The sequence below is a fragment of the Mustela erminea genome, chromosome 3 (assembly GCF_009829155.1).
Source record: "Mustela erminea isolate mMusErm1 chromosome 3, mMusErm1.Pri, whole genome shotgun sequence".
Lineage (NCBI taxonomy): Eukaryota > Metazoa > Chordata > Mammalia > Carnivora > Mustelidae > Mustela > Mustela erminea.
This window is the reverse complement of record NC_045616.1, coordinates 90,576,342-90,648,124: the sequence shown is the minus strand read 5'-3', so window position 1 is coordinate 90,648,124 and position 71,783 is coordinate 90,576,342. Positions and strand designations below refer to the sequence as shown.

The following is a 71,783-nucleotide window of genomic DNA, read 5'->3' as shown; positions in this document are numbered from 1 at the left end:
ACATCAGATGAAATCGGTCTGGAAGGCTCTGTAAGATAAGACATGCTTGAATAGAAAAGCTCTACATCGAGCAGAGGAGTGGTCAGGCTGCCTCGTGAACTCAGGTTAGACTCAGAAAATAATAATTCCGGCATCATAAGATCAATGAGAGAATTAAAAATATACCTTGTATATAATACTAGATAGTGTTTGGAATGGCGGCCAGTATAAGGTAAGCACTGAATGCATGTCAATGGTCCCTTCCGGTGAGTCATTATTTTCAGGGCTGCCGTGTGTCGCAGTGACTGGTCCAAGCTTGTGGCCAGAAGTCCTGTTTGGGCTTGTACTTCACTTCTTTCTCCAGACACTTCTGGTCAAAGAGCCCAAATGCCCATTCTTCCCGCAGCAGTCCTGCATCAGACAAAGAGGAGCAGACTGAGTCGACAGAGCAATGGGAAATTTGAAAGAGAGAATAATTCACAACATAGATGAGATCTAACCAGTTGAAATGCCATCTCTTCCCAGAACCTGACAAGCACACTGCCCTGGGAGCTCCTTGCATGCCCGTCCACCTGCAGGGCCACGCAGGGATGAAATGGAATCTACAGTGAGCCTTGGACCATTTCTCTAGACAAGGATGGAGTCCACGGTGCAGCAAACGGGGAAACGGGATTGTGTGTGTCTATGGGTGGGAAGAGCTGCAGAACATCCTGGAAGAAAGAATGATGGGCTTCTTGGATGAGAATGAGGACATGGGCTTCTCCCTGGCTATCCGCCTCCATTCCACCTCTGGCTCTCAGACCTTCATGGAAGTTTCCTTGGACCGTCTTGTTACTCCTGTGCAATGTCGAGTGGGACTCATGGCTGGGGCTGACTAGAGCCGCCTGTACTACGCTGAACACAAATCCCATGGCCAGTGCTTGAATCCACATGACTGTGCCTTAGTACAGGCTTCGTTAGAGCCAAGGACGGCACAACCAGGTGACTCACACATTGCCAGTAGGAGTGAAAATTGGCACAACCTTTTCAGAGAGCAATTTGGCAGTATTTGTCAAAACTACCAAAACTACCCTTTCACCTAGCTTTTACTTCGAGAAATCTGTCCTATGGAAACATGCACAGACACGCACAGAGGCAGAGACACAAACCTGTTTCCTGCAGCATGCCAGTCATAGAAAGGATTGGCGTTAACCCGGGTGCCGGTCCAAATGCACAAAGATGCAAAGATGCTCACTGCACCAGGATCGTAATTCAAGGGGCGAAAAAAGAGAGATATGGTGGAAAATCCATTTATACGAGGTGTTTAAAATATTGAGGTGACTTAGTGCATAGACTATGGTGACACGGAAAGTTTCCAAATATTTAAATAAAGGTAGATTGCAAGATAGTAAATGTAGTGAAATCCTTTTTGTTAGCCTGTGTACAGAAACAAGATTCCAATGAAGAGACAGAACTGTTGATCTAACTGTTAACTTGATGGGGCTGGCAGGAGTGAGGAAAATATAGGAGACTTATACTTTCTTTCTTTCTTTTTTTTGTTTTTTTTTTTTTTGAGACTTATACTTTCTATATTATTTATTTGAATAGTGCCAGACTTCATGATGGAGGTGTATCAAGTTTGAATAAAAAAGAAAGAAAGAAAAAAAAAAGAACAGTAAAGGGACGCCTGAGTAGCTCAGTCAGATAAGCCTTTGCCTTGGGCTCAGGTCATGATCTCAGTGTCCTGGGATCGAGCCCCACATCGGGCTCCCTGCTCAGTGGGGAGTCTGCTTCTCCCTCTCCTACTCCTCCTGCTTGTGTTCCTTCTCTTGCTGTGTCTCTCTCTGTCAAATAAATTAAATCTTTAAAAAAATAAAAATATAAATTTTTTAAAAAGCAGCAAAGATGATGAGGAAAATGTACATAAACTTAAGGGTAAATAAGCCTAAGGGGCTGAGCGCCACACTTGGCCTTCAGGGCATTCGGCCAGGTTGGAGTGTGCTCTCTAAAGGATCCAGCAAGCTGGTTGGATTTGTGCTCCTTTGTGGGATCTTTGGTAGGTGGTAGTCAAGTGGGACGGGGAGCACAGGAGGCTCACGAAGATCTGGTCCCTACTGAGAACGGCAAATGCTGACCAGCTTCAGAGCCAAGGAGCCGTTGGTCTGGCTGCCTGAATGGTCCTGTGGAGCTGGGCCGCAGAGAGGCTGTGGTCAGAGCTGGCTCCTCCTTGGGAACAGGTCCAGGTCTGGGTCAAACGGGGAAGAAGGGTTTCCTTCAGGCCCCTGTCCGTCTCACGTGCTGGGAACTCCACATAGCAGGTCTTCATTTCTCCCCTTCTTCCCAGAGCCCTGGAAGAACTTTCATGCTTCCTCTTAGGACCCTGAAATTCTTAAAATTTTGGTTCTGAGTGAGCTGGACAAGAAAAATCTGACTACATACATGGCACTGTCTGTGCTGGGTGCCAGAAGGCTGGGCAGCCTCTCTCTGTGTAGCTTCTCGGGACCTGCTCAGCTAATCGCTGAGGGGCCCTTCTCCCCAGTGAGGCACCATTGACAACTTCCTGGGTTGGAGGAACGGAACTTGTGCCTCTACTGATTCAGTAAAACCAGCTAGATATATTGAAGAGCAGACATGGGATGGGACGTCTTTGGTCCCCTTAATTCTGCCTCATCTGAAAGCTTCCACCTTTTTAATGTTATTCCTGCAGAAAGGCCAGAACCTTCATTGGAGCTTTTCTTGACACTGAGAAAGTTTACAGGGGAGTCATGTGAGCTACCTTTGAATATTTACAAAGTCCCCTCCCCATTCCTAGAAAAAGACCTTTGACCCAATCTGTGGACTTCCAGAGAATTTATTTCCCTATTAATAACGGTTGAGAATTCCAGGGAAAGAGAAGTGGGGGAAGCCCACTATGGCCCGGTATGTTCTTCCAGGGGTGTGCTGGTGTACATCAATAGGCAAGTCTATCTTCACGGACATTACAGTCTGGTGAGGGAGGTGACCTTCAATCAAATAATGACCAGCCTGGCATGTAGTAGCAATGGGTCACAATACCATGAAAAATCAAACAAGTTTCCACAGAAACCTAGAATGAAGGAACCACTGTAGACTGGGGATTCAGGGAAGGCTGTTGTAAGGGAACGGTGATGAGATCTGAGAGGTGAGACATGGACAGGGGTGGAGGGGGTGGGGAGTGATCACCCTTTCGATAGACGCTCCACACACAGGATGGCTGTGACCTGGGGGTGGGGGGGCAGCAGGGGAGATGGAGAGAGTAGACAGGGTTGACAAGGGGGGCAGTGAAGAAGACAAAGGAAATGATGGTTTTTGTGGAGGTGGATATGATTGCAGCCACTTCTCCTTCTTCTAAACACACACACACACAGTGCCTCAGAATATCTTACTTGGAAACAGATGGGGGCTGAACTTGCCAAGACCAAAGGATTCCTCACGGTGCTGGCTCCCTGTGTCTACTAACCATTCATTCCTTCACTGAGACAGACATGAGGAAGGAAATTGACTCAAGTACCTCCTAATTAAGAAATGATGCCAATAGAGAGGATCTGGAATGAGCTTGATAAATGCACACATTTGACTGTCTAGTTTTAATCTTTTTTTTTTTTTTTTTACTGGACAGGAATCTAGAATGCCAGACCGTCTGGTTCAACACCACGCACTCCTCGTCCGGACTCCTGGGCCTTCTTCCTTCCTCAGGAAACCCAAGCCATTGCCCACAGGCGCCGACTCCCTGGCTGCTTCCCTCTCCAACCCAAAGAACTCCCAACCCAAAGCCTGGATACTTCTTTCCATGCCAGGGAAACCAGTTGTGCTCTCACCCTGTCAGAGCCAGCTCCTTTCCCTCGGGGGGGACTCTGACACACCCTTCTGACCTCCAGCCTCCTCTGTGCCACACACACTCTTCCTCACACTTGTCTCATGAATCTTCACCTCCTCTCCCCTCACCCTCCTTCCTGGCCTGACACTTCCCATCATTTCCTTTTCTCTGTCCCAGATCAAACTCCAAGCCCCCTCTGACCAGAATCCTGAGGCTGGAGGCTGGGAGTAACTGAAGTGGAAGGGAAGGGCTCTCTCAAGACCCCAGGCTCTCCCCGCCTTCCCCCCCACCCCCACCTTGGCCTCTTCCTCGGTAGCCTAGCTCCCATTGAAGCCGAGGTCTAAAGGGCCACCTTTGGCAAGCAACAGTGCTGTGAGGATCTGAAGATGAACTCTTGGGACTAGAATCTTGGCACTATGTAGCCTGAGGAGAAGCAGTAGAAGGCACCTCACAGCAAGTTCTACTTCAAAGGAGCAAACATCTCCCAGGGGGATCCAGCTTCCAGGCCCACAGGAAGTTTCCTACTCTGTCACCTACCTTCATGGATTCAGTGGGTCACTGCATGCCACCTGTCCTTGGAGGGGTTCTGAGATGATCAGACAGGAATGAGGCCATGGTCATCTGGGTTTCTGGGAGGTGAGATAAAATGTAAAACATCTTTATCTTTACAAAGATGAGAGGTTCTTAGCTTCTTAGAGATCACAAACCCTTAGAGCAGGTTAAAGAGTCTCTCACCAGAAAAATACTCATGTGCAAAAGTACAGAAAACTCTACAGACAGCACCAGGGCTCCAGACTACAGACAGCTGCAGGAGATCCTGGGCTCTCATCCAGTCAGCAGGCAGGGCACTCAAGTCCTCCTTCCCCACACCAGAGAGGATGAGGGAAACCAAACCTCACCCGGGGTCTGGTCCCTAGTCCTGGCGGCAGGAAAGAGCAAGTGAATGAGCACCTTTTTTTTTTTTTTTTTCTTTCTTTCTTTCTATCTCTCTTAGGGATAGTCCCCATGACATTGGGCCCCTCCTCTCTACTGTCATTTAAAGTAGGGCAAGAATTCTCCAGGTCCAGAAGTAAGCAAAATACTATTCCTAGTGCTTTCATAAGGGAAAAGTCTGTCAAATTCACCCCATGACCTTGACATAATCTGCTGACTCCTGGCTGGCCGGCCAGATGTAGGGCCTTCCTTCCTAGGTCACTGCAGAGGAGAAGACCCCTACACACACACACACACATACACACACTCTCTCTCTCACATACACATGTGCACGGAAAGCCTGGGAGACCTGTCTCTAGAGTGAAAACTTCTCTGGGCTCCAACCGTTGCTCAAACACTGACTTGGGCAAAAATAACTGAAGTCTCCCCAGTTAAACAAAGAGAACATCTTATGAGATAATGAGAGCAAAGTCTGCAGGAGCCCTGGTTTAGTCTAAGAATTCTTCACCCACCTAAAACATTTGCAATGAGCTCACCCAACTCAGAGGACAAGAAATGGGATTGTTTTCCCTATTCATTTGGGGTGCCCCCGGTTTTTCCCTCAAGGTAATAAGGGGAAAATAAAATTCCCTTTTGTATGTTTTGCACTGGAATTTCAGCACACAAACATTTACTGTGGATCTTCCATGGCCCACTGTGTACCAGGCACCACAGCAAAGAACTGGAGAGTTGTGTCCCTACCCTTTCCCTGCATCACAGAACTAAGTCCAGGTGTGATGAGTCTTCCTACAGGCGCTTCATCCAGGATGCTGTGTCATGCAGGAGTCGTGGAAACACACCTCTCGTCTCCCCCAGGAGGATGTATCTTTTCCCACCTCCTGGAAGGGTGAAAGTAGAATGTGGCTCAGTTTTCCATGGAGCCTGTTTGCCCCAGCCATGCCTTCCCAGCTCCTCCGAATTCCCAGCTCACTCCTGTCCTCCCTCCCCAGCCGCGGTTAGGCAGCTGGGTGACCTGGTCCCTGTCATCACAGGGCCACAGCACAGCAGGAAAGCAGTACCAAGCCTGGAGAGTGGGATATGTCTGGAGCGGTCAAGATGGTGGGCTGACCTTGGGTAGAAGTCACAGGTGAGACTGAACGTCACCCTCACTTAACACACAGCGTGGTCACATGATTACTACTTGTCTCTCGTACTAGGTTATATACTTTGGCCAAGGACTGGGTCTGGTTCTACAGTCCATTGCATCTGGCCTATGTCACAGAGCCTGAGCGGAGCAGGCCATCCAGAGGAAGGATGATAAATATTTGGATGGAGAAAACAAATCAGTGCGGGACTTGCATGGGGGAAGCCACCCGGCCTGAGCAGATGCCCCGACCTTGGCCTGTGTGCTGGGCTGACAGACAGAAAGCACAGTGTCTGCCGTGCCCACAGCAAGCTTGTCAGGAAAGCAACCTGAGCCACTTCATTCCTGGAGAAGTGGTTGTGACTTGCCCATGTGGTTTGAGTGGGAGCAGCCCTATAGCTCTGGCCACAGCTGCTGAGATGAGGGGAGTGGAGTCCTTGCCAGACTGCAGATGAGCTGCTGTCTGTGAGAAAAACCAGTTGTTCTTGAGGAGGCTCGGTAGGAATCGACCAATAGAATTCATTTTGGGTGGTGTCGAACTTGGAAGTGTCTCTTGAGAAATCTAGTGGCCGGGAATTCTGGAAAAGTAAAGGAAGAGGAGAAGGGTCACTCTAGGGCTGGTTGAATCCCTCACTGCACCCAGAGTGTGGTTCTAGAAGTCTGCCGGGCAAACTACTCTTTGTAGCTCTGGGACCCACATGACTTCCTTGCCAACAAAACCACGTTTTTGGCCACATACGCTCGTCTCCTCTACCATTAGGTGGGTCCTAATGGAAGGGATGACTCTTTATTCCAATATGAAGGAGTAAGAATAACCCAAGCATGAGAATGAGGAAAGGGTTTATTGCATGTGTTTGTTCTTATTTTTCAAAAAACAATTTTTTAAATTTTTTTTTAATTGACATTTTTGGTTCCTTCTTAAGGCCGCTAAGAGTCTCTAAAGGTAGCTGCTAGAAACCACTCAGCACAAAAATCTGGGTCTAATGTCTGTTTGGCCATATAGTGGTGGGGGGCCTTAGCCTACTGATGAAATTTTTCTGGCACCCTAGCAGCTCCAGAACTGTTGGGTCCTTAAGATGCATTCGGTGAAGACCTGGCCTGTCCATGAATCAGCATTAGTCCCTGGCAACCCAGCTCCTAACTCCCCTGAGAAGCAAAGCAGGTGTGGCTGCTTGGGTGTCCGAGGGCCCTTGGTGACTCCAGTTTTTTTCGGCTCTGTCCATGTTGCAAAAACGACAAAAGCAAGTGGGGAGTGAGTATATATATCTCTTTCTGTGATGTTGCTTATGGACCTCAAAATAAATTTCCTGCCATGTGCTAACGAGATGAGTAGAGGCAGGGAAAAAAGTCATGTAGCCTAAAAAGTTGAGCTCCCCCAACGCTGATCAAAAGAAGAAAGCGGGTGTTTGGGGAACATCGTAAACATGCAGATTCTAGATGGAGGATTCACGTCTGTCTTCCTGACTTGACTGTATTCCCTGTGAGCAGGGGTCCTGCCTGCTTTTGGATTTGCAGGCATTCCCCGCGTGGAGCTCAAGTCCTGATGCAGAGCAAGCACTCAATAAATTTTGGCTGAGTAAATAAATGATTCAGATTTCAGTCACAAAGCCAGAGATCGGAAGAGAGACCTGACTTCAGGAAGAGACCAGGAAAGAGGTTAAAGGAGAGAGGTGGGTGCTTTTGTCCATGGACATCTGTGTCTTTGAGTAAATAGCGAAAATAGAGGAATGCAAAATAAGAATGAATAAATAAAGTTTCCTTATCATTATGGTGCCTGGCTGATAGGAGAAACTCATCCAGCAATCCTAGGCAAGTAAAAGAATATGAGGTTCTTTCCTGTGGTCCTGAAAACCAGTAGCAGTCCCCAGAAGGTTTTTGCTAAGACCTCTGAGACATCACAGCCAGAACACTGGAGCTCAGACCTCATGTAAATTCTCATTTCTGGCAGCACGATCTGACAGGGGGCTCCTCCTTCCCCATCTGTGACAAGTTCAGGGCAGGCGACTCTGTGTTGACTTCTTACTTCGTTTTTGAGATGTTTGAATGCTAGGTTTTGAACGTTAGGCATTGTGTGAACGTGCTCTTGGAAAATCAGGTTTGCTCTCAGTGATGAGAGCAGCAGGCCAGATGGTCTCTGCAATGGGAATGTTACGACATGTGACTTGGGGAGCCCGTATTAACTTAGAGGAACTTAACGGATTTGATTCATCAGTTCAAATCACCTTTAATGTGGCGCATTAGTGATGCCATCGTATTGTAAATGATACAGCCACAGAGGCATTAGTCATTACACAAATAGAACCAATAGGTTTCACTACACTTCAAGATAAACATGTTGGAACAGTACCTCCATTCATCCCCGGCCTTTGGAGCTTGCTCAGGGTCCTTACCTGACTGTTAGAATAAATACCAAGTTTTACGGCGTGCTTGCTCTGGGTGACTTCACCATCACCGCCAACTGGTACACATTTGCTTTAGAAATGGCGTTTGTGTGCTTTAACAAGCCCTTTCCCTCATCCCTTCTCTTGGTCAGTAATCTATTGTTTTTCCAGCTCGTTCATGGAGCTGCGGTTCCTTGACTGTTAGCAGAGGATTCGTAAGAACCATTTGGTTGGGGCACAGGAGGTTAGACGACTCAATGAATGGTCTCGAGAGAGCAGGCAGTGTGCATAGTGGTTAGAGCAGGAGTTTGGGCATCAGATTCACTGGGTTTGAATTCTAGTTCCACACTGACTGTCTGTATATACTCTGGAAGTGATTTCACTTCTTTTGAGCCTCTCCTTCCTTATCTGCCAAATTCCCCGTGAGGCCCCTTATCCTTCACCACCTGTACATGGTGTATCTCTTTTCCTTCGTAGCCCCTCCCATGATGCCATGCTCCAGGAACGATCCTCCAGGTCCAGGCTGGCTGCAGGAAGGGACACTTGTACAGAGGTTCGTTGAAAGCACAGGTGTATTGATGGGAGTGTGGTGGCAGATTGGGAGGACGGGGGACAGCAAAGAAGCCAGTTCACTGACAGGGGAAAGGGGAAGAGGTGGTGGTGGGAGAAGATGGAGGAGACTGGGTTGTGGGAAGTAGAGAATGCGAGATTTCACAGAATACGTGAAATGAGGAATAAGCTTAGTGTACGCTATACATGTTCTGTGATATCCTTCCATGACCAGCAAAGCAGTGACAAACACCAGTTCTTTAAAAAAAAAAAAAAGTGTCCTCCAAGGCTAGAGACATTTCTGGGTGTCATAAGCCCAAGGAGGCTGTAGAAAGGACGTGTTTCCACCTTTAGTTTCTTCATTTACAAAAAAAAAGCATCATCCAGTTAGCAATAGGAACTCCATTGTATAGTTTGTGTGGCATTTAATAAAATACGTAAAGCACATTGTACTTAGCACAAAGAATATCCTTAATCAATAATAGCTATTGTTATACACATGGAGAGATATCTGGTAAGATGTTAAAGGTGTGATTTCAAGTAATTTTTACTTTTTTTTTGTTTTGTTTTTTCTCTATAATTTGAATTTTGCCAATAAGCATGCATTATTTTTTAAAACTGTAAGCTATTTTTTTAAAAATCATACTTAGGAATGAAACATCTCAGGAAATACAGTTTAAAGGGATGTAGCTCTTCCTGTAATAAGCTTTCCAATGAGAGTACCAAATCGTTTAAACTTTAGTGCTAAGTACTCCTGTTCAGAACGTAATCTTTGTTTGACATTGGCATAATTGGCCTATTACATGTGGGAGATTTTTTATAAAATGAGGGGCTCTTCCAGGGTCAAAAGAGTGACCTTTCCTGAGAATACTTGGGCTTACACCTTTGAAATGACAGATTTTGATTTTCTAGTTCCTGACTCGTCTATCAAGTGTTCAAGGACCTTGGAGACAGAAAAGAAGCAAACATTCCGCAGAAGACTGTGAGCTTCAACAGGGCAGTCATCTCTGAAGCCCAGTAGCAGGCTACTGTCAGGCACATAGTAGGTACTACATAAATATTTAAGTTGAATGTATAAGCGAACGAACAATGTTAAATCTAAGGGCTAAGTTTCTGTTTGGGAGACAAGGGGAGTGACACCCTATTACACAATAATGTTTCATTAAAACCTTCAAAAAAATTAAGTGGAAACAATGTGCTTGTATTAGAAGCATGCATAAAACCAAAATGGAAGCAGAAAATTCAGTGACCCTCTGTTGAGGGTCTACAGCAGTCCAGGTACTGACGTAAGTGTTGAGGATTCTGTTGTGAAGGGCAGTGTTACTCCAGGGGGTAGATAGAATCAAATCATGAGAGCTGGATGCTGGGTGTATAATGGGGGAAACCAATCTAGATAGGGTAGTGGGGTTCAGTGGAGCAGAGGTGGCCAGGGAAGGCTTTTGTAAGAAATTGACCTTCAAGCTGAGACCCAAAGTTGATGAGAAGGAGTGAGACAGATGGGGAGCAGTAGGCAAACATTTCAGATTTCTTCAAGGTGAAGACTTAAAATAAACTGGACCTAATGTACAAAACCAGAAGCAGGACCTACATGTACAAAACCAGAAGTTAGGAAGAACTTGTGACATGTGAGGAACAGAAAGGAGGCCAGTGTATGCAAGGCACGTGTGAGAATGTTGGTGATGGCAGGGATTGTGTTGGTCAGGGCAGGGCCGTGATAGAGAGTTTGAATTTTATGCTAAATGCAATGGGTACACTTTGAAGACCTTGAAGAGCTTAAGTTCAAGAGTGACCAGAACCTGATTTGCAGTTTTACTGTGTAATACCTGTTGGGTGGTCAAGGAGCTGGAACAAGGCTGATGGAAGTTTGGGAGAGATGGTAGTGACTGGATCCGAGAGTCTGTAGATACTAGACATGGAGAGAATTGGGGAGTTTTTGGAGACAGTTTGAAGGTAGAAATGGTAAGACTTTAGACTGGATTGGAAGTGGAAGTGTAGCCCTATCTATTTAACCCTGAATATGCCATCAACACAGCAGTCATCACCCCTCCTCCTCCTGGTACCCTCTCTGTCCCCCATTTATGATTTTATTTTATTTTTTATTTGATTTTTTTATGATTGTATTATTTTTTATTTTTTATTTTTTATTTTATGATTTTATTTTATTTTTTACCAGTTATTACAAGGTGACATACCATATTTTACTTTTCCTATTAAAAAAAAATTCCTTCAATATTGTGTTAAAGCTGCGGGTTTTGCCTGTTTTTTTTTTTTTTTTTATGCCTTTTCCTAGTGCCAAAATATGCTTAATATGTAGTTGGTGCTTCATAAATATTTGTCACATTATTGAATGAGGCAGTGAATAAATGAATAAATAAATGAGGGTGAGAAGTAGGGGTAAGTGAAGAATGTTTCAGCTGGCTATTGCTGCATAACAAACAACACCAGGATCTCAGTGGTATAAAAGAGCAAACATTAATTTTTCACTCATGGGTCTGTGAATCTGCTTGGGTGGCTATGCATCAGGCTGCAGGCCTGCTGAGCTAGGCTCGAGGCTGTGGGTTGGGATCAGCTCTGCTCTGTCTGTATTTTCATCCCCCTTGGACCAACAGCCACCTGGGGTCTATTTTTTCAATGATAGATGGCAAAAGCACAGAACAGCAAGTCACTACCAAACACGTCCTAAGATGATGTCCATGTCATATCTACTGGCCAAAGCCAACATCAAAGGGACAAAGAAGTAAGTATATCCCACCTTCTCTAGAGAATGTTAGTGCAAAGTCATGTGGCAAAGTGTGCAGATGTATAATTCCAGAAAAGGGAAGGAAAAAAAAATTAGGGCAATAATCCAATCCACCACAGATGACTGCCTGGTATGGGCAACTATGTAGATGAAGCTGCCATGTATTAATGTGTGGGAGATTAGAAGGGGACCTGTCTGGGAAGGAAGAATGACAAGTATCAGGAGTTCACATTTGCACCTGATAAATCCAGCAAGACTACCAAGGGCAGAGGTTACAAGTAATGGAAGCATAACTAGCTTAAATAAGAGCAGAATGTATAGGCTCGTGTCATTGGGACTCTAAGGAAGATCTTTAGAGCCCTAGGCACAGCCTGATTGATGGATTTTTGTCATGGCTTCTCCTCTGTGTCTCAGCTCTGCTTCACTCTCTTGGCTTCATTGCCAAGCATATTCCCTCTACATGGTGGCTAGCATGTAGCTTAGCAGCAACAGTATGGTAAAGGATTTCCCTCTCAACATCCATACATCAGTCTAAGGGATAATACATGTTATTTCCTTGGATTATATGACTGTCTATGAACCAATCATGGTGGCCTGGGTAGGGGGGGAACTATGATAACCTTCCTGGGTCATGTGCCCATCTCTGGGGTCGGGTGTCTGGGACCACGCTTAATACCAAAGAGGAATGGTACCACAAAGGAAACAGGAGAAAGGGGTTTTGAGAGTATGGCAGGCAGCCAAAATCCACAACTAGTATAGTCCAGCAGAGACATTAGAGGAGAGTTCAAGGACCTAGGGTTCATTAGCCAAGTGCAAGACGGAAATGGAAATTTGGGAATTGTCTGCAATAGATAGTACCGTAGGCTGGTGGGGGAATGAAATCACCTATTCAAGTAAGAAGGGAAGAGGGTCTACTGTTGGATAAAATGCATGTGGATTTTATGCAACAAACGAGTTTGCTAAGAGTGTTGGAGAGGTTGCTGGTGTAGCGGTGAAAACACATGCCTTCTATTGTGCTTACTGTGTGCCAGGTTTGGTTCTAAGTGTCTATCAAGTTTCTATTCATTTAATCCTCCTAACAGTTCTGTTATTTGGATCCTATTCTTATCCCCATTTTGCAGATGAGGAAACTAAGGGACAGATTGGCTATGAAACTTGTGCAAGGTCACACAGGGAGTAAGGGAGACAGTCGGTACTACCAGGAAGTCTGGCTTCAGAGTTCAGGTGACCAAGATTTTAGGCACTTAAAAGGCATTCTAGAGAACATGAACTTCTGTCTCCTTCCCCTCTCCCCAATTCTATAGCATTCCCAGATTTTTACCTGCTGCTCTGGATTTGGGGCAGGGGGCACATGTGGTCTGGCTCATCTGAGACCACATCTCTGAGGATGAAAAGTGAGAATGTAGAACTGGGGAGCTCAGTTGAATTAACTCGGAGGGTGTTTGCTGTCAGGAGGAACAGATGCTGTTTAAGTCAGGAAGAAATGAGCGTTCACTCCAAGCCCTGCTTTAGAAAGCCTCTTTGTTTTATGACTCTGGGTGCAAGCGACCCTTTTAATTTTGTGTTTTGGATTCCAGCCATAGGAGGCCTTCTTTAATGTAGCAGATGGCTGCAGGCAGGCAAGCCAGGTTCCTGAATTCTGCATCCAGCAGCCCTCCCTTGAGAGGAATCTCCCAATTATGTTGCTCTGAAAGAAAGAAGAGAAGAGGACTTAAAATGGACACATTAAATTTACACCACACGGAAAGTTACCACTGCTTTAAGCATCTGCAAACATTTGGGGGGTCAGGCAAACCTTTGAGCAGCTGATGAAAGGTTTGGATTTTTTTTGTTGTTGTTGCAGAAAGTGTGTACATAGATATATACCCAAAAATGTGCATATTCATTCCAGGGGATGAGGGGGTCACAAGGTCTCTCATATCTTTCCCTTGAGCTTCAAGGGGTGCATGGCCTGGATAGTTCTGAGCCTCCAGGAGAGGCAGCTGTCATTCTTTTATCTTATGTTTCTTTCTTTCTTTCTTTTTGAATCGTTAAGATTCTCTACATCTGAGTTATGAAAATAAAGGGTCTGTGGACTATTAAGGGATAATTTTGTACCAGAACACTTGGATTTTACTGGGGGGGGGGCGGCAGACAACCTTTCAAATGTTGCATAAAATCAGTTTAGTGTACTCTCTGGTTTGCACAGAACCGCCAGGCTTGTTCTGTTAAATAGTAACGTGAATTTTCTTTGGAGAATTTTAACATAATGATTTTTTTTCTCTCAGATTTTTTTTTTAAAGATTTTATTTATTTGAGAGAGAGAAGGAGCATGAGCAGGGGAGGGGCAGGAGGAAAGGGATAAGGACACTCCACACTGGGTGAAGAGCCTGACGCAGGGCTCAATCCCACAACTCATGAACTGAGCTGAAATAAAAAATGGACGCTTAACAGACTGAGCCACCCAGGTGCCCCTTTCTTGGATTTTTTTGTATACCATTTCTTTGGAAGCTCACTCTTCTCACACTTTTCTGCATTTAGCTCTGCCTCCTGCACTGTTTCTAATATTAAGATTGGAGGCGGAGCTAGTCTGTCAAGTTTAAGAACAAATCAGAATGTTTAGAACTTGGGAAGAAATCTTTTTTGTTTCCAGGACACTGTCCAGAGGAGTCACTCCAAGTCAGACATTTCTTCTTCTCATGTCCAATTGTCCTGACTGTTTCAGGAAGTGGGAGTTTTTGAGGTGGCTACTAGGTAGGACCCTTTATAGATCTCTGTGGTCACCGATGCGTCTATACTGGGTGACTTCTCCAGACATCATTGCATTCTTCCAATTTTACTGGGTGTGCACTGGTTGTTAAGGGAGAATCTTCAGAGCTAGAGCAAAGGATGGAATTGTCATATTTATTAAGGATACTGACACCAAAATCAATTTGCCTCAATTACCCTAAATCTTAAATTCAAAGTTAAGAATATGGAAAGACTGAGTTAACTATTCCAATTCTTTGTGTTCCATAGATGGTTTCATCTTTCCTGAAAATTACCTTCTTTTTGGTTCTGGAAAATTCAAGGTGGGAGTAGGTCATGGGCTAAATATTAAGGCTGATTTGTTCCACCCAATGAACAGCTAAAACAATTATTTTTATTTAATTTTAGAAATAAAAAGAAAAGGCTCATTTTCCCCCTAAACATCAATTCAATTAAAGAAAACCTATTTGGGACTTCAAACAGGGTTTCTCATCCTCAGCACCATTGACATTTTAGGTAGATAACTCTTGGTAGAATGGGGCTGTCCTGTATATTGCGCAGGACTTAGCAGCTTTTTGGACCTCTACCTGGTAGAGGCTGTTAGCACCACTCTCCTAGATGCGACAGTCATGACTGTTTTCAAACATTGCCAGATATTCCCCTGGGGAGGAGGGCACAGTCACCCCTGGTTGAGAAGCACTGGCCTATATTATCCAGAAATGGATTTCTTTACAAATAAAGTAAGATTGAGGATTGAAGCTCCTTTTATCTGATCCTCGTGGGAGAATGCGAAACTAAAAAATCAGTTTATCTATTTTGATGTCCCACAGAGACTATATCTACTTGCTCAGATTAGCCCATTCTACATTTGTTTTTAGAAATCATTCGATTGTTAAAAACAGGAACTTCCTTACTCCATTCCTAGGGCTTCAGCATGCCATCTCATTGACTGTTTGATAATCTTTTTTGACTATCTAGACCTTTAGTGATCTGTCTGATTTTCTATATCCTATGAGTCTGGGTAATTTCTTCACTCTTGGGGAGGCATCTTTTGGGCTCTTAAAGTTTCTATTCCTCCTTCTATGTTATCTCTTCCAACTTCAGACCTAAGTTGAGCCCACATAGCCACTTGGAGAGGTTGGAGTCTCTTCTTGCTGTGATCAGTACGTGAACACATAGTGCAGGAAACAAAACTGTTGGCTTTGAGATTACTGATGTGAGCGTTCATAGGAATCCTGCAATCACAAATTGTTCCTTGCATAATATGCGGTGACTGTGAGATAGCAAATGGTTTTGGGGAGGATTTTATTGGCTGTTTGAAGTGTGGAATGGCTCTAGTGCACAAAATATTTAAACCAAATTGTTATGTCTTACAATGTTCAACAAAACACTCTGCAAACATTAGTTCTGGAAGAAAAAAAATAAAAGGCACCCTCCAAGGCAGGGTTATGGGCACTTCTGGGAGCTGTAAACTCATGCAGGCTCCAGAAATATGTGCCTTCCAAGGCCTGGAAACTTCTGAATTACCAACAAATAATCAGTGAGCCTGACAAAGAGTTAAAGTACACAGACTTTACTTACACCAAATTTATGATGTAGTAAAGAGGTTTAAGACGTAGACCTGAGACTGCACACCAATGGTCAGTAGGCTAAATCGGGACCATGGCTTTTTCTGGCTTGGCTTGTAGAGGATCAGCCTCCTGAATGTCTGAGAAAGGGAGAAAAAGTGAGAAAGAATGAAAGAAGTGGCTAAGCATATAAAAGTGAGATTTTTTTGCATTAACATCCAGATTTCCAGCTGTTTTTGAAAAATCAGAAGATCTGCCAACACGGGCCCTTATTCCATTTCCCCATGGTGGCAGTTGGCTGGACTGGAGCAGCAGCTGCCCCTTTAATCAGAATGTGCACTGTTGGGTCCCCCCACCCTGGCCCACTGCACTTCCTCACCAGGACCCTGTCCCATTCAAGATGGCCACTTCTCTTGCAGAGACTTTTGCAACATTTACTTAGTCTCTTCACCATGGGAACAAACTGCGGAAGCCCTGGTCAAAATAGCAGCTGCCCATTTGTGCAAGAGGGTGCTGGCTCAGTCCATGGAGTTGATAATACAAAGCAGTGAGAAATCAGATTTGGCATATATTTTGAAGGTAGAATTAATAAGATTTCATGATGGATAGAATTAGGCTATGAGGGAGAAGATTTGGAAATGACTCCAATTTTGATTTTCACTTAGATTAATTGCCTGAAAAAGGAAACCGACGGTGGAGTACTGGAAAACCCGGGTTGAACTTTTAAAATGAGAACAAAATTATTTAAAAGTTTTCCTTCACTAGTACTCTTCAAAATGGACACCCTAGGTGGTGCCACTATCATATTCTGGGAAAGGCTGACGCTTTGGCAGAATTTTGAGGAAAAGAGCAAAGAAAAGAGCCCAATTGCTAAGGGAGAGACTTAGGTTCTTGCCCCAGGAGGCGGAGTGGAGGGATGCCAGCCTACAGGTGATCTTTGGGCACCTCAGTGGCCTCACCTGTCCAGAAGAGTGTTTGTATCTTGAACTATTGGGGTTGATCTCCCAATACGTGGACAGTCCTAATTTAGGGAACTCCCAAGTTCAGTCCCTGCTAGAGGGGTTGGGGGACAGCAGAGGCTCCAGGATTTCTCTATGGGAGGGGTTCTAGGGCTGCTGCTCAGAAGTTTATTTTGAAGCTAGTTTTTATAGAAAGAGGATTCTCTTCACTTAGATTTATATATAGTTACTTAAAAAAAATCAATAAAAGTAGCAAACTTGTGTCTTAAGATTTTTCTACAGTTTTTATATGACTGAGAAAATCTGCAACTGTCCCTATCCAGGGCAATAGTTTTATTTTCTTACAGTGTGGGTTGCTTTGGTTAGTGGAGACTACTAGCGGCCATTGTGGCGGTGGGAACTCACCGACTCCCACGCCTGGGCCTGGCCATAGCCACAAGAGCCTCGGGCAGATCTGAAGCCAGGCTTGGCCGCACGGAGCCAAGAGCAGAGGCTTCCTTCTCTCCGGCCTCGCAGCGGTCACTCGGGCTCTCGCGCGCATGCGCGGACCCCAGCGGCGTCCTCCCCGGCTCCTTCCCTCCCTCATCCGGGTCCTGGGCGAGCGGGCGCCGTGCGCGTGTCCCGCGGCCGAGCTGCTAATAAAGTTGCACTGAGGGGAAGCGCGGCGACGGCGTCGGGGGAGTGCGTCCAGCCGGCGGGTGAGTGAGTGCGGGGCTCCGGGGCGGGCGGGCGAGCGGGGCCGGGGACTGCCGCTTCTTCCGGAACGCGGCTCGCCCTCAGGGCTGGAGTCAGGCGGAGGCGGGGGTGTTGGGCCGCGGGCGGAACGGAAGCCGCCCGGGCCTGCGGGGCGGGAGGTAGGCCGAGTCCCGGCCTGCAGAGGTTCGAGCGGCCGAGGATGGGGCGGCCCGTCCAGCTGCGGAGGCCTTCTTGCGGCCGGGGTGGGGGGTCCCTGGGCTGGTAGGCTGGCCTCGGTCCCCGCGTCGCCTTTGCCGCCGGGACTGTGGAGCGAGGCGCTCCGGACGCCCCCGGGGGGTATCCCAGGCCGCGCTTGGGTCCGGAGGAGCGGTTTGTTGTACCTCTTCTAAGCGCCACCCTCAGTCACACCCCTGGTAGGATCGCCGAGCTCGGTTGAGCCTTCTGATCTGCTACCCTGCAAAGCTGTCCAGTGGCTTGATGAATCTGTGCCGCCGTCGCTTTGTGTTTCAGAGATAAGGATCCACGCTTATCGGTGGGAATTACACTCTGGGCACTTGTGACCTGCTACTGCACTCAGCTGGTAGTTAGACCTGGTTTCTGCCACTCGCCGTGCCCGTTTTCAGCACTGCAAAGAGTTCTTGTCTTTTCTTGTAAACTTTCGCATTAGTGCAAGGAGACTGCCCAGCCGGGCTACCTGTTTGCCTTCATCATACTCGGTCTCTGCCGGGTCTCTCACTTTAGTTATCAGTAGTCAAATCCATACTCTGGCCTCTCCCCCTCCCCCTCCTTTTCCCCTCTCTTCCCCTTTCAGCTGCTGTTATTACGTGGAGTTTGGAGGCTAAGCTTTTGAAAACTCCCATGTGGCGCCCGTCTTAAGTTGGAGCATGCTCAGTAGCCTCAAACAGATTTTGGTTGCAAAAAGAACTGGGGCGAGGATAGCCCGGGTATTTGGACGTGTGCCCGATTTCTAACAAAATGTTCCAATTCTGGTTTTTTGATGGCATTGGAGAATGGAGCTGTAGGCCATCCTGGAGGTGAGGAATGCCTGAACACCCTGGGCCAGATCACTATCTTGATTGCAGAGACATTGTTTCCTGACCAGCTGGAGGTCTAGAAGGGGGGTTGGGGGAAACATTCCTGGCTGCTTGTGCGTTTCAGTGGGTGTGGTGCTAAGTATATCTTGTTTACCTTATCTTTCTGTGGAAAAAGTTTTGAAGTCTGGTTGGGTTTGTCACATCATGCGTGTTGCCTAGCACTCCCAAAAGTGTTCTTATCTAGCAACAAAGGCTGGATAGGTGGCGGTTGTGGCTTGGCTTCAGAGAAATTGAGAGGAAAGTGTTCTTGAGTTGCTGTTTAAAAAAAAAAAAAAATTAGATTTAAGTTATCAAAAACTAGAGTACTTGAATTTCCATAGAGTACCCAAATTGCCCAGAGTGAGTTTTCAGATTTAATTTGATATCTGAAAGGCTCAAAAACCCTAGTCCCAGTAGATTTAGTGACATTGCACGTAGGGTAAAATTTCTGCTAGATGTCAATGCTATAGTGGGTGTTGTAAGGAAAACAGTACTTAGACATAATGTGACAGTTTCACATGTATTGATCAGAATACTGTTAGGAAATTAGTGTGTTCCAAATTTAGTAAGTAATGGATTATTTACACATTTGTACAAATTCCTTTTTTTTTCCCCCCCTTTTACTCCTTTGGTGGCTATTTCTTTCCCTCTGCGGTGAACCCTGAGGTTACAAGAATACAGAACAACTCAGACAATTGAAAGAAAGTTACCTTCACAAAGGTGATACATAATATGTTACAGATTTTTAAATTTAATTTTTGTTTTGATTGTTTGCATGATTACATTCTCCTTTCTTTCCCTCTATATTGCAGATCCCTCAGTCAGTGTGCCTTTCTTTTTCACATAGCTGTTTTTATTGCATAAATGTTTCTGTGTCTCTTTGTTACAAAGATTTACTCATTTATCCTTCCATTTTTGAGATCTGAAAGAGCTCAAATAGGCAGGAAAAGTTAGGTGAACCTCCTCAGCTCACTTCCTCGTAGATTTTATATGCATCCATATGATACAGTCTGATAAGAAGGAGGAAAGACAGTGGTGAACTGCGGGAAAAGAGAAGAATAAAATATTTTTGTAGATTCTGTGCAGATTTGGTGGTATTATCTACTTCTCTGGTTCACATAGGTAGGCGCCACAGAAATGGGTAGATTGATATGTGTTGCATTTCTTTCCCCTCTGGCAAAGTCAGCTATTAATTTCAGTGGGAGACAGTGGCAGAATGTTGTTACTAATGAGGTTTGAATCAGATTGTTGTTTACTGTTGATTATGTAACATGTTGCTGGAAGTATTATTAAAAGTTTCCTTCTGTAGCAAGGTAGAGGCAAGTAAATTCTGCTTACTCTTCACTGGGTTTTAATTCTTGGCTGAACCTGAAGGCACATTACACTATAACCATAATTATACCTGGGCAGCCTGTCTGTTTCCTGTTTTCATCATGAACCCAAACATTATGATTTGCAGTGATGATCTTTTTTGTCCTTTGCATTAAACAGAGGCAGTATGTTTTCTCTGTTTACTGAAAACAGATTTGTAACTTGGTCAAATCAAAGATACTGGCTTCTTAGTGTTTTGAAGACTAGGCAGTAAAATATCAGTTTTTCATCTTAGTAATTTAAAGTGAAATACTAATACTATCTTTAAAAAATCAGTTTCACACATACTGTTTGATAGTATTTTATGTAAATTTTAATATTACCTGTAGCTTCTAGAGTTTTTGAATTAAGAAAGCCCTTTTTGTTTATGACTTATCAGTGTTTATTATTACCAGATGTATATGTTGGTTTAGGCACTGAGCCACGCACGCATTTGGGTGAATTTAACAGCCTCCTTGAGTATATTTTAAGATATAGCCACCTTTATTCCTTTGGTTTATCATTCTTCAGTGTTTTCTTCGGGACTGTCAGTGTTCCCGTCTTGTGTGTATGTGTGTGTGTTTCATACTAACCACAAAGAAGAAGCCAAAATAGTTTATTTGTTTAGATGTTACCACTGCCATCTATCCAGTAGGTTTGCCTGTCTACTCATAAGGTCAAAGATGTTGAAGAAATTTTCTTCTTATAAAGGACAGTCGCAGTCTGAGAGATGATTTTTGTCTCTACCAGTCTGAATATTCTGGACAAGAGCGTTATCTGGAAGAATAGGACCCAAGAAGGCTGCACAGAGATAGGGTGCTTTCCCACCAAAAAAGGTGATGCACAACCCCAGGAAGGCTGTCCATGTTTCTCACACCTTATTTGTGTACTTCCAAAGCTAACAGAATAATAGAACTGGAATTTTTAGTGCTATATTATCCAGTTTATTGCCTTTGTCTAGAACTGTGAATCTGAGAGGTTTGTTTACTAGTTGGAAGTTGAAGATATACAGTTCTTTAGGAAGAATTGTTAAAATTTACATTGTTGTTAGGACAACATCTCCTATTTTCATATGTCACTTTCATATTCTAAATTTTATTTTTTTAAAAGTTTGAAAAGATGGGATAATTACATAGTAGGTTTTTCAGAAATAGTCATCTAGTTCCTAGCTTTTTAGTTTTGATGGTTTTTTTTTTTTGTTTTTTTTTGCTTTTGTTTTGCTTTGGGCAGCTAAGTGGAGAAAATTTTGGCCCTGTCATAGTAGAGAGGTGGTTTCAGTGAGTTTTCTTTCTGCTTTTATTGTAGTATTCCCAAACTTGGTTGTGATAATATTTTAGAAGAAAGAATTCCTTATTAGACCATTCTGAATGGATAGTACCATAATTGTAATTGACTTTGGAAGCTGGTGTTAAAGTACATTTTGTAAACAGGTTTTGCTCTTGAGTTCTGTGGTGTACCAGTCTCTGTCTAAAAGGTATATACAATTTACAGACTAGTATACTCTGAAAATTTGGCAATGGTCTGATGTGTTGTGAGAGTCTAACTAGATTTTTCCTTTTGACTTCTGTGTATGTTTTGTTATTGCTGAAAATAACAGTGAGAGAGAAAGTGGTGTCACCATCCCTCCTTTCTCTGAGCATAGCACCTGGAGTTCTGAGAAGTGTCTTACACTTTTCAAATTTAACTGTGATCTCAATACAGCTGGTGCTTTCAAGGCAAGTTTTGTTTTGTTCAGTTCTGTTTTCATGATGTGTTAGGATCTGTCTTGCATCCTATCTGGTAGGCTGTATAACTTCAGATCTCGTTATTCTGGTTTGTATGTTCCTAGGAAAGGGGTACTGCAGAGATACTTCAAAGCTAGTCTTCTGTTTTTCTTTCCCTTTATTTACATCTCTGTGCCCACTTAAGTGAGTGCCTGCTTAACTCACTGACCATTTCCACTCTTTGGAGGTGGAAGTGTAAATTAAATGAATGATGACAGGAGCCGAAAAGGTACCCAGAGCCATATTTGCTCCCTTTTCTTCTATGTGACTTGAACTCTGGGGTGCACATGAGGTATCTGGAGAACATCTTCCTAAAGCATTGTGTACACAGGTTAGTGCTTTGTGCTCCTGAGACACATTTTAGAGTATAATGATTTGGTGTCTGCCTTTGACGATTTTATAATTTAAAGGAAAGCACTATAATGATTGACCAGCTCTGTGTCTATTCCTGTGTCTACAAGCCTGTACAAGTAGACTCCAACACATCTGGTAGTAATATAGGAAATCTTGCAGGCTCTGTGGGGCTGAGTATACATCTAGATCAGGCTCTGCTTAATTAGAGGACTTAGAGGAGCAGGTGAAGTTTAAAGAGTGATTAAAAACTGGGAGATAAAAAGAAATAGAGACTTGTGTGGGCACAAAGAGAGACTATGTAAGATTATTCTGTGAGAAGTGTCAGAGAACATGAGTTCAGCTCCTGAATGGCCTTGAAATCCACTATGAGAACTTTGATATCTTGGAAATTGAGAACCACGGTTGGGAAAAGTGGAGATCGAAGTGTTTCTCTGCCAAAAGTTATTTCAGTGCCCATGTGATTGTAGCCCCACTTTCTTAGAGATGTTCCCATAAAGAATGGGATTTCTGAATCTAGGAAAGCTTGTAGGCAAGCTTGCTCTTGGTTTCTCTGCCTGCTGCCATGGATGTGGCTTACATGTTTTAGTAATTGTGTGACTGGATCTGGGCTTGGTTTGATGCTAGTGGTGCTGATACTTGGTGACTGCTATTGGTATTAGAACCATAGGGAAGGATATTTTTTAAACTTTACCTCCACCAGCCACAAAAAAGTTACCTTTGGAACAAAGTGACTTTCTTCTGTCACAGATGATCCTGAGGGCCTTGGTTCTCAAACCTCCTGCAAATCTGGGACTCTTGTTAAAATAGTGGGAGGTAGGCCCCTAATCTCAGACCTCATGAATCTGAATTTTGTGGAATGGTTATGAGAAATTTCTTTCTTTAGAATCCCCATTTGTAATTCTTTTCTACAGGTTTGGCTGAGATTATGGCAGGTTGTGACCCATATGGGCATTTATTTGTGTGGGTTGATGTGCTCAGCAGGTTTCTGTTTTGGCTAACAGTGTTGGGTGAAATTTTTGGATTGGTTGCTTGCCTTTTATTTTGGATTGAAGCAGTTAGGTGTTGGAGCAGAAAGTGAGGGAGCTGTTTCTATGAATTGTTTTGTCAAGTCTGGGCATGAGCCCTGTGTGTGCATGTGTGTCTGGGGATGAGTGTGGAAGGTGGTTTGTATATATCTTTATGGGAGTTGGTTAAGAGGTCCCACTCAAGTAGCTTGAGGTAAGAACAGGATCTTTGGGTGTTTGATGTTAGTATGATTTCATTGGAAATGGAAGCCTGGTAAAGCTTAATAACATTTCATTCATACATTTAATGTATGTAAAATGTAACTCCTGATCTTCCTTTAGCTCTGCTATCAGCCTTCCCCCAGATCAGTTGATTGCAAATCCTGTTCTTCCAGTAGTCAGTACTGACACCTTGGAATCATTGTTGACTCTTCTGTTCTCACATTCCCAGTATCTCTTCCATCAGGAAACTTACTGTTCCCTAAAATGTATGTGAAGTTATCTACTTCTCACCACCCAACTGCCATCACTCCGATCTAAGCCATTATCATCTCTCACATAGCTGACTGCAACTCCGAGCTGGTCTCCAGCTTTTACCCCTGCTATTTATTCTCAACACATCAGCCAGAGTAACTCTTTAATAATGTCATGTCTCCATCAGAGTGCTCGCAAATGTGTTCGCATTTGACTTACAACCAGTGCCCTTAAATGCAAGTCTCTTACCTATTTAACCCCATTTCTTATTTCCCACTCCTTGTTCACTTTATTCTCAGGCTGCACTGGTCTTGCAGTTCCCCAAGCCTGCCAGACATGCTTCTGCCTTGGAACTTTTACATTGCCTGCTGCCTTTGCCTGAAGTGATTTTCCACAAATACTTGCCTGGCTTATTCCTATTTCCTTCAAGTTTTGACTCTGTTGGTGCCCACTACAGTGAGGCCCAGCTCAGCCATCCCATTTAAAATCACACCTCTCCCATACACCATTTCCCATTTACCTTCTTCTGCTTTATTTTTCTCCATGGCACTTTTCACCTAACAAACTGTAATAATCACTTGTTTATTGTCTTTTGTGTGTCTCCCTCCACTAGAGTGTAACACTACATGAGGACAGAGGTTTTGGTCCCCTTTATTCACATGTGTATTCCCAGCTCCTAGAATGCTACCTCAAAAGATACTTTATTTTTTTTTTTAAGATTTTATTTATTTATTTGACAGAGGGAGAGAGATCACAAATAGGCAGAGAGGCAGGCGGAGAGAGAGGAGGAAGCAGGCTCCCTGCCGAGCAGAAAGCCCACGTCGGGGCTCGATCCCAGGACCCTGAGACCATGACCTGAGCGGAAGGCAGAGGCTTTATCGCACTGAGCCACCCAGGCGCCCCAAGATATACTTTTGAATGAATTACTTGAATACATTTAGCAAGTTCTCTGAATATGCTTAGTATTGTTTCTTAAAGATTACATTCTAGTGGGAGAGGAAGAAAATCAGGTAAGTCAACAAATAATTACATATTGGTTTGTAGAGTGAAGGAAATGAACACAGTATTGGGATTGGGGGAAACTGACTTTATATAGGATTATGGGGTTGATGTCAGGGGAAGGTCTATGGGATGACAGCTGAAGCTGAAGCCTGAATGAAGAGAGAGCTTGGAAATTAGTGACTGAGGCTTGAGGAAAGCAGTTCAGGCAGAGAATGGCATTTGTAAAATCTCTGAGGTACAAAAGACATTCCGGTATAGGAAGATAAGTGCTTTTGAAAGATGAATTGGGAGCACAAGTTGTTTGCCCTAGTTTCTCATTGATTTTTCTTAAATTTCAGCCTCCAAATTTGTATAATTCTAGATACGGTGGAGAGAATTCTTTTGAAATACGAATGTCTCTTGAAATGTAAATGTAAATCCCTCTTTTTTTTTTAAGAGTTTATTTATTTATTTGACAGAGAGAGATCACAAGTAGGCAGAGAAGCAGGCAGAGAGAGGAGGAAGCAGGCTCCCTGCTGAGCAGAGAACCCCATGTGGGACTCCATCCTAGGACCCTGGGATCATGACCCGAGCTGAAGGCAGAGGCTTTAACCCACTGAGCCACTCAGGTGCCCTTGTAAATCCCCTCTTTAGTAAGAATTTAATATGGCTGAAGTACAGCTGGACTTTGGTTTGAAATTTGTTTTTTCCCCCTGACTGTACAAGAAGTACATTTACTTTAAGAAGTACGGAATTGGGGTGCCTGGGTGGCTCAGTGGGTTAAAGCCTCTGCCTTCAGCTCAGGTCATGATCGCAGGGTCCTGGGATCGAGCCTCGCATCAGGCTCTCTGCTTGGCAGGGAGCCTCCTTCCTCCCTCTCTCTCTGCCTGCCTCTTTGTCTACTTGTGATCTCTGTCTGTCAAATAAATAAAATCTTAAAAAAAGGAGTACAGAGTTGTATGAAGCAGAAAGTGAGAAATACCCCAACCCTTCAGCTAAGGTCTTTCCAGAAGCTTTTTAGCACCTTCTCTTTCATTCATTAAAATAAATATTTCTTGAGCATATATATCCCAGGACTTACGGTGGTAAGTGAAAATAGGTATGGTTCCTCTCATTTATAGTCTTGCAGAATTTGTACTCTTTCAGAATTGGACAGTTAGATGTAAAAATACAGGTGTGTTAAGTGCTACAAAACAGAGGTATGTGATGCATGTATTAAGAGTATATAATAGGGGGGATTTTATCTACACAGCAGCGTCTGGGAAAGCTTCCCTGAAGAAGGGACACTTGAGCTGAAATAGAATTAATATGTGTGTGTGTATTTTGTAATGCTTGATGTTTCTTAGTTTTACACTGTTTTAATACTGCTGCTTTTCTTTGTATTTATTAGGTACTCTGCATTATTGTCTAATTGATAGTTTGCAGTCTCTTTGAAGAATTTCAGGGAATTTAACACACAAGAATTTCTTGGTCTTATTGTTATCCTGGTTTTCTCTCTAGCTCTGAGGTCATCTCCCTAAGAAAAGACAAAGTACTTTAATTGAGAGGGTTATACAGTCATGTCTTCATAAACCAGAGGTAGACTATAAAAGGCCAAGGGGATAGCAGATAATAGGTTCGTAGCTATATTCTTAAGTACCTCCAGGTTCTGACATAAGAAGTAGCCCACATTTCTGCCTGCTCAATTACTGGCCTTCCGTGCTTGCTGTATATATATATTTTACTCTATTTAAATTAATTATTTTATTTTTTATTTTGAGAGAGAGCACGCATGAGCTAGTGAGGGGTGGGGCGCAAAGGGAGAGAGAATCTGAAGCAGGTTCCAGCATGGAGCCCAACAGGGGGTTCGATCTCATAACTCTGAGATCATGACCTGAGCCGAAATCAAGAGTTGGTCACTTAACCGACTGAGCCACCCAGGCACCCCTTTTTTCCCTCACTATTTTAATGCCCCTTCTTTGTTGGTTATCATATGGAAACAAATCTAAATTAAGTGGTATGCTAACTAGCATATGATGTTCTTTGTAGCTCCTTCTCTTTTCCCATTATTCTTTAAGATCTTTGAGATTACAGATGTGTTTTTTCAGCCCGAGTTCCTGGTCTGAAAAGACCCAGTAAATTGTGAATAAATGAAACATCTACTGTCAAGATTCACCTCACTTCTATTCATATGATCCTCCAAATCTACATGTTCTGTCTCTCTTGAGCTTTAATTTCACATCTCCTTGGCAGTGTGTCAGTGCTTTTACTCCCTTAAAGCCAGCCCTTCACTAGCCCTTTCTTGCCTTGTCTTGGCTATAACTAGAATTGCCCTTTTTAGGTAAGTGATGTCTTTACTTTTTAGCTTTTAAACTTTGACCTTTCTTGGTTGCCCTTGTTTCTCATGTAGGTGGTCACTAAGTCCTGTTGATTATTTGTAATGCCCGTAACAGCACTTCACTTTTTGTCTCTCCTGCCATCGCTGTCATGGTCTTCATACCCCTCAGCTGGTGTGTCTTCCCATCATAGTTGGATTTCTACTGTGTTTTCCCTCTACCTTCTCCACCCCCTGAGTTAAGTCTCTTCCACTTTTTGAAATTCCTCTTGGAACGTATCTTTCTGCTTAGAAGTCTGCACTGCACATAGCGTTTCTTCTAGCAGCCTGACTGTAGCCTCATGTTCATTCTTCCCTGTTCTGCATCCATTCTGTGGTGGCGCCTTTCCCTTTTGTTTTGCAAACTGGCTAAGTGTCTTCTTGCCTCATTTGGCTTAATGATCCTTGCTTTTCCTTATTCTTGCCCTATATTACAACTGTATTGCGAATTATAAATTGTCAAATTCCTATTTTGAGCTTGTGATAATTGTTCCCAAAGTTTGTGCTCATCCTTAAGGCTTTTCTTTACCTTAGTGCAGTGCCTGTGGTTGCAGGGGAGGAACTGTGAGCTAGGCCAAGCTCTGTTTTTTTGTACACTGGCTAAGCCTTCTACTTTGTCTGTCTCTAGCCTTTTACAGCCCAGTTATTTTTTTTCCTCAGCAGTCTTATTCACAAGAGTGTAATTTTTTCACCTTTCCCCTTTTACTCCCTATTTTCCAGTTGCTTTGGGATAATTCCTCTTCTTTTCTATTTATGATCCCCTAAATCTCAGTTTGAAAGTGTTTGATCACTAGATTTAATTATATTCACTCAGACTGTAATATTGATGAGAATTAACTGGTTCACCTTACACAGGATGTCTTGTATATTTCCTAATGGGATTTTAGATTTTGGGGGATTCTCTGGTTTTCAAGATAGAAATAGAAATTCCCTGGGTGTCTTCCTTGAGTGACAATCCTGGAGTAATATTGGAGCACTCTTCAGACCTACAGTCTTGAGGCCAGAAGGATGATAACGTGAAGAAAAATTTTAAGTGATAAGAAAGCACTATGTGATAGTATAATTTGCAGCTTGTTCTTCAAGGTTAATAGTATAGAATACCATTTAAATAGATGGCTTTGTGTATTTGTTGAAATAAAGTAGCTCAGCTATATTTTTAAAATCCTTGACCTAATAGCAAGATGTTCATGATTATTACAAAATAGTAACCACACCATGCCAGACACTAAGTTAAATGTTTATCTCATTTAATTTTCAGAACTGATATTTATTATATAAAATAGAAAAAAATAGAAGTTTAGGTGTAAATGTTAGATCCAAAATGTGATTAGACTTCAAATCTGGTGTTTTTATGTGTTACAATGCATATATTATTATCCCTGTATAGATTAGCCTTATTTATGTTTCTAGACAGTTCTTTAATTCTACTGCCTATGTTTTAGCAAACTGAATTTAGTATTTTCTCATTCTGTTGATTAAAAACTCAGATTTTGTGTCTTTATCCACCTTAGCTTTTATGCCTGTGATAAAGCTACTTCATCCATCTTGTCTTTCCCCCTCCTCCCTTCCCCAAAGAGCCATCCCCTGAATTTCTTTTAGCACATAGACACCCTTAAGGCCTCTGCCATTCTCCACTGTGTATTGCAAATGCGAATGGCATGTTTTAATTATCAATTTGTAATTCTTGTAAGTTTGAGTCTGGACCTGATTGACTTTTTTTTTTTCAACCTTTCAGCTTCTGGCTTAGTGGTTTACCCTTTTTTGGATGCACCCAATAAATGTGTGTTGTATGACTGTGAGTCCAAGATGAAGTTTAACACGGTATATGTGTGCCTCAGCAGACTCTGAAAGCATTGTAGAAAGGGAGCACAGAGGAGGTGGACCACATTTAACTGCCCAGCGATATGTAATCTCTAAAGACGGAAGTTACTAATATAGCTTTTTGGGACTTTTCTTTATTATTAGGATAAGTTCATAGATACTATGGAAAGAATCATATGAATGGTTATGTACACAGCTGACTGAACTGAGAATGGGTATTCATTTTATATAGCGAAAGGCAAAAGGGGCATGAAAAATTGAACCAACTTTTTTTTTTTTTAATAATTTTTTATTTTTTATAAACATATATTTTTATCCCCAGGGGTACAGGTCTGTGAATCATCAGGTTTACACACTTCACAGCACTCACCAAAGCACATACCCTCCCCAATGTCCATAATCCCACCCCCTTCTCCCAAACCCCCTCCCCCCAGCAACCCTCAGTTTGTTTTGTGAGATTAAGAGTCACTTATGGTTTGTCTCCCTCCCAATCCCATCTTGTTTCATTTATTCTTCTCCTACCCACTTAAGCCCCCATGTTGCATCACCACTTCCTCATATCAGGGAGATCATATGATAGTTGTCTTTCTCTGCTTGACTTATTTCGCTAAGCATGATACGCTCTAGTTCCATCCATGTTGTCGCAAATGGCAAGATTTCATTTCTTTTGATGGCTGCATAGCATTCCATTGTGTATATATACCACATCTTCTTGATCCATTCATCTGTTGATGGACATCTAGGTTCTCCATAGTTTGGCTATTGTGGACATTGCTGCTATAAACATTCGGGTGCACGTGCCCCTTTGGATCACTACGTTTGTATCTTTAGGGTAAATACCCAATAGTGCAGTTGCTGGGTCATAGGGTAGTTCTGTTTTCAACATTTTGAGGAACCTCCATGCTGTTTTACAGAGTGGCTGCACCAGCTTGCATTCCCACCAACAGTGTAGGAGGGTTCCCCTTTCTCCGCATCCTCGCCAGCATCTGTCATTTCCTGACTTGTTTATTTTAGCCATTCTGACTGGTGTGAGGTGATATCTCATTGTGGTTTTTTGATTTGTATTTCCCTGATGCCGAGTGATATGGAGCACTTTTTCATGTGTCTGTTGGCCATCTGGATGTCTTCTTTGCAGAAATGTCTTGAACCAACTTTTTGATAAGAGATTCAAAATGAAACCTTCAGTCACTAGAAAACCCGTTTTCAAAGGTATTGCATGTTTTCTCTGAATTCACAGAACATAACACTAATATATGTGAACGGGAAAAAGTATAATATCTTACTCTCTTTTTTTGTGTATGTGATGAGAAATTCTTCCATACAAGGACTAAAGTGAAGATAGTGAAATGAATCTATTGCTGTATCCCAAGCACTCTGATGCTTTCATTTCATTGTGGATCAAGGTGTGATTTTGAATCTGATACATTTTACAGCAAAGTTTACAGGAGAAAATTGATCTGTCTGTCATATGGGTATAATAAAACAGTTTTAATCCCAATATAACAATTTTATTTAGAAATCTAAATGTTAATTATTAAGGAAGTGGATGCATGAAATAGAGAGGCTGGTTAAAATCGTGTGTAATGGTGTATACATACATGTACACACACACACACACACACACACATACTGTGTTCTAGTGTTTAGTGTGGCAGAAATGTCCTAATGAAAATTTAAAAAGCTTTGAAGCTGAGTAAGGCTGCCATAATAAATGTAATTTTTTTTTTTTACAGTAGTAGTAAACCCTTAGTCTTTCATACCTATTGACTTGACTTAGCTCAATTGAGAGAAGAGCGGGTTAAAAATAGATGAAGTTAATAAGATATGTTAAGTGGCAGAAAAAATCAGTTTGAAAATGAGCATATTGAACAGGATTATCCCTGGTCTCTGAAGCTGTATGATCTTGTGATAATATAATGATTGGAATATTTTGGAGAAGTCAGAGATATGGAGAATAATGGAAGAGATCTTTAAGGGAAGAATATTCCTTGATGGGAGGCTTTCTTTTTGGGAGGAAGTATGTACAGTGTTTAGGAGTGTGGGTGGAGCTGGACTGCCAGGGTTCAGTTCCTGGCTCTGTTTCTTATCTATTGAAATAAGCAAGTCACATTTAATTTCCCTTTGCCTGTTCTCTCATCTGTAAAATAAGAATAATGTAATTTACCTGATGTGTCTGTCTTGAGATTTTAATCATTTTTGGTCTCTCAGTGTAAGGTCCTTAACTGTGCTTGATGTGGTGTTCAGTAAATGTTAGTAGTTTATTACTATTACCATCATTATCGTCATCATCATTGAAGGAACTGATTTTCTAGAAAGGAAGCTGTTGGATTCGTTGAAATAGCTACATTCTTTTAAGAAAGCTGGATGTCCAAAAGTCTGTCTTTGTAAGTAACTTTTCAAGATCATTGATGTGGTTTTGTCTGTTTAGTTGGTAACAATGCAGACCATGTTCCCTGTTCCAGCATACCACAGTGGAGGAGAGGTTCATAAGGGTAATTTAATTCATCAAGAGCAGCTCATGCCACATGTAGATTTTCCTGAATAATTGGTTCTTAAAAAGCCTTTTTAAAATGAAACCATTTATGGGGCACCTGGGTGGCTCAGTCAGTTAAGTGTCTGCCTTCGGCTCAGGTCATGATCCCAGGGTCCTGGGATTGAGCCGGATGTGGGGCTCGGTGGGGAGTCTGCTTCTCCTTCTCTCTCTGCCTCTCTCCCTGCTTGTGCTCTCTTTCTCTCGCATGCTCTCTCTCAAATAAATAAATAAAATCTTAAAAAAAAAAAAGAAAAAGAAACCATTTAGGGGCATCTGAGTGACTTGGGTAAGCAGATGCCTTTGGCTAAGGTCATGATCACAGGATTCTGGGATCAAGTCCCTTGTCGGGCTTTCTGTTCAGTGGAGCCTGCTTCTCCCTCTCCCCCTGCCTCTCCTCCTACTGGTTCTCTCTGTCTCTCTCTCATATGCTCACTCTCCTCTCTCTCTCAATAAATAAATAAAATCTTTAAAAAAAGGAAACCATTTAAAATTTGATCCGTATTTTAAACTAAATTATAAATTGCAGGTCTGATTGGGACTTTATCTTCTAAAATTAAAATTTTAGAAAAATATTAGGTTATAATTGTAAACATGTATTCTTAAAATGAACAAAGAATGAATCAAGTTTGATGGATAGGCTTATTTTTAAATTTTTTTTTAAGAGAGAGTGCATGAGCTGGAGGTGGAGGCAGTAGGGGGGCAGTGGACAGAGGGAGAGAGTCAGTCCTAAGCAGGCAGGCTTCACGCACTGTGCGGATGCTGACACGGAATTGATCTCAGGACCCTGAGATCATGACCTGAGCTGAACTCTCTGAACCACCCAGGCGCCCCTAATAGATATAATTTTTCTCACAATAATTTAATAGCATGATAGGGCATCCTTTGTGTTTGTCATTTGTGCTACTAACATAAAGAGCATTTTTATTTTTTTACAAATATATCCATAAAAAATAAACCTTGATTTTACTGAGGATCAAGGTTAATCCTTTGAGATTGAAGGTACTCTCTTTCCACAAAGAGAGGCCTGCTTAATGTAACTGTAAAAGGGTTGAATTCCCCAAGTTCATTGTTCCTCATCAGTGCAAAGTCACTGTAGGAGTACTGTCCATCTTGGCTGTATTTCATCACTCCCATGCCTGTGGGTCTCTTGGAGGCAAAGGGAACTGCAAATATGAGGCTTATGCTGCTTGCTGTGCCATGAGTGAGAAAGTCCTTTGTCTCTGGCTTAGGAGTCTTGTGGCCTTTGTCAGCATCCATGAAACAGTTAACAAATTAACTTACTTGCTTGGGGGGCTGGTAGGGCAAAATTAAATCCCAGATCCTACATTGTTGGGCACTATTTGAATAAACTTTGTGAAATCTTACTGTATTTTGCAAACTTTGCACTTTCACTGGTAGTTTTTAAGTCATTATGGTGAAGGAGATGGTAGTGAATGGGAACCAGTTTTTAAGTGATCAGTTCACTAACAAGTTTTTTGAAGACTTTTTTATAAATCTTAAGGTGTATAAAGCTCAGTGAACTTTTACTTAGGTGTACATCTGTGTCATCATCATCCAGATCAAGTTGTAGAATATTTCTTTCTCCCTATAAGGCTCTCTTGTCCCCACTTAGTAACCTTCTTGTCTTCGATGACATAGGTTAGTTTTGCCTGTTTTTGAGTAGAAATGACATACTGTGTAATCTTTTATATCTGATTTCTGTATAATTATATCTCTCTATAGCATGTCTGTGCAATTCATCCGTGTTTCTCCTATGTTAGTTTGTTCTTTGACATTGCTGTGAAGTAGTCTATTCCTTGAAGTTATTACTATGATTTATCATCCCACTCCACTGTTGATGGATATTTGGGTTATTTCCAATTTGGGCAAATAAAGTAAAAATAAAGTTGCTTTGAGCATGTACTTGTCTTTTGATGACAATAGTACCTGTTTTTGTTGGATATATACCTAGGGATGGAATTGCTGTGTCATAGAGATTTATGTGTAACATAGAGTGATATTTCACTGTTTTCTTTAAAATTTTTTTCTTAAAAATTTTTTTTTCTGATAACTAATAATGTTGAGCCCATTTTACCGTCTAAGGGCCACTAATATTTTCTTACATGAAATGCCTGATCAGTTCTTTTGCTTATTCATCAGTAAATTTTTATGATGAATTTTGTTCCTCTTTTTTTTTTTTTTTTTTAAAGATTTTATTTATTTGACAGACAGAGATCACAAGTAGGCGGAGAGGCAGGCAGAGAGAGGAGGAAGCAGGCTCCTCGCTGAGCAGAGAGCCCAGTGCGGGACTCAATCGCAGGACCCTGGAGCCTGGGATCATGACCTGAGCAGAAGGCAGAGGCTTTAACCCACTGAGCCACCCAGTTGCCCCTCTTTTTAACTTTGTGAGACTTAGATAATGAGTACTTGGATTACTTGGTCATACCACTCACATAGTTTCCAAGCTACAAAATCTTTTTGGAAAGAACACTGTGTGAGACATTTCCAAAATTTTTAATCATTTAATATTTAAAGATTTGAGTACCTGGTTTGCACCTACTCCTTTCCCAGTACTAGTTTTAAGAAAACACTAATATTGAGTCTTAGGTTTTTGGAATCTGACACCCATTTGTTTTTCTGAAACCGGTCTTGAAGTTGAGCTAATGACATCCTCATTTACCAGTCATTCTCTCTCTTACCCTTCCCCCATTCCATGCCTCTCCCCAAAGGTAACTGCAATGATGAATTTAGTATGTAGCCTTCTAGTCCTTGTTCTGTGTGTACACACAGAAGTAACTTTTCCTTTTTTTTTTCAGTTAATACATAATATGGTTAGTATTTGATGATGATGATGACAATGATAGTAAGATTAGTAGTTTAAATTTATTAAGCACCTTCTAGTGGTTAACTACAATATGTTATCTGGTCTTCAAGCTTTTCTCCTCTTGTTCTCATTTTTTTTTTAAACTCTGCCTTGTGTATGATATTCTGCAATACCATTTTATCTAATTCTAAGCTCCTCCATTTAATGATACTTCATTGGTAACTTTTTTCTCTTCCCTACCAGTCAGTGTTCTCTAATATGCAGATGTTATCATGCCGCTCTTTTCTTTCTGTTGAAAACCTGTTTTTTATTACTGTTTTCAGATGTTTGTAAATGCAAAATCTTAAATCTCTTTCTCATCTTTTCCTTGCCAAACCTGTATGTCTACTCATGACCCTTTTCCAGTAGAGTTAACCATTTTCTCTACTGACTAAACTACTTTCTGAGTGTCCTTAATTCTGCTAATGGAGTTCTCATTATCTTAGTCACCTGAGTTAAAATTTGAAGTTTTCATTAATTTCAAGGTACAGTTGATAGAAAAATCAATGACCGTTCATTAAATATTCCTTTAATATGTGGTATGATGCATGGAATAGTGCCAGGTGCTGAAGACTTCCTCCTGGAAGGATTTTGTATTCCATCTGGAAAGTTAAGATCTGTTCTTATCACTGTCCTATTAATTTTATGATATTCAATAGCCTCTTTAGAATTGGGTGGTAAAGGAATTTTTCACCAAAGGGGGTGGCCCTAGGCTCATAATTAAGGATGACTGAGATTTCTCTTGGAAAACCCAGATGGACAAAAGTATAGGATTTGGGCTGGTTTATAAAGTGGTGGGTATGTTAGGTTGGTACTAGATCCAGCCTTTTTATTTTTTTATTTTAATTTTTTTAAAGAGAGGGAGTGAGGAGGGTCAGGGAGTGGGAGAGAAAGAGAAAATGTTAAACTGGCTCCATGCCTAGCATGGAGCCCAACACGGAGCCCAACACGGGGCTTGATTGCATAATCCTGAGATGAGGACTTGAGCCAAAAATAAGAGTTGGACGCTTAACCCCCCAGGTGCCCCAGATCCAGCCATTTTTTTGAGTCTTGATTCTTCCTTTGAAAACTCATGATCATAATTCATGTTTGAAGGGCAGTTTTTAGTGCATCTGTTGTGTTTGTGTTTATACATATGTGCCACATATTTTATTATTTTTTAAAAAGATTTTATTTATTTTAGAGAGGATGTGCATGTGTGCAATGTTGGTGGGGCAGAGGGAGAGAGAATCTTAAGTAGGCTCCATGCTCAGTGTGGAGCCCGACATGGGTCTCCATCCCATGACCCTGAGATCATGACCTGAGCTGTGAAAGCAGGTGACCCTACATATTTTATTACTTGAACATTTCAGTCATTTAGGAACCATCATCCCATTTTACAGAAGAATTAGTAGAATTAGAAAGAGTGATACCCGGTCATGGTCTTAATATCTTGTCTGGGACAGAATCTGATAATTTTCTGTTTTTTATTACACTACTTTATAAAAATTTAAAAATTGTGAATATTTTGAGTTATGAAATATTTTAACAGAGAAGAAGAGAGAAGGTAACATCTCATGATTTGCTAAACTGTTAATCTGGTTTTAAAACAGCTGAAGCTTTTCCATTCTTTGTCCTTTTTTCCTTTTAGCAGTGGCAACCAGTACTCATTGTCCTGAGACTGCTGTGTATCATTTTTATCCATGCTTTTTTTCTCTTACCATATCTTTCTATATCCATAAATACCGTGTTTTGTTTTAACCTTCACACAGTTGCTCTGGTAAAGAAATGTATATTTTTCCAAGTTGCTTTTCTTCAGCTCACTCACTCACTACTTGCTTGCTCATTCATTTAATAAATAGGCACTGTTCTCAGTCTAGGAGAATTTGATGATGGATAAGGAAGATGAAGCTACCTGCCTACTAACATTTCAGTGAGGATGACATATAATAAGTAAACAAAATTAATATGTTGATTAGGTTAGGATAAATACCATGAAAAGTGAGCAGGGTCAGGAAGTAGAGAATGATGTGGGAGTGTAATATATGCTATTTTAGAAAAAGCGGCCAGGGAAGTCCTTTTTCAAGAAGTGACATTTGAACAGCTGAATTAATTGAAAGAGTAAGCATGTTAAATAAGATCAGGGAGAATTCCAGGGAAGGAAACATCAAGAGCAAAGGCCTTAACGTAGAAATAACTTTGTAGCACTTGAGAAATGGAAAGGAATGGTAAAGTGCAAAGTTAGGTAGGAGAATGTACAAAATGACTTTGGAGGAAAGGCTAAAGGCCAGATCATGTAGGCCCTATAAAGTGTTGTTAAGGAGTTTGGATACCAAGTGTAATGGCAAGCCACTGAATAATCTTTGAGCAGAGAAATGACATAGTTTGACATACTTATAAGATTACTTTTATACTACAGTTCTGTGTAGTAGAAAAGAAGTGGAAGCACTTTCTATATTGGAATGGGAAGATCTTGAACATATATTGTTCATATGTTTCTCTGTACCTGTTTCTTTTTAGACTACCACTATGTAAAAAAAGATTTTCTGTATATATTTGTATTTGTTTGTATTTGTGTTAAATTTCTCTGTAAGGGCATAAAAGTCAGATACAAAAGGATTACCTGTAAGAAGGGAAATTGATTGATGATGGGGAGAAAAATGAGAAGGAAACTGAGCACTCTATACTTTTTTGTATGTCTAGAAAATTTTAAAAAATCATACAGAAGTGTATACACATCTTAAGTATCTCACTAGCTGGATTCTCACAAACTGAGCTCTCCCATATAATCACCCATAGGAGAACCAGAACTTCACCAGGATGGCCGAAATTCAGATTTTCTTCTAGTTAATACCCTTCCTTTCAAAGGGAAACCACCTGCCTGACCTCTAATAAAGCGTGCATTAGTTATACCTCCTCATTGTACTGGCACTTGTAACTCTGTTTTCTTCACAACAATTTGTTTTAGATCATTTACTATTTTTATTTTAGTATTATGCAAGTAATGTGTTAATAGATTCCCTTTGTGTAAAGCTTTAAATGATACAGAAATACATAAAACGAATCACAAGGACCCCTTTCTCTTGCCCTTCCCCCATTCCCCATTACCCCATTACCCAAAGGTAACTGCAATGATGAATTTAGTATGTAGCCTTCTAGTCCTTGTTCTATGTGTACACACAGAAGTAACTTTTCCTTTTTTTTTTTTTCAGTTAATACATAATATGTTTAGTATTTGATGATGATGATGATGATGATGATGATGATGATAGTAAGATTAGTAGTTCAGATTTATTAAGCACCTTCTAGTGGTTAACTACAATATGTTATCTGGTCTTCAAGCTTTTCTCCTCTTGTCCCTTTCATCAACTTAATCTCTACATTGTTAATATATTCTCTCCCCACACGTGTGCACTACCCCGTCTGGTCTCCATTATGTTCCGGTGTTACTGGGTAAGATCTCATTTAGCCAGACCTATCTGTTGTCTACTTTAGGAAATGCTCTACTCATGTTTGCCCACAGATTTTTTGTTGTTGTTGTTTGTGTGTCCTTATGCCTTTGAAGTTTCTCTTGTCTTAGACAAGCCAGTGATGCTTTGGCTTGCTCTGTTACCTTTACTCTCTGGTCCAGATGGCTTTTATCCTGTATTCTTGATGTAGCTACAGCTGAGCTCAGCTCTTTTAGCACATAACACTTCACAGTCTGTGACCTGTTACTGACACTTTTCGTCTTTCCTTCTATTTCTTTAGTTTAATATGGTCAGTTTTGCCTCCCTGGCAAAAATTACCCCATGTAGGGTTGGGAAGTCCATCCACACAGGAGGAGTATTTACTTTACCTTTGTGCACCTTTGCACCCATTGTTCTAGGTTCTGATCATGGTTCATGACAGTCCGGATAGCCAGTGCTGGTTGATCATCTTGGCACTTACTACATCTCAGTAAGTGTATGTTGAATGAATGAATCAGCTGGTTCTTAAGATGAAACATAATTTGGTGTGTCTTTTTTTTTTTCTCTTTTTTAAGCACCATCATGGCAGTTCACAGTTTATGGCACATAGCAAGCAATTAGATATTATTTGTTGAATTCAACTCAGTTTTATTTTAATTTATGTTTGCCTGGGTTTTAACTGAACACATGTATTCTTTTCTGGGAAGATGGGTCCCAATCCAGAATGGTCTTGATGCCAGAGTTTGGTAGATATTGTCAAAGACAGAGCTGCAGCATTATTTCCAATTTTAGGCACAAGAAAAGGAGCCTCTTGGCTTCCAATTTGTTACTGACATCCTTTTTCCAAACATTACTCCTGCTGTTTCACTAGCTACTCATTGTCTGTAGTTGGCTGTGTAGTGACCACAGGGAATTGTACCCATTCTTATCAGTGCAGTGCTGTTGCACATCACTTCCTCTTGTCATCATCTCCAAGAGCTTCGTAAAGGTACAGCGGGGCAGTCTGCCTAGAGCAGGTTCTTTAACTTAGCATGCCTAAAATATCACAGAAGAAGGCAATAGGAATCACATAATTGTAAACTGTCCTCTTCTGGGTTAAACTTTGAATTTATTCTTTTTATATCTCTTCAGCATTTTTAGTTTTAAAAATAGATACTTCACATTTTTCTGAACAGTTATGTGTGTTACGATTTATCTGAGGATTTGTTATCTCTTATGACAAAACTAATTTTAGAATTTGATAAAATTTCCATTTAATAATGTGACTTAAATAGGACTATAGCTTTTGCCCAAACCTTATATAAGTCTATGAAACACTTTACGAGCAATAATGACCTTAGGAAAGAGATTTCTCTGAAGACTTGTAGACATTAGGACATAATGTGTTCAAAATTGACATGGCATGACATGGGTTTCAGTGAAGGGAAGTACTTTAGAATCAGACCTTAGAAGGGTATTTGGGGGCTTATTGGCCTGAGGAAAGGAACTGAAAGTCTAGAGTTTACTTGTTTGGAAAATATATAGGAGAGAAGGTAGAGCAATCTGTTTTGCTTTTGGTTATTATCTGGCTTGCCAGTGAGTTATTTGTTCATGTTGTGAAGAAAGGAAATGAGTGGTCACAGGACTTAAGGGAAAATTTCTCTTTCTAGACTTGGGTTTTTTGTAATAATGCTTTTCTGCTCATATTTAAAAATAACATACTTTCTAATTATGTTGATTTAGGTGTATGTTAATTACATGCATTTAAGTTAGGGGTCTTATCCTTTTCTCTCTTTCTCTTTCAGGACTTGAACCAATGAAAGAATCTTATGGCACTTATGAAGATAAATGTCACTCCTCCCTTTTTAATTGGAACTTCTGCTTAGAACCTTTATGTGATTTTTCATCTGTGAGCTCTTCTTTGAGTAGCCACTGACTTTGAGTTGCAGGAAGGTCTCCGAAGATTTATATCAAATGACGTCAATGGCCAGCTTGTTTTCCTTTACTAGTCCAGCAGTAAAGCGATTGTTGGGCTGGAAGCAAGGTGATGAAGAGGAGAAATGGGCAGAAAAGGCAGTTGATGCTTTGGTGAAAAAGCTAAAAAAGAAAAAGGGTGCCATGGAAGAACTGGAGAAAGCCTTGAGCAGTCCAGGACAGCCAAGCAAATGTGTCACTATTCCCAGATCTTTAGATGGACGCCTGCAGGTTTCCCACAGAAAAGGCTTACCCCATGTTATATATTGTCGTGTTTGGCGCTGGCCCGATTTGCAGAGTCATCATGAGCTAAAGCCATTGGATATTTGTGAGTTTCCTTTTGGATCTAAGCAGAAAGAAGTTTGTATCAACCCATACCACTATAAGAGAGTGGAGAGTCCAGGTAGGTTTTACCTTGAGAACATTTACGAAAACTTGTCTCTTTCTGATTTATAGTTCGGTGGATTTAGTAATTAAAAGGCCATATTAGCCTTGTGTTTCCTTCCTAAAGATTTTAATCTTGGAAGAAATGGTGGATTTTGAATTTAGCTTTTTGTGTATGGATAAAATAGCTCCCAAGTAGTTAATTCTAATTCATGTTCACTGTAAGCAGTCGGTCATATGTACAGGAATCAATTGGAGTCAGTTATTTGCATGCCCTGCCTTTCCTGTGGATGACATGTCTCTCTCTCTTTTTTTTTTTTTTTTTAAGATTTTATTTATTTATCTGACAGACAGAGATCACAAGTAGGGAGAGAGGCAGGCAGAGAGAGAAAGGGGGAAGCAGGCTCCCTGCTAAGCAGAGAGCCCGATGCCGGGCTCGATCCCAGGACCCTGAGATCATGACCTGAGCTGTAGGCAGAGGCTTAACCCACTGAGCCATCAGGCACCCCAACATGTCTCTGTTATATCTAAAATCCAAGTCCGTATGTGTACTACATCCCATTCCTTCTTGTCTACTCAAGAACTTTGTTCATATAGTTATCACCCCTCTCCTCAGGATTACATTTTCCCTCTCTGTTATACTATTTCATGACATGCACATAATCATGTCATGCTACTGCCCATCATAGACAGAAGTTAAAAAAGAATTTTGGTCCCAACTTCATTCACATCCCCTACCCCTAGTCTCCTGTACTGTTTCTTTGAGTCCTTTTATAGGAGTCTCCTTTTTTTTTTTTTTTAAATCTCTACGTTACTTTCTTCCCATTCTTTCTGGACACTCCCTCTGCTTAGTCTGTCTTCCTTACCATTTGACTTGTCAAGATCACTGGTGACTGCCTTCCGGTTGGAGGGGTCTTTCTCAGACCTCATCTCACTTGCCTTTTCAGCATCATTTGAGAAGTGCCTCAACAGAGGCACTTGCTTTCCTTCTCTCCCACTCACAACTTTTTCTTTATTGGCTTCTGAAACATGACACTCTTTTAGTTCTACTTCACTGGCTCTTTTTGCTTAGTCGCATTATTGGCTTATTTTCCTATTTTCACATGACTCAGTCCTTTTCTACGTCCATATTTTTCCTCTGTGGGCTCTCGTGGTCACGTGTCATAAAATCATAAGCTCATTCTCACGTTTTGAACTCCAGAGTGAACTTCTCCTTTGAGTTTTAGACTTCTGTATTCAGTTGTCCACTTGATATCTCCACTTGAATGTCTCTAAACATGTCAGATTTAATATGTCTAAATAGGACTTTTGATTTTTTTCCCCCACCGAGTCCTTTTTACCTCTAGTTTTCCCAGTGGAAGTAAATGGTACCAGCATTCATGTAATTGCTACCTAGAAGTCATTTTTTTTTCTCTTCTCTGAAGTCTTCATTTAAGTTATGAACAAATGCTATTTGCTGTATCTTCAGAATATATCTTAATAATGTCCCCTTTTATACCATCTCTCAACACCATTACTCTAGGACAGACCATCATCATTTTCTACCTTAAGCAGTGTCCTAATTGTCTCTGCCTCTATTCTTTCCCCCAACCTGTTCTGTTTTTTGCACAGCAGCCAAAGTGATCTTTAAAAAATAGCAAATCATGGGGCACCTGGGTGGCTCAGTCTGTTGTGTGCAACTTTTGATTTCAGGTCATGAGCTCTCAGAGTCGTGAAACTGAGCCCCGTGTTGGGCTCCATGCTCAATGGGGAGTCTGCTTGAGCTTCCCTCTATATGTATCTTAAGTCAGTTTTTAAAAAAAAATACCAAATCACATCTGTGCATGTTTAAAACAATTAAGACTTTTATCACATGTAGAACAGATTTCTACAAGACCCTATGTAACCTCTCTTCAAACTTCCTCTGTTCCATGGACTTGGCCTATTCCTGCATCTAGACTTTTTTTCCCTTCTCTATTTCTCCTACTTAACTCTCAGAAAACATGATCTTTTCATGATACATTTTCTCCCTCCATTCAGTCCTTACTCATGTACCACCATCACTACTTGATGCTGTGTTAGGTATTTTATTTACCAACTGATATAAGCAGGAATTTTCTCTATCTCATTCTGTACTGCATCACCAGTGCCTAGAATGGTCGTAGTATCTGGCACTTAGTAGGTGGTACACAGTAAATATATTTTTTAATGAATGAATTATATAAGCTGAGATACTAGTTGGGTGCATTAATTATCTTTTGCTGCATAACAGATTAAGTGGCTTAATACACATTTATTACCTCACAGTTTCTGTAGGACAGGAGTCCAGACATGGTTTACCTTGAGTCCTTTGCTAGGCTCTATTTAAGGTATTGGATCTCAATGTACGGCTCAGCTAGGGAAAGATCTGCTTCCCAGCTCACGTGATTGTTGATGGGGTTCAGTTCTTTGTGGGCTGTTGGACTCTTCTTGCTGGTTGTTGACTAGAGGCTGCCTTCATTTGTTTGCCACCTTTTTCATAGGTAGCTTGCATTCATGGCAGCTTACTTCTTCAAAAACAGTGGGAAGAGAGAGGGTTTTCTATCACGTTATATTGTGTCACACATAACATCCTGTCACCTTTGCCATGTTCTATTGCTGAGCAGCAATTCAGAGATAATACCTTGAAAGGGAGAGGATTTTACAAGAGTGAATATCTGCCGAGAGGCAGGACTTATGGTGGCCATCTTAGAGTCTGTCTTCCATGCTGGATTTCACATGGAGATAATAAAAGTTTGGTATGGAAATAACACTGGATATGGAGATTAGCTAAAAGAATGGCAGTGATAGTGCTGTTAGGGTTAAAGACCCACGTATGAAATTTTAGTATATCATGGTTAAAAAAGAAGATTCTGAAAACTCCCAGAGAGAAAAGATGGGACATATAGAAAGGACTGGAAGTGAGAATGTTGGGTTTCTTAGAGCAGTTCTGGATTCCAGCAGATAGTGAAGCAGTGCCCCTAAAATTCAGAGAGAAAAAGTTGTTTATTCTGGAATCTGCAGACAAACAAAAGACATTTTCATATATGCAAGGACTAAAAATTTATCTTTTTACCTTTCTAAAAAATTCTTAATTATTTGAGAGAGAGAGCGAGAGAATGAGCAGGGGGAGAGGCAGATGGAGAGGGAGAAGCAGACTCTCCATTGAGCAGAGAGCCAATGGGGTGCATCCCAGGACGTCGGGATCATGACCAGAGCCAAAGGCAGATGCTTAATGATCTGAGCCACCCAGGTGCCCCCTTCCTTTTACCTTTCTTAGGAAACTAATAGAGCATGAGGTCCAGGAAATGGGTTCCAACAAACGAGAAGGGAAGTCTAAGGACTTGAGATCTCCAGCAGACTTAAGGATTTAGCAGTCTAGATTGTAGAAGGATGAAGAGTCCAGGGGAAAAATGAGTTAATAGATTACATATTTGTGGCATCTGGAAAATAGTATTGATAGGAATTTAACATATCTGCTGGACTTCTGGAAATATTAGTGGCGTGTAATTAAGATTAAGCAAATGAAGTAACAAGTCAATAATCAGCTTTACTTAAAGCACTGTTCAAGAACAAATACAATCATAGTACATACTTGGCTCAGGAATGAATAATATTTGTACAGATAATAAACACCAAGTGTTGATTTAACCAGCATTTTTAATGTAACTTTATTGAGGGGAATGGGAGTGGGGTAGAATAATGTAAGAAAGCTACTTCATTTGCCACAACAGCAAACCAGCAGATGATGTTTTGGCAAATTAACAATAGCAATATAAGCACATTGTTTAGCAGTGCACAAAATAAATGTTAGAAGAGGTAGCTAAGAGTTTAAATTTGTTGTCTCTGGAAGCTGTATGGGAGGAGACTTAGAAATTGCTGTGTTATCTCTTGTAGCATCTGCCTTTTAAAACTGTGTATTTTGGAGGAAAATAGTCTTTGAAAAGTGATGTGTACAGATAATAGACAAGAGAGAAGTCCAGGATTTTAGCTCTGTCTTGAAAAAAAAAAAGTAGAAGAATCCTTACTGGGTTGAATTCCTCTTTAGTTATTTCACTTAGTCTTTCAGCTTGCTGGCCAGCTAAACATAGAAATTCTTATTGTCTAATGCCCTACTCTCCAGTGGCAGCTGTCCCATCATTCTGTAAAGGGAACAGCATTTGGTAATACACAGTAGAACGAAAAAATCGTAATCAGATGTTAACCACATAATTACAACACTGATTCAGTACAAAGAAAAGAGACGAAAAACAGTATGAATACTGAGTTATAGAACCTCTCATTCCTCAGGTACATCCCTACTTCAGGAAGGGAAGTATGATCTAGTTAACTTAAAGACAGATTGATTTTGTTACTGCTGAATGACGTCAGAGTCGAAGTGAGATTTTTGGAAGTAAAATTACTTTGACAGATATGGGAAAGTCGTATAAGAGATGAACTCATACCATAGAGTTTAAAGAAATCATGTTTGTTTAGATTTCCTACGGGGTGGGTAGTCAGACATTTCTTTGTGATTGGTCATTTGGGTCTTCAGAGATAGTGAGTGTTTGAATAAAGTTAAGCTTTTAAAAAATAAGTTTCTTAAAGTATTTAGGCTTTGTTGGCTATGTTTTCATTATGATCATGTGTAGAAAACTGATTTTGAATGGAAGGCTTCTACTTAGGAAATGTTACTATTTTCACTAGGGAAGACTTGACTGAAGAACATAAAATGTGAAATCTCTCCAACCAAGAAAGTTGAGATATTCAAAATTGGAAACAGGGAGGCTTTCAGGGCATCATAATAGCTGACCTCAACATCACACTCTAATCTCAACTCCTAGTTCAATGCTTAGGCCAACTGTTAATATGCTTTCTCATTCCCCCTTCTGGAGTCTCCCCATTTCCTTCTCTGCTGTCCTGCACCTGGCACCCCCTGTTCTTCAGGGTCCAATCAGATGTAATCTTTTCCAGAACGTTTTGATTATTGCTAGATGGAAGTGCTCAACTCTATTGAACTCTCATTACATTAAATTCTTTGTGTTAGGATTGTTTTAAAATATGCCTTCTCTCCTATAACAGGAGTGCTATCTTTCCTGGATTTTCCGTTTTCCAGAGCTCTTTATGCAGGCCTAAATCCTTAGAGTGCTTTTGGTTTAGTTATTATGTAAATACACATTCAAGGTTCTACAAAGCAGTCATTCCTGAAAGTAAATTGTTTTAATAGGTTTACAATTCTACCGAATCCTTTCTATCTATCCTTTAATATGTTTGGGATATTTGCTTTAGTCTTTGCTGACAGATGACTTTTGATTTTTGTCTTTCAGTCTTACCTCCAGTATTAGTGCCTCGTCATAATGAATTCAATCCACAACACAGCCTTTTGGTTCAGTTTAGAAACCTGAGCCACAACGAACCGCACATGCCACAAAATGCAACGTTTCCAGATTCTTTCCACCAGCCCAACAACACTCCTTTCCCCTTATCTCCAAATAGCCCTTATCCCCCTTCCCCTGCTAGCAGTACATATCCCAATTCCCCAGCAAGTTCTGGACCAGGAAGTCCATTTCAGCTTCCAGGTAAGAATTTATTTTATTGATTAAAACGATGGCCCTTGAGAATCAGTGGTTGTCTTATACTGCTGGCCCTCTGGTGAATTGTTACATGCTAAGAGATGGCTATTTTTGACTCTGTGTTCTTTGGTAATTATGTGATTTCAGAAGAGTATTTTATTTTGGATTTTATTTTGCTGTGTACCATATGTTTTTTAAAAAGGAAGTGGCCATATTTTTCACAGTAATAGAAAAAACAATCTTAAAATTTATATACAGCCATAAAAGACTCAAGAATAGCCAATTCAGTCTTAGGAAAGAAGAATCAAGCTGGAGGCATCACATTGCCTGATTTCAAACTATATTACAAAGCTATAGTAATTTTTCAAAGAAATTTAAAAAAAATGAAGTATAATTAACTTACTGTTTCAAAGGTACTATGATTAAAACAGTGTGGGATTAGCATTAAAGCAGACCTCTAGGTCAGTGGAGCAGAAGAGAGAGCCCAGAAATAAACCCACACTTAGATGGACAGTTAATTTATGACAAGGGAGCTAAGTAAGACTCTGCAGCGGGGAAAGGAGAGTCTTCAGTAAATGATGTTGGGAAAATTGGACAGCCACATGCAAAAGAATGAAGCTGGACTACTATCTGACACTATACACAAAATTAAGTCAGAAGAGATTAAAGACTTGAACAAAAGACCTAAAATCATAAAACTCCTAGAACAAAACAGGGAGGCAGCTCCTTGACATTTGTCTTGGTGCTGATTTTTTGAATTGACCTCAGAAGCAAAAGAAGCAAAAAATAAACAAATGGGACTACATGAAACAAAAAAATTTCTGTACCGCAAAGGAAACCATTGATAAAATGAAAAGGCAACCTACTGAATGGGAGAAAATACTTGAAAATCATACATCTGATGAGGGGATAATATGGGAAAGACATAACTCCTACAGCTCACTAGCACAAAAACAAACATTCCAACTGAAAAACAGGCAGAGGACCTGAATAGGCCTTCTTCCCAAGAAGACATACACATGATCAACAGGTACAGGAAAAGGTGCTATGCATCACGAATCATCAGGGAAGTACAAATTGAATCCACAGTGAGTATATATCTGTCACCTTATACCTATTAGAGAAGCTGTTATTAGAGGTAACAAGCCTTGGCAAGGATGTGGAGAAGAAGAAGACCTCATGCAGTTGGTGGGAATGCAGATTGGTATAGCCACTGTGAAAAACCGTATGGAATCTCCCAAACTGCGGGTTGCTGGCGGGGAGGGGGTTGGCGGAATGGGGTAACTGGGTGATGGACATTAAGGAAGGCATTATGCTGTAACGAGCACTGGATATTATATAGGACTGATGAATCACTGACATCTTCCTCTGGAACCAATAATATATGTTGATTAATTGAATTTAAATTAAAAAGAAAACAGTATGGCATTTCCTCAGAAAATTAAAAATAGAAATGCCATGTAATCCAGTAATTCCATTTTTCGTTATTTATCTGAAGGAAACAAAAACGCTGACTTGAAAACATATGCAGTCCCAGGTTCATTGCAGCATGATTTATAATAGGACACAGAAGCAACCTACGTGTCCATTGATGGATGAATGGATAAAGAAAATTGTGGTATATTCAGCCATAAAGAAGAATGAAATCTTGTCATTAGTGACAACATGGCTGGACCTTGAGGGTATTAAGCTAATAAAGTAAGTCAGGAAAAGACAAATACCATATAATTTTTCTTATATGTCGAATTTAAAAAAAAAAAAAACAAAAACAAGAATCCCCGATCATAGATATTGAGAACAGGTGGGTAGTTGTCAGAGGAAAGAGGTAGGAGAAATGGATGAACTGCCTTTTTTTTTTTTTTTTTTTTTTAAATAAATTGAACATTGTAAAAAAAGCAAACAGAGTTTTGGAGAGATGATCCTTTAAGAACAATAAAAAATTCACATTCTCCTTTAATCCTGTCTACTTTCTCTCACTGCTTGATTTTTCTTGATAGCCTATATTACAACCCAACAGATTGTCTGTATTTATATTCTGTCATTTCCTCCTCTCCCTTTCTTGACTATAAACTCCATGAAAAAGGGGATTTTAGCCTTTTTTTTTTTTTTTTTTTAATTGCTACATCCCCAGTCCCTATATCAGAGCCTGGTATACAGCAGGCCTTCAATAATATTTGTGAAATGAATGGGTAAACTTACAGAAATATATATATATTTATAACTAGCTATGCAGACTGGCTACCCCTGCAACCTGAGAGTGAAGCCAAATGGTGCTAACTTGAGAGGCTTCATAGGGAGTCTATATACGTGGAAGCAGTGTTCTAACAGGTTATCAAAAACCTGAAGACAGAAAAAGACTATGTGTTTGATGACTATGATGTGGAGCAGGTATTCTGGAAAACTGAAAGTGTATTTTAAGTATCATTGGATCATTTATTGGCCCAAATACCCAAATTATGTATTTCCAGGCATTAAAAATTAAAGTTCTACCACCCCAAAAGAAGTAACCTTGTTTGACTTAAATATTTTCATGTAATTTGTAATATGAAGTACCATTTATTGAGTGCCTTTTGTATAACTGGTACTGTGATGAAGATACTGCATTAAATTTAATCTTCAGAGCAACCATGTGAGATAGTAGTTGGATTATACAGGTGAAGAAAGAAACTGATACTCCCTTCAGGAGTTTAAGTACCTTGCCTGAGCTTTGCGGCCTAGGTTTCTCTGCTCTCAAGTCTGTGTTTTTTGCCTTTTTTTTTTTTTTGGTAAACATATAGTGTATTACTCGCTTCAGGAGTACAGGTCTGTGAATTAAACTGTGTGCTTTTTTAACTTTACTGGTTGTCATATGATTATAGACTTTGGAAAGTTAAAAAGACACCCCAGTTATCTTTAATTAGGTAACTGATAAACTGGTTTGCCTGGGGAAACTTCATAAGTAGATTTTATAAAGTGCCCAGATTTTGTTAATGGCCTGTCATATATGGATGCATCATTATGTCACTTTGTCAAAAAATATTTGAATGCCTACTGTGGCAGGTTGAGTCATAGGTAAGTATGTTGTTTCTGGTTTCTTTGTTGCATTGGTTGATGTATTTTAAAATTTTTTTTAAGAAGAATTAAGTATCAACTGTTTAATGTGCTATTGGGTTTTTGCACCAGAACTAATTTTCATACTTTGCCCTAGATTCAGTTTGATTACAGTTCTGTGTCAAAATATATTTTGTACAAACCTTGGAGTGAAAGAAATAGAGCTGTAGCTTCTACAGAGATTTTTAACTATGAGGGCTGGAATTCAGATTATCTAGTTCACATTCAGATGTCCTGAGAATTACCTAATTATTTAGTAAGGCATGACAGCCATTTCAGGATATTGAAAAGAATTAACTGTCTATCTGCTGTTCATGTTGGTAGTCCGATCATACAGGCGGAGAGTATAGTTTTAGTTTTTGGTATTAATTAACAACATACAGTATGTGATTTTGGTAATTTCAAAGTGTCTCTGTAGAGGTACACTCAAACTAGGTTAATCTGTGTCCTTCAGATTGGTCTGTAGTTGTTGCAGTTCCTCCCAGCATGGGTCTAAGCACATAAAGACAAAATTCTTGACCTTGAATTCTATTTTAGTGAATTTCAGCACTGGTCTACTATCTGGGATTGAACCGAATATATATGGTCCTTTAGCAGGTTTTCAGTAATTAATAAGTGTGCTGTCTTTTCTCCTTTTCTCTTGCCTCAGGTAGCAGCCTACATTTTTGTTTGTCTATAATGTTGAGTGACAAACCCTGTTGTTAATCTTATGAAAAAAAATTTTTTTAAAGATTTTATTTATTTATTTGACAGAGATCACAGTAGGCAGAGAGGCAGGCAGAGAGAGAGGGGGAAGCAGGCTCCCTGCTGAGCAGAGAGCCTGATGCAGGGCTCTATCCCAGGACCCTGGGATCATGACCTGAGCCGAAGGCAGAGGCTTTAGCCCACTGAGCCACCCAGACGCCCCAATTTTAGGAAATTTTTAATGCTTTTAGAATACATTTAAGCAGGATGAAGGTATTAACAATTCTTTTGGGACTTTAACTTTTCTCATATTCTCCTCCTTAGCTGATACTCCTCCTCCTGCCTATATGCCACCAGATGATCAAATGGGTCAAGATAATTCCCAGCCAATGGATACAAGCAATAATATGATTCCTCAGATTATGCCCAGTATATCCAGCAGAGGTAAGAGAAATTATCATCATAATTTGTTGTTACTGCTATTTTGTTTTTAACTTCTTACCACTTTTTAAAAACTTTATTGAAGTATTGTTTATAAACCATAACATTTATCCATGTGTATGATTCAGTGACTTGTAGTAAATGTATAACGTTTTGTACCATCACCACAATCTAGTTTTAGAATATTTTCATAATCCTTTAAAAAGATAATCTTGTACGCCTTTTCAGTCTATCCCTGCTCTTGTCCTCAGCTCCAGACAGCCTCTAATCTGTTTTGTGTATATATAGATTTACCTTTTTTAAATATTTCATGGAAGTAGAATTGCATAATGTGTAGTTATTTGCATCTGGCTTCTTTCACTTAGCGTAATGTTTTCAAGGTTCTTTCATGTTGAAACATGTATTGGTAGTTTTTTCCTTTTTATTGCTAAACTGTTTTCCATTGTATGGATGTACCATATTTTTTTAGCCATTCACCAGTTGGTGGACATTTGAATTATTTCTAGTTTTTGGCTACTATGACTACTACTCTAAGGAACATTTGCATATAAGTTTTTGTGTGGGTTTTGTGTTTTTATTTTTCTTGGGAAAATACCTAAGACTGGAATTTCTGAGTCAATATGATGAATTTAACTATTTAAGAAAAACTGCCAAATTTCTCCAAAATAGCAGTGCTGTTTTATATTCTTACCACTAACATATGAGGGTTCCAGTTTCTCCACATGCTTTTAGTTATTTTTTAAAGATTAATTTATTTATTTGAGAAAGAGAAAGCACAAGCAGGGGGAGCAGCAGAGGGAGAAGGAGTCCAATGAGGTGCTCCATCCCAGGACCCTGGAGTCCTGACCTGAGCTGCATCCCAGGACCCTGGAGTCATGACCTGAGCTGAAGGCAGATGCTTAACCAACTTAGCCCCCCCCCCCCCCGCCCCACACATACCCCTTATCTCCACATGCTCTTGATTCTTGTTACTGTCAGTATTTTGGATGTACCCATTTTAGTGGGTATGAGGTAGTGACTCATTGTGGTCTTAATATGTGCTTCTGTTTAATTTTCATTTAATTTTCCATTTCTGTAATCAGTGTTGATGATGAGCATTTTTTATGTACTTATTAGCTGTTCATGTATTTTTTTTTCATGACATATTTAAATCTCTTGCCCAGTTTTAATTGGGTTGTTTGTTTTACTTTTGAGATGTGAGAGTTCTTTATATATTCTGGTTAGAAGTCCTTCATTAGATGTATGATTTGCAGATATTTTTGTTTACTCTGGATTGTTGTTGCATTTTCTTAATGTCTTTTGAAACACAAAAGTTTTCAACTTTTTTTTTGGCTCAACTTTATTTTCTCTTCAGTAAGTTGAAATCCTTGAGGGGTACAATATCACATGGATTCTGTGGCAGATGACTTTAGCGGGAAGGTTGCTTGGGAATTTGGCATAAACCAGGCTACTGTTTCCATGAGCACGAGTTACTTTTCCCCAGATTACTCTGATTTTGTACAGATTGCCACCAGGAGTCACTGTGTTGTTCTTAGATTTGTACACAGAAGCACATCTCTTGCCTCCATAAGAGTTCAGTTTCATTTTGAGCATAAACACGTTCAATTTTAAGAAGAGCTGTGCACTCCTAGTTCAGAAGACCTCACTTACAACTAGCAAAAATGTCTCTGGACCACAGCCTTCCAGACATATTTGTCAGTTTAGGAGTTCTGTTCCCAGCAGGCCTCTGTAGGCTGCAAGATGGCAGAAAGAGCTGAAAGTTTTAAATTTTGACAGAGTCTAATTTATCACTTTTTTCTTCCCTTGTTCATGTTTTTGGTGTGCATCTGGGAAATCTTTGTCTATCCCAAAGTCATGAAAATTTTGTTTTGTCTTACAGAAGTTCTGTAGCCTTATCTTTTACATTTAGGTGATTTATATTGAGTTAAGCTTTCTGTATGATAGAGATCTAAATTCATCTTTGTGCATGTAAGCATCCATTTGGTTCTAGCACTGTTTTGTTGAAAAGAGTATCTACCATTTCTCCACTGAATTGCCTTAGCATGTTTTTCCAAAATCAGTGGAATAAATGTAAGAGTTTATTACAGGACTCAATTTATTCATTGATTTTTATGTCTGTACTTCATAGTCTTAAAATACATACTAAAGCTTCATAGTAAGTTTTGAAAACAAGAAGTGTTAATCCTCCAACTTTGTTCTTCTTCAAAATTGTTTAGCAGTTCTGCATTCTTTGTATTTGCCTATTATTTTAGTACCGGTTGTTAATTTCTGCCTCCCCAAAAATCCCCTCCCTGGATTGTGATAGAGATCATGTTGAATCTAAATCAGTGGGGGAGGTTTTCCATCATCTTCCAGTGCATAGATTTGGTATGTCTTGTCATTTATTTAGATCTTCCAGTGTTCAAGATAAATTTTTTTTTACTTTAGCGTCTCTGTATAGATATATTCTGAAGTGAATGGAATTTGGTTTCTTCTTAATTAAATATATTGAAATATAATTGGTTTTTCATATATTAATCTTGTAACCTGCAACCTTGCTGAATTCATTTATAAATTCTGATAGGGATTTTTTTTGTGTGTGTGTGCTTATCTGTCTGGATTCCGTAGGATCTTCTAAATATAAGAATGTGTCAGTGACAAACAGCATATTTTTCTCCCTGCTATCCAATCTGGATGCCTTTAATTTTTTTTTCTCTCTCTCTCATTATTAGAGGGCATGTATGAAAAACCTTATAGCTATCATCATCCTTAATGGTAAAAGACTGAATTACTATTCCCCTATAATTGGAAACAAGAGAAGGATGCCTGTTCTCACTACTTCTGTTCACTGTCATTCTGGAGGGGCTAGCCATAACTAGTAGTTCTGTTCCTAGTTTGCTGAGAATTTTTACCATGAGTGGACGTTGGATTTTGTTAGAAGCTTTTTCTGCATCTGTTGAGATGATCAGATGAGGTTTTTTTTCTTTTTTCTATTTAATGTATATTCCATGAACTTATTTTCTGATATGAAACCAGGCTTTTATTCCTGGGATATTCTCATGTGGTCTTGGTGTATAATTCTTTTTAATACATTTCTAGATTAGATTTACTGATATTTTGTTGAATATTTTTGCTTGTGTATTCGTGAGGCAGGGATTGTGACGTCTTTATTTAGCATTGGTGTCAGGGTAATAATGATCTCATGGAATGAGTTGGGAAGTGTTCCCTTGTGTTTTTGGAAGGGCTTATTTGTATTATTTCTTTTTTAAATATTTGATAGAATTTGCCAGTGAAGCTATTTGGGTTTAGACTTTTCTTTATGGGGAAATTTTTAATTACTGTTTCAGTTTCCTTAGTTGGATCTGTCTATTCAGAGTCTCTGTTTTTTCTTGAGTCAGCTTTGATAATTTGTGTCTTGCTAGGAGTTTTTGCATTTTGTCTAAATTGTCTAATTTGTTGGCATAAAGTTTTTCATAGTATATTTTATAATAGTTATGATTTCCTTAGGGGTTAGTGGTGATGTCTTCATTCCTGGTTTTGGTATTTTGTGTCTTGGTTGGTTTAGCTAAAGGATTGTTAAATTTGTTGATCTTTTGAAAGAACCAGCTTTCTTTTTTTCATTGATTTCCAAATTCATTTGCTGTTATTTTCTTTATTCTGCTCACTCTACTTTTAGTTTGCGTTTTTTTTTTAATAGTTTCTTAAGATGAAATCTTTGGTTATTGGCTTCAGTGGTTCTACATTTTTAGCATAGAAGTTCAAGACCACTCCTTTAGTTGCATCCCATAATTTTGGTATGTTTTGTTTTCATGCTTATTTAGTTCAGAATTTTTTTCAAGTTCCCTTTTGATGTTTTACTTTGGCCCTTGGATTATTTAGTAACACATTAATCAGTTTCCATATATTTTGGTATTTCCCCATTTTTTCTTTTGATTCCTAATCTGATTCCATGTGGGATTACAAAGCATTGAACATACTTTGTATGATTCCAGTTCTTTTTAAAATTTATTGAGAATTGTTTTATGTATGTTTTGTGTAGCTTGAGATCTAAGAATGGTTTTTAGATTATTAAAGAGTTGTTAAAGGGGCGCCTGGGTGGCTCAGAGGGTTGAGCCTCTGCCTTCGGCTCGGGTCGTGATCTCAGGGTCCTGGGATCGAGTCCCACATCGGGCTCTCTGCTCAGCAGGGAGCCTGCTTCCTCCTCTCTCTCTCTCTGCCTGCCTCTCTACCTGCTTGTGATCTCTGTCTGTCAAATAAATAAATAAATAAAATCTTTAAAAAAAAAAAAGAGTTGTTAAAGAAAAAGAATATGTGACAAAGATAGTATGTGACTTACGAAACCTAAAATATTTGCATCCCACTTGGTCATGTATTTAATCCTTTTTATATGTTCCTGGATTTGGTGGACAAGAAAGATTTGCCAACCCCGGGCATAGCAGTGGTCTATTTTAGAGACTATTCCATGTGCATTTGAAAAAAGAAAAGAAAACAAAAAAACCCTATACATTTTGATACTGTAGGGTGTCCTAAATTCTGTGCATTTTATTTAGATCAGGTTGGTTGATAGTGTTGTTGTTCAAGTTTTCTGTATCCTTGCATATTTTCTTTCTAATTGTTGTATTAGTTGTTGAGAGTGTGAGATTGCAGGTTGGGATATCCCCAACTGTTATTATTGGATCATTTATTTTGCTTTCATTCATGCTGGTTTTTGCTTCATTGCTTTGGGGGCTCTGTTGATAAAGTAAACAACTCAGTATCATTTCGTATATTCACAGAGACATGCAAAGCATCACCACTGTCCGTTTCCAGAACTTCTCATCATCTCAGACAGAACTCTATACCCATTAAACAGTAACCACTCTCCCCTTAGCCCTTTGTTAATCACCATTCTACTTTCTGTCTCAATGAATTTGCCTAGTGGAATCTTACAATATTTGTCCTTTTGTGACTAGCTTTTTTCAGTTAGCTTAACCTTTTCAAGGTTTATTCATGTTATAGCATGTATCAGAATTTCATTTCTTTCCAAGATTGAATGTGTTCCCTTGGATGCATATCCCACATTTTGTTAACCCATTTATCAGTTGGTGGACATTTGGGTTGTTTCTGCCTTTTGGTAGAATAGTGAATAACGCCATCATTAATATTATTGTACAGATATTTGCTGGACTGTGCTTTTTAAATCATTTGGTATCCTATGCCTGGGAGTAGAATTGCTGGATTTAATGGTAATTCTGTTTAACTTTTTGAGGAACTGCCAAACAGTTTTCCACAGCAGCTATACCATTTACACATTAACACTAGCCGTGCTTTAGAGTTCTTTCTCTACATTCTTGCCAATACGTGTTAATTTCCATCCTTTTTTAATACAGTAGCCATCCTAATGGATGTGAATATGGTATCTTATTGTTCTAAAGTCACTTTTTAAAAAAGATTTTATTCATTTGAGAGAGAGAGCACATGCCCATGAGAGCATGTGGGGATGGGAGGGACAGAAGGAGAGGGAGAGGCAGACTCCCCACTGAGAAGGGAACCAGATTTGGGGCCAGTCCCAGGACCCCATGATCATGGAAGGCAGATGCTTAACTGAGCCACCCAGGTGCCTCTGAAGTCACTTTGTTTTGAGACTTTAATCTTCTTAGTTTATAACAAGTTTGGGAGAAGTTTGGTACTGCCATTTTATACATTTCTTAAAAGAATGATGTTTTTGTGTGCTTTGTATGTGTGTGTGATGATACTGAAGGAGTGAGTGTATGTCACACTTTGTTTTTCCGGGAACCCCACATTTCTAAGAATAGTTAAATTTCAGCCCTCCCTAGTAGTCTTGTTAATGTGTGAATACTGTCTTTGCTTTTTCAAGGTGTAGGATTTATCTAGGACTTCTATCACACTCATTTTCTTATAGTTTATACAGTCTGCCTTCTCATAGAACAGAATGTCTCTGGAGGTGAATTCCTGTACCGCTCCTTACTCGCTTTTTAGCCTCAGGTAGCATTTAAAGTCTCTCCACTTCTCTTTCTCATTTGTACATGAAACAGAATATTTACACAGGAATTATTAGTTGTTGATTGGGTTAGACACTATGTATAATGGCTATAACATAGTGCATCAGGGGATGACCAGTAAATGGTGTTCTCATTCTCATTCTCTTATTTTGAGACTTTGGACTGGACTTACCTCCATTGTCATCTTCCTTCCCTTCTTTGTCCTAGCTGTCCAGAGATCAGCGTGCAGCTCTGTGGTGTTGTCTGTTGGATAATTCTTGCACTACCATTTGTCACAGCCAGACAGCTGAGTCCCCTTAGGGGGACCTGGCACTCAAGGCATCTTGCCCTCGTTGATGTCTTTTTTTCACCAAAGTTTCCTGTCATTTCAGTCCTATTTCTGGTTTTTTCTCTCTGTTTTATTTTGACAGAAGGGACATCAGAGTTAAACTGCAGCGCCTTGAATTGCCAGTTGACAATATGTTCTTTGCCTTGAGCAGAGCTCTTCTTTTTCTTCTCTGTGAACCAAAGTTGTCTTTTTAGTTTTGCTTAGCAATTTTTTCTTTGCAAGCTTCTGTTCATTTTTGGCTCTAGCTTTCCTGACACTATTCTTATAACTGCTTACAACTCATTTGTATGTGTCTTTGGTTGTGGGCCCCTCCCTGTTCTATCTTTTATATAAACTTCTTCATATTCTGAGCGCTTAGGACTTTTCTTTATGGGTCCACATTGGTTTATTTTTTTCTCTTCCTCCTCATCTGAATTCTTTGCAATTCAGTAATCAAAACTGAGTCTTAAAAGTTAACCATTTATTTTGTATTGCCTATCTAGTCCACCTAGCCACTCTTAAGAGTTTTTTGGATATTTTTGATTTGTGCCTTTTTTGAAAGGGAATTTGAAAGTTCCTGACTTCTCTTTCTGATTTCAGCCCCAAGAAAGATAATCCACCAGCACTGGGTGAAAAATTTGCATGTGTCCCTCCCATGCGTTACATCCATTATGAATTGTTGACTTCTACAGTAATAAGAGTTTGGCTGGTAATTTATTTTGTATATATATCTGTCTCCATAGGCAGTTCTGGCATTTAACATTAGATTGTATACCAGCTTTTATCCAAAGTTCATGCTCACTTAGTTGTGTTTTTTTTTTTCTTTAAGTTTTTTTCTTTAAGATTTTTTTTTAAATTTCTTTATTTAACAAAGAGAGAGATCACAAGTAGGCAGAGAGGCAGGCAGAGAGAGAGGAGGAAGCAGGTTCCCTGCTGAGCAGAGAGCCTGATGTGGGACTCGATCTCAGGACCCCGAGATCATGACCTGAGCCGAAGGCAGAGGCTTAACCCAATGAGCCACCCAGGCGCCCCACTTTTAGTTTTTTTTTTCAAACAGACTTCATGGGGCACCTGGGTGGCTCAGTGGGTTAACGCCTCTGCCTTCGGCTCAGGTCATGATCCCAATATCCTGGGATTGAGCCCCGCATCAGGCTCTCTGCTCAGCGGGGAGCCTGCTCCCTCCACCCCCTTCCTGCCTCTCTGCCTACCTGTGATCTCTATGTGATAAATAAATAAAATCTTTTTATTTTTTAAAGATTTTTTTTTTTTTTTAAAGATTTTATTTATTTATTTGACAGAGAGAAATCACAAGTAGACGGAGAGGCAGGCAGAGAGAGAGAGAGAGAGAGAGAGAGGGAAGCAGGCTCCCTGCTGAGCAGAGAGCCCGATGCGGGACTCGATCCCAGGACCCTGAGATCATGACCTGAGCCGAAGGCAGCGGCTTAACCCACTGAGCCACCCAGGCGCCCCTATTTTTTAAAGATTTTATTTATTTATTTGACAGAGATCACAGGTAGGCAGAGAGGCAAGCAGAGAGAGAGGAGGAAGCAGGCTCCCTGCTGAGCAGAGAGCCTGATGTGGGGCTCGATCCCAGGACCCTAGGATCATGACCTGAGCCGAAGGCAGAGGCTTTAACCCACTGAGCCACCCAGGCGCCCCAGATAAATAAATAAAATCTTAAAAAAAAAAAAAACAGACTTTATTTTTCATAGGAGTTTTAGGTTCACAGCAAATAAAAGTGGAAAGTAGAGCGAGTTCCCACACACCCTCTGTCTCCACACATGCACAGCCTTGCCAGCTACCAAAACCCTATACCGGACTGGTACATTTTTTGTTTGTTTGCTTTTTTAAAGATTTTATTTATTTATTTGACAGAGATCACAGGTAGGCAGAGGCAGGCAGAGAGAGGAAGGGAAGCAGGTTCCCTGCAGAGAGCCTGATGTGGGGGCTCAATCCCAGGACCTTGGGATCACAACCTGAGCTGAAGGCAGAGACTTTAACTCACTGAGCCAACCAGGCGCCCCTGGAGTGGTACATTTTTACAGACTTAGCTATCTTCACACATCACCCGAAATCGATGGTTTACATTAGGGTTTGTTTTTGCTGTTGTATGTTTTGTGGATTGTAACAAATGAATAATGAGAGGAATGTACTACTGTCGTACTGGTAACATACAGAAATATATCTACAGTATACAGAATAGTTTTACTGCTGTAACAATCCTCTGTGCTCTGCCTGTTCATTCCTCACTCCTTCTGACCTGCAACCGCTGGTGTTTTTACTGTCTCCATAGTTTTGCCTTTTCCAGAATGTCATTTCGTTAGAATCATACAGTATGTAGTCTGTCAGATTGGTTTCTTTCACTTAGTAACATGCATTTTAAGTTCCCTCATCCCTTTTCATGCCTTGCTAGCTCATTTTGTTGTAGAGCGATTAATATTCCCATCATCTGGAAATTACCACAGTTTATCCATTCACCTGCAAAAGGACATCTTGGTTACTTCCAAGTTTTGACAATCATGGATAAAGTGCTATAAACATCTGTTTGTAGGTTTTTATGTGGACATAAGTTTTTAGCTCCTTTGTGTAAGTACTGAGGAGCATGTTTGTGGATTGTATGGTGAGAGTGTGTTTAGTTTCGTAAGAAACCACCAAACTGTCTTCTAGAGTGGCTATACCATTTTATATTCCACTAGCAGTGAATGTGAATTCCTGTTGTTCCACATCCTTCCCAGCTTTTGATGTTGTCACTGTTTTGGATTTTGGCCATTCTTACGGGTGTATCATGGTACTTTATTGCTATCTTAATTTACATTTACTGATGACACATGATGTGGAGTATGTTTTTATATGCTTATTTCTTATGCATATATCTTCTTTGATGAGGTGGCTGGTTATGTCTTTGACCCATTTTTAAAATTGGGTTACTTATTTTCTTGAATTTTAAGAGTTCTTTGTATATTTTGGATAATAGTCCTTTACCAGGTATGTCTTTCGTACATATTTTCTCCCAGTCTTGGCTTGTCTTCTTATTCTGTTGATAGTGCCTTTTCCAGAGCAGAAGTTTTAATTTTTAGTAAAATCTGGCCTAGCAGTTCTGTCATGGTTCATGCCTTGGTGTTGTCATTACCATATTCCTGGGCCATCTAGATTTTCTGCTACATTACCTTCTAGAACTCTTATAGTTCTGTATTGTACATTTAGGTCTGTGACCAGCCTTTAGGTAATTTTTGTGAAGGATGTGATGTCTGTGTGTAGATTAATTTTTTTGCATGTGAATATCTGTTGTTCTATTTGTTGAAAAGACTGTCTTTTCTCCATTATTGCTTTTTGTTGCTTCATCAGAAAACAGTTAACTGTATTTTTTTTTTTTAAGATTTTATTTCTTATCTGACAGAGAGAGAGAAATCACGAGTAGGCAGAGAGACAGACAGAGGTGGGGGGGGTGGGAAGCAGGCTCCCCGCTGAGCAGAGAGCCCGATGTGGGACTCGATCCCAGAACCCTGGGATCACGACCTGAGCTGAAGGCAGAGGCTTAACCCACTGAGCCACCCAGGTGCCCCCAGTTAACTGTATTCATATAGGTCTTTTTCTGGGCTTTCTCTCCTGTTCCTTTGATCTGTTTGTGTATTCTTTTTGCCATTACCATACTGTCTTGATAACTGTAGCTTTATGGTAAGTTAAATAGCATCAGGCTTCTGATTTTGTTCTTCTTCAGTATCATATTGGGTGTTCTGGATCTTTTGCTGCCCCAGATAAATTTTAGGATTGGTTTGTTGATATCCACAAAATGATTTGCTGAGATTTTGATTGAGATTGTATTGGTTATCTATAGATCATATTGGGAAGAACTGAATTCTTGGCAATATTAAGGCTTCTTTTCCATGAATGTGGGCTATGTATTTATTTAGTTCCTCTTTGATGTCTGACTTTGGGGTTTTATAGTTTCTTCATCTAGATCTTGTACCTATTTTGATTTTTACCTAAGTATTTCTTCTTTTGAATGCTAATATAAGTGGTGATGAATTTTTAATTTCAAATTTCACATGTTCATTGTTGATGTATAGCAAAGTGATTCACTTTTGTGTATTAACCTTACATCTTGTGATCTTGCTATAATAGCTTAATTAGTTCCAGGAGGGGTTTTTTGGTCCCCTCCCCCCCCCCGGTTTTCTAGGTAGACAGTCATATCATCTGTGAACAAAGATGATTTTACTTATTCCTTTCCAATTTGTATACCTTTTATTACCCTTTCTCTTACTGTATAGCTAGGACTTCTAGTGCAATGTTGCAAAAGGAGTGGTAAGAACATCCTTGTTACTGATCTTAGCAGGAAGTCTTCTAGTTCCTCACCATTAAGTATGAAGTTAGGTATAAGTTTCCTATAAATGTTCTTTATCAAATTGTAGAAGTTATCCTCTATTCCTAGCTTGCTAAGAGTCTCACTTGTTTTTTTTAGTTCATATTTTTTTTAGAGTAATTTTACAAATACTCATATATGTCTTTCAGGTTGCTGATGCAGACGGAGGCTTGTTTTATAAATATAAATCTTGATTAGCTTGTGCTAGAAAAACAATTTAAAATGTTAAAACACACCTGTTGAAAAACTTTGGGACTCAGCATAAGCAGTTCTAAGAGGGAAGTTTATAGTAGTGCAGGCCTACTTTAAGAAACAAAATCTGAAATAAACCGTCTAACCTTACACCTAAAAGATCTAGTAAAAGAAGAAACAAAGCTTTAAATCAACCAATGTGTTATAATACATTAGTAACATATGAAGGATAAAAACCATATAATCGTCTCAATAGATGCAGAAGCATTTGACAGAAATCATTATCTGTTTATGATGGAAATGCAACAAAGTGGTTTTAGAGGAAACATACCTCAATATAGTAAAGATGATGTATGACAAACCCACAGCTAACATCATTCTCATTGGTGAAAAGCTGGAAGTTTTAAGATGAGGAACAAGATAAGGATATCCATTCTTGCCACTTACTTGTATTCAGCATAGTGCTGGAAGACCTAACTGCCCGCAGTCAGACGAGAAAAAGAAAGAAAAGCCACCCATACTGGAATGGAAGAAGTAAAACTGTCATTTGCAAATTATGTGGGGGTGCCTGAAGACTTCACCAAAAAAACTACTAGAACTAAGAAATGAAATCAGTAAAGTTGCAGGGTCAACTTTAGATCATTTGAACAGGATAGAGAGCCCAGAAATAAACTAATGCTTGTATGGTCAGTTAATCTGTGACAAAAGAGGAAAGAATATACAATAGGGAAAAGACAGTCTCTTCAGTAAGTGGTGTTGGGAAAACTGGTCAGCCACATATGAAAAATGAAACTGGACTACTTTCTTAAACCATTCACCAAATAAACTCAGACTAGTCACTACTGTTGTACACTTGAAACCATTATGCTATTGTATGTCAACTCTACTTCAATAATAAAAAATTAAAAAAAAATAAAATAAATGTGATATTATCCATCCTTACATTTGTATTTAGATAAGTTTTAAAATCATTGTATTCAAGGCATTACTGATTTTCTTTCTTTCTTTCTTCCTTTCTTTCTTTCTTTCTTTCTTTCTTTCTTTCTTTCTTTCTTTCTTTCTTTATTTTTTTAAAGATCCAAACTTTTTTTCCCAACACCACTTACTGAAGAGACCGTCCTCCAGAAAGGACAGCAAGACTGAAGTGAAATATGTGAAAGGATTTTTCATAGAGTGCTTGGGTTCACTTAAAGGGAAACACAAAGAATCCTGGATTTCTTATTCACTCACTAATCATTTTTTCTGTCTGGTTTGTTTACAGATGTTCAGCCTGTTGCCTATGAAGAGCCCAAACATTGGTGTTCAATTGTGTACTATGAATTAAACAATCGTGTTGGGGAGGCTTTTCATGCATCTTCTACTAGTGTGTTGGTAGATGGATTCACAGACCCTTCGAATAACAAAAGTAGATTCTGCTTGGGGTTGTTGTCAAATGTTAATCGTAATTCAACAATTGAAAACACTAGGCGACATATTGGAAAAGGTAACTTTGTCATTTCCCTGTGTTCAGTTGAAATCAGTCATTTGTTGTGCTCACTGTGTACCGTGAGTTGTGTAAAGTTGTCTATACCACGAGCCTGAGGTACGGGCTCTGCCCTCAAGTGTCAGGTGCTAGAGAGTGAATTAAGTCAAGACCTGATCAGTCCTCTTTTCCTTATCCTTATTGTCATAGTACTTAGTCTCTGAAATCATACTATTCCTATATTTATTTTTTGAGTGGCTTCTTGACTGGAATATAAGCTTTACAGAAGTTTGCTTTGTTTACAGCATTATTTTCAGCAGCTAGAAGAGTGCCTGGTTCATAGTAAGTACAGACAAATATTTGTGAAATATATGAATGCTGATGAAGGATTAGAATTTTTTAATTATGGTATTTTGAGTTGAGGTACCTTGTAACAATCCCTGTTATGTTGGAGGAGCTGGGTTATAGTTAAGAAGTCCAGTTTGAATGATAACAAGTCTCCAGTGGCTTCATCACCACCCCTCCTACCTTTTAAATTCAGATAACTAGGTTTTATTTCCATTTCATTCCACAAGACAGTTGCCACAACAAACAGGGAACTTTTCCCACCTCTGTGAAATGTCTGAGTCTCGTGTATCAAGTGGTTGGGAAGGAAAGCTTTCCCAGGTAGAGCGTATTGCCTGTCTTGTAAGTTTAGTTTTTGCCACTAGCTCTATTTTGTTTCCTAGATTTGAGAAAGTCTTAGTCCAGGTTAGATAGAACAAAAGGTACACTTATACCCTTTACCTACAAACAGTAAACTTTATTTTTACCTACAGGAGGTACAGTTATAATTGTGATGTGATATCTTAGAGAAGAGATTCAGCAAAATACTATGGCCAAAAATAAGTTGAAAAGAAATTTCTGTTCTTTTTTGACTCTGTTGCTAACTTGGCATTGATTTTGTGGGTGAAATGCCTCACTTCTGTGTATTGGTTTTCCCACTGCAGGAGAATGATCTTAGAGAAATCTACCTGGTGAATAATTAAATTCTACAATCTGTTTTCCCATCTTTCCTAGTATCTAGTTTTAGGGTCCCTTCCTCCATGGGTCATTTTATTTGCTCAGAACAAAAAACAAAACAGTTTTTCGTACCATAGTCTAATATAAGTCTTTGACTCACATGTGTATGAAGTATGAGTGTACAGGGATCGTCTTTTTAGCACTGTTTGTAGTGGTGAAAAGTTGGAAATAACTTCAGCTTTAGCTGTATAATTTGAAGTTTTAATATTGAAACTGTGTTCACATATTACATACATATTTCTAAAATACCCAAACCGCTCTTTTCGAGAGAGATAAAATAAATCTGCCATTTAAAGTCTTTTCCTGTGACCTGAAATTACATATATGACTTAGGGTCTTTTTTAATGCTCCTGTACTCCATTAGTAAAAAGAAAGCAGAGCATCTTGTCAGTTGACTCTTCGTGATAGTTAAATTAACTTAGCACCAAGTGCTCCTTTGAAAAGACTGATCATAGGTGCTTTTTGGTCTTTTTGCATTCGCTTTGTCTCACAGAGATATTAAATGATTGTTGGCAAAGAGAAAATAACCTAAGAACTGATAAACCTGAGGCTTAAGTCTTATTAGTTATTTAAGGACCATTGTAGAGCTCTTGATTCTCTTTGGCGCAGTGTAAGGCCCTCTAGTGGTAGCTTCTGTCTACAGACTGCTGGGCATTTGCTGTAGGTTAGTGGGTATTCTTGGTTGCACCTTATACTACCTCTTTGGTTTCATTATACTGCTGTATTAAGGTGAATCTTGTAATGCTTGTCTTTTTAAGGTGTTCACCTGTACTATGTCGGTGGAGAGGTGTATGCAGAGTGCCTCAGTGACAGCAGCATATTTGTTCAGAGTAGGAACTGCAACTTTCATCACGGCTTTCATCCTACCACTGTCTGTAAGATTCCCAGCAGTTGCAGCCTTAAAATTTTTAACAACCAAGAGTTTGCTCAGCTTCTGGCTCAGTCTGTCAACCACGGATTTGAGGCAGTGTATGAGCTCACCAAAATGTGTACTATTCGAATGAGTTTTGTCAAGGTGAGTGAGTGGTAGCCTGTAGCTTAATTAGAGTCACTGTAAATATGTATATTTCTCTAGGTTATGATTTTAAAATGCCTTTGTGAAGTGAAAGTATTTACTTTTGACCTGACTTAATAGGTTTTTAAATGATACTCTTGATTTAAAGCTTTAAAACCACACAGTAGGTCTAAGTTTTAATTTTATAATCCAGACATTATATAATCCATGATACTGATACTGATTTTGATATTGAATAGGGGCTGAGTTTATAAAGAGCTTCGGGTAAAGACTGAATTGCTAGAAATATTAAAATTGCTTTTGAAGTTCCTTAGCTTCAGCAGTTTCAATTATTATTAGATCCCACTGGGGTGACTTAAAAAATTCTTCAGAAGACTAAAATTATCTTCCTTGTATTTAACCTCTGTTATTAAGGATTTGCAGAGTTGAAAGAACTTTTCAAATTTATCATTTGCTCTTGGCCTGATTTTACTGGCCTTCTGAAAATGATGGTTTGTGAGTAAAATTAGGGAAGAATTTTAGTGACACATATAAGCATCTTGTACTCTATCCATTTGGTCCTTCAGGATTTAGCCAAAGAAGAACAACTGTGAAATGATGCTCTGAGTGGGCTTTTTCTTTTTGGCATTCAGACCCACAGTCCAGTGTTGCCTTGCTGCTTTGCTATAGGTCTTTTTTATGCATCAGTAGCCCCAAAGGCATTCCCCCTCCATAGAAGCATAACTTCTTAAAAAAACATTTTATTTATTTATTTATTTGATCGAGAGTGAGAGAGAGAATGAGGGTTGGGGAGGAGCAGAGGGAGAATGAGAAGCAGATTCCTCACTGAGCCGGGAGCATGACTATGCAAAGAAGTGGGGCAGGGATGCGAGTCTCAATCCCAGGACTCTTACGAAGTGTGCCACCCAGGTGTCCCAGAAACATAACTTCTATATGTTTAGTCTCTACTTGCCCATTTCCCCCTTCCCAAGCCTTATTTTTCTGGGCCAGCACTACCGTAAGCTGTAAAGCAGAGAGCTTGGTGAATCCAAGCACATAAATGTGAAAAAAATTCTGTTTAGAATTTTAAGCTAAAGTGTTCCAGTTTAATTCATCCCAGCTACTTTAATTACAGTTGCATGCTATTGATCAGATCTATAGTGTCTTACCTCATACTTTAAAAAAAAAAAAAATCCCAAACCTGAAAACCCAAAACTTTTTCATAGCAAAATCTGATGTGAACTTATATGAGGCTCTTTGTGCGTTTTATTTATCCCATTAAGTGAGAATGTATCTCACTGCAGAAATAATAGTGTTATAATTATGAAATACTGTACTTTCTGAAGTACAAAACTTTACAAACTTCAAAAAGAGGAAGAATTCTGAAACATACCTCGCTCTAAGGGTTTCTATTAAGTGGATCCTATCTCTTTCACTACTGTAACTCTGTTGCTTTTAACTCCATGGTGAATTCTGAGATTGGTTTTGTGGTCTTTACTGTCTTTGTTAGTATGTTAAAATTGTTTTAGGCTGGTTGACAGTTTAAAGAGGGATTTGCTATGATATCTTTTCATTTTCTTAGGGCTGGGGCGCCGAATACCACCGGCAGGATGTTACCAGCACCCCATGCTGGATTGAGATTCATCTTCATGGGCCTCTTCAATGGCTGGATAAAGTCCTGACTCAGATGGGCTCCCCTCTGAACCCCATATCTTCTGTCTCATAGTGTAGAAGTAGTCTTTTCAATTATATTATTAGTGGACTTGTTTTAATTTTAGGGAAACTTTCAGTACAGATACTGTGAGCTTACATGGAAAACAGATATTATAGCTTATTTTTTTTTCTACATAATTGTGACCAATACATTTTTATTTGTGATGAATCTACATTTGTTTGTTAGTCATGTTCGTGTGATTAACTCCCAAAAGTGTTGTGAGAAATGCAAAGTAAGTGTTATACCCCAGTTCACAAGTTTGGCATTGAGCTTAAACTGGGACACAATTTTGCCTTCTTGTCCCAAATGACTTGTTATTTGTTCATTTTTTTTTTTTTAAAGTAATACATCACATTATGACAAGTTATAATAATGTAAGAAGGTATGCCATGAAAAGTCTTCCCTCCTCCTCTTAAGCCTATGGAAGCTCTACTTTTACCAGTTTCTTTGTCCTACCAATGTGAAGAAAGTGTAATTCATTGTTTCATAAAAGCATATGGTAAGGGCTGAAAAGAAACTATAAAAAAACAACACCGTTTTATTTGAAGGAACACTATGCACCGCTCTTAACAGGTAGTGTTCGGTAGAAGCAAAGTGATAGTTTTCTAGGTGATGTCATAAAATTTACATTTAATACAGCTAAATGTTTGTCAGTCTGTTGTGACTTCACTCAGTATATCTTTTGTAAAACATTTCCTTTAAAAAAAAAAAATTGTAAACAACAGATCTCCAGTATATGTCATTTACCCAGAATCTGTCGTAAGTACTACTTTATAGCTAGTGACAGTGCACGCGCGGCCTTGTTCAGCTTTGCTGCTTTTGGCCAATGTTGCAAGAACTCTAATTTTGACATGCATTAATCTTTTATTTTGCACTTTGATGGGTGACAGTTTTTCGTGTAACCTTTTGTGAGACACGCTCAAGTGACTTGGACTTGGATGCTCACCCTTACTTCCTTGGTACCCCTTTTGTATTAACAAACACTGCAGTTTATAGACGACAGTTGTAGGAAGTTACACTTTTTCTAGCTCTTGGTGTATTTTCAACCTAGATTATAAGACTGTTATTCTGTAGCTCCAACTTAAGGGGCCTTTTTAATTCCCTACTGCTTTATGGGTGTTACTCATGTTGGAAAATCACACACTTAATCCCATTGCTCTGAGTGGCGTCGGTTGCCCTGAGCAAGGAAAGGACCCGTGTACTGTAGCCGAAGAGCCTCTTCAGTCTGGCCCTGAGTTGAGGCTCCTGGTCTGGTGCTTGAATGAATAAGCAGTGGTTGTGGAGATAGTTGACTTTAAAATAGTCACATATGAAAGACTGCAGACTGTTCTCTCTGTTAACATGCGTGCTGGTTCTTTTCCCCTTTTTTTGGTACTTTTGTGGATGCTAGTCTCTCAGAACAGTCCTCAAGAGAGGAAAGACAGGAACACTCTAAAATACCCATTCAGTCAGTCATGCTGGAGGGCTTTGGGTAAAGAACTTTTAACCTCATTTTCTAGAGAGCAGTCAGATGGACACTTTGTTATGGCATGAGAACAGAGACATTATAAAAAAAAAAAAAAAAAAAAAAGAAATGACCTAATGTACCTATGGGAGAAAGCTATTTTCTGGTGCCTTTTGAAAGTATATGGAGCCATGTCAGTCTTCTATTTAAAATGTTAGTTTGGTTTGACTTTCTACTTTGCCCTTTCTGCTTTTAAGAGAAGAAAAAATGCATTTTTTGAGGAGAAGAGAATGCGGTTCATTTTGTTTTCTGTGCCATTATTTATTGCTTTTACAAAGTGCGGCCAGTGGGTGGCTTTAGTGGGTGGCTCACCTTTGGGTGAGGTGCCATATGTGTTTCCGTTCATGGTCCTTTGTTGGGTAAAAGGATCCTTTCTGACCCTCACCTGTGCCTTAAACGTAAGTTCTACATGGCATGCATTCTTTATCTTCCAGATGTGTCAGCCTCAGGAAAGAGAATTACTTGCTCCGTGTTTGAACCTAGCTACCCACATTATTCTTTTACTTACCAGGCATATGACACAATCTTTGGAACAAATTTATAAGAAAAAAAAACAAAACAAAGCACGCTGGTTGAATGACAGATACATGTAGTCAACTTCAGTGGGTTTGAACTGGTAGAAACTGTCGAATTGTTTTATTGATGTTTTCAATTGAGTTAATTGAAATTTGTTTTTATTCATGCCACAGCCTTTAGAGTTGGCAAGGTTTCATGTGATTGGCCTTTTCTGTGTTTTCCCCAAGGAATTTTGTCTCATGAAGGACAGTACTGAAGTTCTTAACTGTTGAGAGTTTCATGGAAAAGTATAAGCTTGTTGTATTTCCTAAAAGTAACCCCACATGCCTGGATTATAAGTGAAAATTGTACTCAGTGTAACTGCTTCTCTAATTCCCAGAGGTGCCCAAAATCTATGGATGGGAAATAAAAATTGCTAGTGACCAATGAAAAGAAGACACTTCTGAAAGAAACCTTTTCAGAAAAATGCAGTTTTAAAATTTTATTTGATTTCTAGAATGGTTTATAGTCAAATTTATGGAAACATCAACACCACTGGAATAATCATGTTTTATAGTGTATAACATATTAACATATGTGAGCTGGAAAGACTGGAGTCTGGAAATAATAAAATCACAACCGGTTTGGTAAATGCAGAAAGAGACATAGAATCAAAATTAATCTGAGTAATGAATTATTGCAACGGAAAGATGGTTGGGGAAAAAAAAATTAAAAGTTGCATTTGATCAGCATCTCTTTAAAATAAAGTGTTATGGTCTTTTTGGTAATGCTTGGCTTAAGTTATGGAATGTCAACTAGTAGGCGTGTTATTGATCTACTGAAGCTAACACTTTTTCTTTAGGGATTGAAGAAGACATCAATCAAAATGTCAAGTTATGTACATCAGAATATAAATCATTTTTCACATTTTATTGTTAAATAAGGAAACTGTGGTAATAGAATTGGCTGGGTTTCTGAGTTGAAATCCACAGTAAGATTACTAGGTAGTTCAATGAGCTGTATATCTCATTGTACAGAAAGAGGGTATAGCTACTTTATGCTGTTCATAACATTTGACAGTGAGATATCCGTTTAAGATGTAAAATGATCAATAAGTTTTCAGATTGAAATCTCTTGTCAGGGTAAGAACTGGGGCTCACATTATAAAATCCTCAAGGGTACCTGTGGGAAACGGTCCTCCTGTAATAGTACTCTGTTGAAGGAGGAGGTTTATACAAAAAATAAAATCCTACCAGTAGCAGAGAACCTCCAAAAAGTCTGGTAGTACCCGTTTAAGTACTTTCTGTTACAGAGAGCATCTGTATGTCAGCTTAGATCCCATTTCTTTATACTCTTTTTAGTTGTTTTTCAGTATTACTTTGGATTCTTATTACTTTCCCACTTAAAATATATTAATATCTTTCATGCTTAAGAAGGAAGGCTCTTCTGATCATTTTGAACTCATCTTCCAGTGCTGATTTCAGTTTGGATCTGTTAACTTTTCAGAGGGTCTGAGCCCTTCTCTGTCTTATTAAATCCTCGCTCACTCTCTCAGCTAGGAGTATAAATATGTGTCCTCATTATGCCAGTGAGCTAGAAAAGCAAGGATATTTTAAAGTAGTAGATAGCAGGGTGGTTTCAGGCATGTTTGGTGATTTTCATGGAAGGGACTTTTCCTGAACATTGGTTTTTGGGTGGTCTCTTGGGATGCTACCTAGGGCAGCTTTATGGGGGTAATCTCAGGTTTGAGGCCTGTTTCCTCTGGAGCAGCAGCCATTTTCCTTGATGGTACAGGCGGGATTTGGGGGAGGTTTTTTGCTCATAGAAGATGCATGTATGGAAAGTGATGATTCAAGGCATTTCTTCTGTATAAGCAGTTTGCCTGCCGGACAGTTTTTTGGAATCACTGGATTACAGTTTAGCATTTCCTAATTACAAGAGTAACAGTATTTATCAAGCCTTTATTAATTGGATTACTCATAATAGAAACTTACCTTCTAAAGTACAACTGTGTTATAACTGAAGTGTTAACCTGAAATTGGATGGTGTACAAAAACCAGTAAAAGAGATTTTTACATAGCAAAAAAGTTTTTTTTTTTTTTAAGGAAGAGCTTATGATACAATACTTGCTGGTTAGCATTTGCTGTAAAACAGGTGATGGGATGTTTTGGTGAAAAGATCCAAGAGCCGGATTCTTCTGTCATTCATGGCAGAGTGAAAAAGGTTGGTGTGGTTCTTGTCCAAATAATTCAATTTTGAAAATTCTTGCAATCACCGTAAACCATTGTCCTTTAAGGATTCATTTGAAGATAGTGTTCTTAAAAATTTCAGAATTTTGTGTACAGGTAGGTTCTTTTCCCTAATTAGTAAGTAGTGCCTTGTTGCTACGAGCTGGTATTAACTGTAATAAAACTACAGTGAGGCCAGATGGTTCCACATTCCTTACTTTTATAAGGAATTTTTTAGAATCAGATTTTCCCTTCTCATGTCATTGGAGATGATATTGCTTTGATTTATTCATGAAGTATTTTATGTGTAGGGACTCTGGAAGAAAATAGTTGGGCAAGTGATTTTCTTGATCTGGTGGGTTAAAATTGCATTTTGAAAATCACTTATTTTAAAATTGGATAGGATTGTAATCAAGAAAACTGGATGTTTGTATGCACCTGCCCATCTTCTCTTAAAAAGATACTTCATATGCAGATGATAAAGACCAAACCAGTGGCTGCACTATAGATCTGCTTCTTATTTGTACTTGTTCTGCTTCTGTTTATGTTGTAGAAAATGAAGTTCTAGCAACATGCTTCAATTCTGTTGCCTTTTTGATACTTATAAAAATGTATTAGGTTTTACTATATTGTGCTTTTCAAAGCCATAACTCTTAAGAACTTTGTTTTTGCATATTGTTTGCTAATACTTTATTTTAATAAATCTCAAAACCTGATAAATATGTGTGTGTGTGGGTTTTTATTGTTTGTTTTTTTGACTCTCTTTTGACTTGACATGTTTCACTGAGTGGAGTTATAAAAAGGATGAGATGCCCAGTTGCTGTGACTGGCTGTGTTATCTGTGTGTGCTTGGGCAATAGAAAATGGAGATACCATGCCTTTCTACTCAGCAGGAGATTTGCTCAGAATGATCAGTGTTTTTCCATTCTGTTTGTAAAGGAGTCCATGTATTTTTCTTTGTTGGTTGAGTTTAATTTAGTTGTGTTTTGAAGAAGTACTTAGATCTAGAGTGGGGTAATTTTGTTTAAATACTAATTTCCCTTCTCTCTGTCTTTCTGTAAATGAGTGATGTTGACCTGATGATTAGGAGATAGAGTAGCTCTTAGCGGAAGTGGCTCTGGGTTCTGCCTTCCTCCACAGGGGTCCTGGGCTTCATAGCTCTCTCAGCTCTGTGCCCTATGGCAAGTTGCTTAACCCCTCTGTACCTCAGTTTCCTGTCTACTTCATAGGATTTTGGGGAAGATTGAATAAAGTCATACAAATAAAGTACTTAACAGCAGTGCCTGGCACACAAGAACTTGTATTTATTCTTACTGTCTCTTGCATTTCTTCTGCTGCTTTGAGAGGAATTATTTCTGATGCTGCTTGACTTTAGGACGTCCACCCTTGGTTAGTTTTATTTTCTTCTTTAAAAAAAATTTTGTTTAAGTCACAGATTAGTTTTACAGCTCCACCAAGTACATACTTCTACCGCTGTGTGAAGGAGTGGTAGAAGTAGAGGAATGCTGTGTAGAGAAGTTCAGACGCATTCTCATTAGGAAGGGATGGTATAAATCTGTGTGCTCCCCCCTTAGGAAAGGAGGAAGACCCAAACTAAACATTTTAAGCCAAAAGAATAAATATAAAAGCTCCTACTGTTCTTTTTGGAGACAAGACGTCATCCAGAGAATCCATTTCTGCAAATCAGCTCCTTCTTGCAGCTTTTTAAGTGTAGGGTATTTAGTAGTGACTTCAATGGCTGTTTTCGAAGCATATTTAAAAAAAAAATTGTTCTGGCACAAGATTTTAGTAAACAGAGGTGTTGGCTTCTCTCTGATTTAAGGTGATTAGTTTTCAGATTGCTGTAGCCCAAACAGTTCAGGCGAGGAAGGGATCAGCTGTGACAGCTGCTTTAGTTTTCTTTCAGACAAGAGACTCAGTAGCTAACGCTCCTCCACA

At 39.7% G+C, this 71,783-nt stretch overlaps 1 protein-coding gene, 1 long non-coding RNA gene and 1 pseudogene across 4 annotated transcripts; 1 reads left to right on the top strand and 2 right to left on the bottom strand.

Annotated features, from left to right (window-relative positions):
- Positions 1–13,045: 13,045 nt before the first annotated feature.
- On the bottom strand, positions 13,046–17,326 carry LOC116586540. The gene is made up of 3 exons (XR_004284057.1): positions 17,179–17,326; positions 15,828–15,954; positions 13,046–13,206 (listed from the first exon to the last, which is right to left on the bottom strand). It is a non-coding gene; the product is annotated as an uncharacterized LOC116586540 (long non-coding RNA).
- Positions 17,312–70,561, top strand: SMAD5 (SMAD family member 5). 3 transcript variants are annotated; one of them, XM_032336642.1, is made up of 7 exons: positions 17,312–17,471; positions 39,230–39,801; positions 45,086–45,337; positions 49,430–49,549; positions 61,648–61,869; positions 63,669–63,925; positions 65,487–70,561. In XM_032336642.1, the coding sequence occupies exons 2-7, from the start codon at positions 39,399–39,401 to the stop codon at positions 65,628–65,630; spliced, it is 1,398 nt and encodes a 465-aa protein (XP_032192533.1). In that variant the 5' UTR covers positions 17,312–17,471; positions 39,230–39,398; the 3' UTR covers positions 65,631–70,561. The 3 variants fall into 3 exon arrangements, with proteins under 3 accessions (XP_032192533.1, XP_032192534.1, XP_032192535.1); XM_032336643.1 differs by lacking the exon at positions 17,312–17,471 and adding an exon at positions 19,068–19,262; XM_032336644.1 differs by lacking the exon at positions 17,312–17,471 and adding an exon at positions 37,916–37,935.
- Positions 50,897–51,282, bottom strand: LOC116585708 (annotated as a pseudogene).
- Positions 70,562–71,783: the final 1,222 nt, after the last annotated feature.

Bases quoted from the DNA above. Each gene is read 5' to 3' on its own strand.
- SMAD5 (XM_032336642.1), top strand. From the start codon at position 39,399: ATGACGTCAATGGCCAGCTTGTTTTCCTTTACTAGTCCAGCAGTAAAG. The intron at 45,338-49,429 runs GTAAGAATTTAT...TCTCCTCCTTAG, and splicing joins AAGTCCATTTCAGCTTCCAG to CTGATACTCCTCCTCCTGCC. The intron at 63,926-65,486 runs GTGAGTGAGTGG...TCATTTTCTTAG, and splicing joins TTCGAATGAGTTTTGTCAAG to GGCTGGGGCGCCGAATACCA.